Raw genomic sequence first — 60,203 nt, 5'->3', positions numbered from 1 at the left:
AAAAAAATTGAGATCTTCACCAATATCCTGCATTAAGGTTTCTCACAGGAGACGTAAGAAGAGGTGTGCCTTCTCAGATAAGAACCCTGAATCAGCTCAGGGGGAAGGGGAGTCTGGGGAGGCTTCCAGGCAAGAAAGGTGAGGAGGCAGAAGGTGCAGGGAGGTGGGGGCTCCGGGTACATCTTTGTGGCTGGGTTTGGGGTGGAGAGGGTATGAAGTGGAGAGGAGGCAGAAGGCGGCAGATCTCAAGTGCCATGCACAAACCTAGAACTTGCTATTTTTCTTAAAGCAATGGGAGCAACTGAAAGATGTACAAGCAAGGGAGTGACATGTGTAGATGTGAATTTTAAAAGATCCACTGGGCAGGGGCGCCTGAATGGCTCAGTCGGTTAAGCGTCTGATTCATGATCTCACCGTTCGTGGGTTCGAGCAGGGCGTTGGGCTCAGCGCTGACAGTGTGAGTCCTGCTTGGGATTCTCTCTCTCTCTCTCTCTCTCTCTCTCTCTCTCTCTGCCTCTCCCCTGCTTGCTCTCTCTCTTTCTCTCAAAATAAATAAATAAACTTAATTTAAAAATTTCAAAAATAAATAAACAAAAGATCCGCTGGGCAAAGGTGGGGAAGGATCAGAAGGAGAATCCTCGGGGAGGAGATCCCACCTGATGGGGCGGCTGTGGTGGAATCAGGGGGGATCGATGTCTGAATTAAGGCAGTAACAGCAGGGAAGGAAAACCATGAACAGATTCTGGAGATTTAAAGAAGAGAAACCCCAGACTCGGTGGCTGCCTGTGGGAGTGGATGGTGGGGCCACAGCTGAGATGGGGACAGAGGGGAAGAGCAGGTAGGGGCTGTGGAAAGAGTGGGCTCAGTGTGGAACGTGTCGAGCCTGAAATGTTTGAGGTTCACCAGCCAAGGGTGACCAAGAGAAGGCATCCAGCTGGGTCAGAGGTGCAGAGGCACTGAGACTCGAGCTGGCAGAGGGAGGCATCTGCAGCTCTCAGACTGTGACTGAAACTGTGGGAATGAACTTGCCCAGGGACAGTGGGTGGGGGAGGGGAGAGAGGCTGCCATGGATCGTCCTGCTCATTTTAGGGCCTGTATCACTGGGGAGACAGGGAAGCAAGAACAAAGTAGAGGCAGTGTGGTTAGTTGAAAGGCACTCACATCCGAGAACATGGGTTCATACCCCAGCTTTTCCAGATATGTAACCATTTCTTTACGTCTCCAAGCCTCAGTTTCTCCATTCATGAAATGGCCCCAGTAGTACCTACCTTATTGTATTATAGAAAGGAAAAGAAATAATTCCCACAAAGTGCATCACACAGCTCCTTAAAAAGAGGTATTCAATAAATGAGAGCCACTATCATGAAGGGCAAACTCGAAGAAGATACGAGGTTCCAGAATCTTCCAAGTATACTAGAGCTCTGGAGTGGAAGCCCCCTTTTGGGCCTCTATGTGCCAGTTTTTTTTTTAATTTTTTTTAACGTTTTTATTTATTTTTGAGACAGAGAGAGACAGAGCGTGAATAGGGGACGGTCAGAGAGAGGGAGACGCAGAATCTGAAACAGGCTCCAGGCTCTGAGCTGTCAGCACAGAGCCCGACGCGGGGCTTGAACTCACAGACCGTGAGATCATGACCTGAGCCGAAGTCAGACGCTTAACCGACCAAGCCACCCAGGCGCCCCTATAATGTGCCAGTTTTGTCACCAGCTGGATGAGCAAATCCAGGCAAGATATAGATGTCCCTGAAACTCCCACTTATGTCCCTGGGAAATGCAGTTGTCCGGGCCTCTGTCCTTCCCAGGGATGGGGTTCTCTGGATGGACACTCAGCCCACCTGTCTTGATCCCCTGCCTGGCTCTTCAGGACCTTCCCTGGAACAGCAGCTTGCTAGTGAAAGGGCACAGCAGGGGCCTTGTCCTCAGCCTCTGCCCAGTGTCCGTCCCACCACATTGATTCCCACCTCTCCACTGGGCAGCCCAGAGGAGTGAGGTGGAATGGGAGTTGGGGCACCTGGTTAGGCGTCAGACTTTGACTCAGGTCACGATCTCACAGCTTGTGAGTTCAAGCCCCACGTCGGGCTCTGTACTGACAGCTCAGAGCCTGGAGCCTGCTTTGGATCCTGTGTCTCCCTCTCTCTCTGCCCCTCCCCTTCTCTCACTCTGTCTGTCTGTCTCTCAAAAATAGATAAACATTAGATCTTGGGTCCCTTTGCGGGTTAAAAAAAGTGTGTCGGGGGGGGGAGTGTTGAGGCATCAGGGAACCCATTAAGACTAAACTGCCTAGCTCTCCTCTGTGGGGAAAGCTCCCTGATCCAGGGACCACATAGACAAACTTCATCCAGTGAGGTGGCCGTCCTGGCCTCAGTTTGTTCATCTGTAAAACACCAGGCTGGGTCAGGCCATCTCTGAACTACCTGCCCCCAGGACTGTTGTTCAATCTCGTCCTAGGCTTCCCTGTCTGCAATGCACCTTCTGTCCAGCAGAGGGAGCCAGCACTTCCTCCCAGCCTGCCTGGAGGCCTCAGCCCAGGGTCAGGAAACCTTTCTGCAGTGCCAGCCTTGTGACATGCTTAGTGCAGTGCCTGGCCAGGGCAAGTACTCAGTAAGCAGTAGCCATAGTTGTCTCCATTTCACAGATGAGGAAACTGAGGTTCCAAGAGTTTAACTCGGTCCCAGGGGTATAGGCATTAATGATGTTCTAGGTGACTCTCTGAGGGTATGGTACTATGTCTAAATATCTGAAGGGCTTGCCTTAAAAGAGCAAGCACACCAGGTGGGTGTTCCGGGTATGCAAGTCTGCCACTGGCCCAGGGAAGAGTGCAGTAATGGTCAGAGCTGGCTGGCCGGGATAGGACTGCCATGGCTGTCTATGAGCACAACTTTCCAAGGGAGTGTTTCAGGGAGCCAGGAATTAAGGGATGGTGGGTCTCTCTAAAGGCCCCTCCAGCCCAGGAGGCCACATTCTGAGAGGACCAAGGGGCCGGGCACAGTGGGCGCCTGCCCTGAGTCACCGAGGCCACTGCCCCTCTGGAAGCTTGGCTCTGCTGGGGCCTTGTGGCTTTGCACACTCTCCCTGGAGCCTGTCAGCCTCAGGGCTAGATAGGCCCAGTAATTGCTCTTCAGGCCCCTGGATCCCAGTCACAGTCCAAGGGGCAGCCCTCCACCGGCTATCTATCTGACTGAAGGCTTGTTCTAGAATCCCAGGCAGGCTTCTCAGGGGAGGGGTCTTTGGTAGCCTCAATTCTGTGCTCTGTTCACAGGGCTGTGACCCCTCCAGCCTACTGGTATGGGCAGCAGAGCCATAGAGCAAGCTCCTTAGGCTCATTCTGGGAGCCCTGTGAGGATGTCTTCCCAGGCTTTTAGGTGGACCAACATTCTGGATCAGAGTTGGGGTGTCCAGGGCCCCTGACCCCAGCTACTGTCCAGTTTCAGAGCACAGCATGGCAGGACAAAGTTCTCTGGAAGGATGCTGCCTGTCTGTGGCACAAGCACACCCCATGGGGCATACTCGGGGGACTGAGTGGGGAAGGTGAGAGATAGTCAGAGGGACAGTGTCTCAGGTCCAAGCTGGTCAGGCAGCAGCCTAGCACTGGTCACTGCCAGGCAACACACTTAAGGCGGGACAGTGCCAACTGGAGGACAGTGGAGCACTGGCTCCCATCAGAACCACTGGGGAGATTGTAAAAAATTGGATTCTGGGACTCCTTCCTGGATTCTCCATGTTGGAGTCCAGAACTTTCCATTTTCAACCAAGCTTCCTAGGGATTACCATGGAGCCAGCATCTGAGAAACAGCTCTAGAGATATCAAGATGGCAGCCTGCCTGGGTACCCCGCTATGCTAGGGTGGCTGAGGGTGCTGGGGAAAGCCTGCCTGGTGGGGAGACACTTAGGAGGGATCCAGTCTACTCTGAGTGCTTCTGTAGGGGTGCCGGGAGCAGCAGGAAGGACTTACAGGGAGGCCAACTTTCGGGAGCACATTTGTGGAGCCCCACCTCTGCTCCAGACATGTGACCCATGGTGTCTTGTGTAATCCTCACAGCCAACCTCAGCCCCTTTGACAAATGATGAACCTAAAGCTCCGAGAACTCAGATTCCAAGGCCAGCACTAGGGTTCAAACCAATTCTTTTGGACTCTAAGGTGCTTGCTCTGTACCCCATAGAGTCTCACGCAGCCTGCACTGCTGGTGAGGTAACAAGCACCCGGTCACCAAGAGGGTCCCAACAGCGGCTGGATGCTGTAGCGGGAACCTTGCTTTGTGTGGAGGCCAAAGAGTGTGCGGTGGGAATGTGTGGTGGGGGTGTGAGGGCCAAGAAATCAAGGAGAGGCTTTCAGACTCTGCCCTGGCTCTGTGCTCCCACCCACCCTGACCCTTCTCTCTCTCACACACACACACACACACACACACACACACACACACCTCCTCAAGGCCCAAGGAAGCCTGCACAGACTGTCCAGTGCCTCTTTAATACCAAACATGGTAAGGCCTGGCCCTAGACTGAGACCTAGGTGGCCTCAGGGGGTGGCCTGAGATTCTCAGGGGCACAGCCCAGGCCTCTGGGACCCCTGAGGGCCACGTGGGACAAAGGGAAGACCTGAAGCCACCCTCTAGCCTTCCCTGGCTTCAGGCCACTGATTTCACCCTTCAGCAGCCACCCTCAGGCAGAACAGAGTTCCAGGCCTTCAGGAAGAGTATCTTTCTGAGATATGTTTGTCTTGTTTTGCTACCTTTTTTTTTTTTTTTTTTTTTTTTTTTTGAGTTGGGGGAGGAGGGACTGATGGAGAAGGAGGGAGAGAATCTTAAGCAGGCTCTCTGCTCAGGGTGGAGCCCCACATGGGCAGGACTGGGAGGTCATGACCTGAGTTGAAATCAAAAGTCCAACGCTTAACTGAGACACCCAGGCGCCCCTTGTTTTGTTACTTTTAAAATTCCCATTTATTTTGTGAGGGGTAGAGTGGGAACAGAGAGACACTGATTACAAAAGTAACACACTCTTCAGGAAAAGTTGGAAAATACAGATAAGCATAAAGAAGAGAGTAAAACCACGGGGAAGCGTCCACACAGCTAGAGATACCTGCCCTCTGTTCTTGTGGTGTCTTTCTAAGCCCAGCCGCTTAAGCTCAAACCACACACCCACCATTTAGGGCTGTGTGACCTGGGACTAATTACTGAACTCCTCTGCCTCTTGGTGCCTCGGTGTCTTCTTACATAAATTGGGGATGAAAATAATAGAATCTACCTCTAAGGTTATTTTGAGCATCCTCTGAACCCCCTAGATGAGTGCCTGTCTCAGCAAGTGAGGAATAAATGTTTAGATTCACATGGTGACAATTTTTTTCCTTATTTAGATTCATAATTTAAAAAAAAATTTTTTTTTTAGTGTTTATTTAATTTTGAGAGAGAGATGGAGTGTGAGCAGGGGAGGGGCAGAGAGAGAGAGGGAGACATAGAATTCTAGCAAGACCCAGGCTCTGAGCTGTCAGCACAGAGCCCGATGCAGGGCTCAAACTCACAAACCATGAGATCATGACCTGAGCCGAAGTCAGATGCCTAACCAACTGAGCCACCCAGGCGCCCCATAGATTCATAATTTTTTTTTTTAAAAATTGAGTGTTAACATTTTGTAAGTAGTCCTTTTCACCTAATGCTACATCATGAACGTTTTCTTTCCCTTTCTTTCTTTCTTTGATTTTATTTTTGGAGGGAGAATTAAAAAAAAAAATTTTATTTTAAAGCCATCCCTACACCCAACCTGGGGCTCAAACTCACAACCCCAAGATCAAGAGTCCCATCATGCTCTTCTGACTGAGCCAGCCAGGCGCCCCCATCACGAACATTTTTTATATTTATATGTACATGATTTGCAATATTTTCTATTTAGATTTCCATGATTACAAGTTTTGTGGAGATCCTTTCTGTTTCCATGTATACAATTTCAATGTATTTATTTGTTAATTTGTTTATTTCACAAAACTAGGACCTCATGGTCTCCGCCATTTTGGAGCCTGCCTTTTCCAGCTTAGGCCGCATCATGAACTTTCCCCTACATCCCTGAACGATCTTTTACACGCTGTTGTGAATGGCTCCACTGTGGCCCTCTTGGGCAGTGTATTGAAGAGGAGACAGGAGCAGAAGTATACAATGGAGGTGCTGGCTGAGGCCCCTCCCCTGTACACCCAGGGCAGTCGGCCAGGCAGGGCCGACTCAGGACACTGACCCTCTCCCCTTCTCTGGGAGGTGAGAGACCTGAGCTGGGCCCAGGCCAGGCCCCTCCCTGAGATCACAGAGGGCATACACTTCCCAGAGGCTGCCCCTTCTGAAGCAGCCCTCCCAGACCAGCCTTCCTGACAGCCTGCTCTGAATCACAGTCCAAAGTCCAGGCATCTGGTGAAGGGCTTTCCAGACATTACTGAGGGCCTTTTCTTCAGGGCTGTCTAGTCCAGGTGGAGCTGGGTGAATCTAGGACCCTGGGTCCACCTACTCACCTTCCCCCTGGATGAAGGAGAAGCCGCAGAATACAAGGGATGGGGGAGGAGGCATGTGTGGGAGTGACGCAGAGGATCCCAGGCTGGAGAGAGACAGGACCAAGTGAGCAGAAGCAGGGAGAGGGGTGCAGAGAAACACCTAGAGTGACATCTTGCTGCTAGAGGGACATTTGAGAAAAGGTGGGAGAAATGAGGCCTGAGCAGTGGCTTAGGGTTTGGGGGTTGGGGTGACAGAGGGACTGAGGGCAAGCTAGGCAAAGGGGGCTGGGGCTGGGATTCCAGGCCTGATGTCCCAGTCCCTGGATGGGGCAGTTTCCAGGGTGTACCTGGGGCCTGGCGTTCTCTCCGGAAAACTCCAGGCCGGGACACCACACTGCCCCCAGAGAATCAACCGCATGCCCTCAAATCACCCTCCCTCCCAGCCCAGGCCCCCTGGCCTCCTCTGCCTGTATAGGGAGTGGGGAGCACAGCACAGTCTCCCCAGGCTGTGGGCCCTTCTCCCCCAGCGATGCTAGCCCTTCCCCCTGCATCTACAGCCCCTCCCATTCTTCAGCAGCTACCCAAGTCTTCAGTCCGGTGTCTCTGCTCTCTCCCCGGTAGCTTCTCCCAGCAGCAAATATGCCACAACATCTCCCCTCTTAAACACTTTTGAACAAGTATCCATATCTCATCCCCTGACCCCACCATCCCATCCCCAGGAGAGCCTCTTGCACCCACCTACACTAATGCTCTCCAGTCGGCTCTGGCCACCTTGGCTCCGGGGAACTGCCCTCCTCAGGTCCACCTGTGGCTTCCACGGGGACAATTACACAGATTCTTCTCGCTCAGTGCCTTTCCGCACCTCTTGGTAGCACCTCACCCAGGTGTCCACTCCTTCCTACTAGAAACACTCTCCCCTCCTGGCTCCCCTCGGAGCTCACAGGCTGCCCCTCAGTCTCCTTAGAAGGTTCCTGTTCATCTTCCCAATCTTCTCGTGATGAGTGCCAGGGCCCAGCCTGAGGCCACTGCCCTTCTCCCACATACTCTCCCCAGGTGGCCTCCTCCCACCTCAGCCTCTTCAGTATTTGCATACAACTGCCAAGTGCTGACCAACAACTCCACAGCCGGCTCTTTACTTCCGGCACTGCAGCAGGAACTTGCCCCCCACATCGCTCAACAGTCTTGCCGCACGGGCTTGAGTGCGGCCATCCCACTGAGCTGAGCTTCTGATCCCAAGATCCTCCTGCCTTCTCAATGCTTCCACTCAGAGGCCACAGAAGCCTTTCAAACTGAAGCCACCCGGGATGGAACTGAATCTCCTCACTCCTCCCTGGCTCCTCCTTCTCTTCCAGTCTTCCCCACCTCACCAAGGGTCACCATAAGCTGCCTAGTTGCCCAAGCCCACACCCTGAGTCCCCATCGCCACTGCCCTCTGCATCCTCCCCATCACCACAGACCTGTCCCTGGGTCTCCCGGGGCCCGCACCCCCACTGCAGCCTGTTCCCCCAGCCCAGCTCAGGGATGCACCTAAAACACAAATCAGACCACATCACTCCTCCACTCAGTACCCCCGTGTCTTCCGATTGCCCTTGGAATAAAAGCCAGAGTCCTGGCCGTGGTCTGCAGAGCCTGTATGCTGTGACCACTGCCCGTCCCTGCCTGCCTCACCCCCGACCACCCCAGACCGCCTCTCCCCGCACTCATTCCACTCCGCCCCCCGGCTGCCTTCCCAGCCGCAGCACCCTTGTCTTCCCGCTCCCCTTCCACGGGCACTTCACACAACTGGCTCCTTCTGATGCCTTCATCTCAGCTTGAAGCTCCCTCCTCAGACATGTCTTCTCTGATTACATGCATCCAAAGTGTCCTTCCACACCCATGCCCTCAATCTGGTTTCCCACTGGTTTCCTTCCTGCCACTTATCAGGGCTCTGATTGCCTTTATATCTGATCATTTCTTCTGCCTCTGGAATGTAAATAAATGCCAAATACAGGGATGATATCGCCCTTTATTCCTCTGCCTGGCTCACAGAAGCAACTCGCCCCCATGTGCCAGGACTGGAGGCGGCAGTGGCAGAGATGGGATCTGTTTCTGCAACTCCCCGGCAGCCCCAGGGCCAGGCATCAGCCCTTGGCCGTGGCCCCAGCCCCGGAGCTGACATCATCCGTGCAGTGTACCAGCAAGAGCTCTGGCTGGACCCTGCCCTGGCGTCCGGCTCCATGAGCCTGCAGTGCTCTTAGCCGGCACCTTATCCCTTCCAGCCCCAAGCAGGCCTCTCTCCCGAAATAACCAGAGTCCCGCCTTACCTTTCTTACTGCCCTCCATGAAAACAGACCCGTCTTTCCTCTAGAGTTCCCCAGCACTGACCAGGCCCTGCTCTGGAGCTTCTGAGAGGCCCTGGGCCAGGGTGGCCTGGAGGGACTCCTTGGCCCCCTCAGCCTAAAACCTGTGCACCTGGTCTGTTCCGACACCCTACTCCCCGGAGGCCTCTCCCCATGTCCTGAGAACCAGCAGTGGCAGGGCCCTTCTGAGGAGGCAGAAGACCAGCAACATCCTTGTCACACCTTTGTGCACAACCACTCAGTGATTCCACTCACCACCAGGTGATGAAGACACTCAGATCCCACCACCTGCCACCACCTCCCTGTCACACACGCACCTGCAGATCATGCTCCGGCCATAGCCAACTTCTCACCATGCCATTGCAGCAGGACTGCCATTCCCTCCACCTGGCATTCCCTCCCCATGTCGTCTCTTGGCCCGACTCCGATATGATTTTTAAGAGCCTGCCCCAACGTTCCCTCCTCTGGGAAGCCTTCCCTGATGCCCCCAAACAGAGTATGGTCCTTTGTCCCTGGGACGCCGCAGTGCACGTATTTGTTCACTAGTCCTTTCCTCTAGACTGTGGCAAAAACTACCCTGGGTCCTCAGGAATCCTAGCCTGAGGGGGACACACCCCTCAACGTGACAACGTGCGCGGTATTGGAGGGATGTGTGTACAAGATGTCTGGGAACCGAGGGCCAGGGTCGCCTCCAGTCCTGGGCAGTGGGAAGGCTTCCAGAAGAGGCCAAGCGGGGGTGCAGACGTGAAGGCATAGAGTGTTTCCCACGGGCAAGGAAGGGATGGGCGTTTCTGGCAGAGAGAAGGCAGGGAGCTGGGTGTGAGGGCTTGACTCGTCCAGACCCCCAGGTCACCCTAAGCTGAGTGTAAAGCACAAGGAGCAGAGAGTAGCAGGGGGTAAGGCCGGGCTCGGAGACGGGAGCCTCCAGTCCACGAGGCTCCTATTCTGTTTAATAGGAAACGCAGCACCACCTGCGTGCTCAGAAAAGCGTGGCTACACATCTCTCACTTGGCCTTGATTTTGGGTTCTGCTGGGAACTAGTTTATCAAAGACAGTAATTCAGGGGTGAAATGATGCCCAAAGTAGTCCACGTCCCAGTTTAACAAGGAATGTAATATTGAAAGCTTTTATAAGGAGTTCTTTCTAAATCCTTGAGATCTAATTGCTGAGACCCCCTAGGTTTCCTAGAATTAATCCAAATTTACCAATAAATTGTTAAATATCCTCAACATTTTAATTAGTGTATGTATCTTTTCATACAGCACGAGTTTGAGTTTTATCCTGAGAGCATCAGGGAGCCAGTGATGGGGTTTGAACACAGAGGGATGGTGACCTTTCTGGGTAGGGACCGTCCTGCGTGCAGGGAGGAGAGAGGACAAAGAAGAGCTTGTGTGGAGGCAGGGAGGTCACAGACTGCTGTGTTGCTGCAGGCAGACAGTTCGATGTGTCTGAGCTCAGGCCATAGCGGTGAGGTGGGGGCAGATGGATCCATCTGTGGGGACTCAAAGGATGGGGGGCTGGCTGGGTGTGGGCCTGAGGGAGGATGGTCCCAGGCCCCTGCTTGGATGCTTGGCTCGGTGTCGTCCCTCCACTGAACCGGGAACGTGGGAGGAGAGGCTGGGTTGTTTGGAGGGAGATACTGAACTCAGGCTGCGTCCCAAGGTGTCTCCTAGCATCTAGCATGGTGCCCAGGAGACAGGAAGCCCTCAATACGGAGCTGAGGAGTGAATGAGTGATTGAGTGAATGAATGAATGAATGAATGAATAAGGTCCCAAGCCCTCATAGCTCCACAGTTCACGGAGATGCCCTCTGAGTCCCAACTTGTGGTGCCCCAGCCAGGATTAGCTTGCTAAAGAGTTGCTGGCACCTGGAGCTTTCTTTGTGCAAAAGCATCAGTTGTGGCCCCAAATCCCCAGGCGTGGATGGCCTGGCCTCTCCACCCTCCTCATGTCCCTCTACCCTGGAATGGCTCCACTCTGGCAGACGTCCACAATGCCTGGCACTGAAGAAGCCCTGGGTCCAGCCCCACCCAGACCGCAAAGAGTTCCTGTCTTAGACCCACACTGCTCCCAAAGGCACCCCCCTACAGGGCCCTGTGGAGTGCAGAGCGGAGGAGGCCAGCTGGTGCTCCTTGTTTCTCTGTCCTGACATTCACGCGCATCTCTGCAGTGGGCTGTGCCCCTCCCTTGTCCCCAGTCCTCTATGCGAGAGCCTCCTGTGCTTGCACTGATGTCAGGGAAGGCCTATGGGAAGGACGGGCCTGTCCTTAGCTGGGTGGGAGCACAGCCTTAGCTGGGCACACGAGCCTGTGCTGGAGGTAGAAAGCAGCTACAGCCTTGATGAAGCCGGGGCTGGGGCTGGAGGAGGCAACGAGACAGGCTGTCCTATCCTGAAAGAAGCTGGAGGACCAAGAAGCTGAGACCCAGGAAACAGAACAGCCAGGAAGGCCTAGAGGGCTAGTTCCCATGAGGCCACAGCGAGGGGGCTGGCTCAGCAGGCACGTGATCCCTGGGCTCCTAGAGCTGGCTGCCCAGTGGACTCTCACAGGTGGGGAAGGCCCTGGCCAGGATCCAACCCCTGGACTCCAGACCATCCAGGGCAGTGTTGGCTGGGCAGGGGGTGGGGGAGTCAGCCAACACCTCCTGGGACGGCCCCAGGAAGCCAAGGATGGGTGGGCAGATGCAGGCTCCACTCCCAGACCACAGGAGTCTCCACAGATCCCAACACCTACTGGGTCCTGACCTCTGCCCACAAGATCCACCACCTCATTGGATTTTCCTCCTCTCCTCTCCTCTCCTCTCCTCTCCTCTCCTCTCCTCTCCTCTCCTCTTCTCTCCTTTCCTCTCCTCTCCTCCCCTTCCCTCCCATCTCCTCTCCCCCCGCTCCCCTCTCCCCCCCTCCCCTCCCCTGCCTTGTTCCCTTGGTGTCTGTTTACATGCTGTCCCCCCTGTTAGACTGTGAGCTCCCAGAGGGCAGGCAGCCCAGCCCACCCTGGGTGCCAAGGAAGGTTTTTAAGTACAAGGAAGCACAGGGACTAGGAGTATTTGTGAATAGAGACAAAGGCAAGTTTCTCACCTTTGCCAAAGCCAGCCAGCTATGGACCAGAGAGAGGTCTGAGGGTATGAGGCCAGGCAGGGAAGGAAAGTGAATGTAAGAAGAAGAACTCGGGGTGAGAGGACTCCCTGCTGGGTGGGAGGAGACAGAAGAAAGGACAGAATGAGGTGATTTGGCCAGGAAAAGCCTCAGCTCTCTATGTAATAGGCACAGTGGCTCCAGTCCCTGGTCCCCAACTGCTCTTACAAGATCCTTGTCTTGCTCACAGACACCACCTGGGCACACGTGATCATGTATCCACATGGGCAGCACACGCGCACATACGTGCCAGTCCACAGCTTCTCTGGCGCCTGGGGTCCATGTCCAGCCGCCTGTCCCCTGACCACAGAAGCCAGAACCCCCCGGGCCAAGGGTGCCCTCTCCTTCTGGTCCCCGTCTTAGTGCCTGATGCCGACCTGGGGCCTCAGAGGAGGTACCCAAAAGGCGGAGGGAAGAGGAGGCCACCCCCTAACACCAGGGGCAAGCAGAGAAGGAAGCTGGGAAGCAGGGGTCTCTGGCTAAGTTTGGCACAGCCACAGGTCCAGGCTTCCATGCTGAGTGGGTGGTGGCCTAGGAAGCCTCTACATCCACCAGAGTCCAAAGAGCACAGGTGTGGCTGCCTCATGGCCTCATCATCATAAGGCCCGCCTGCTCACCCAGGGCCCGCCTGGTCACAGGGCCTCTGTCTGTGGCCGCAAGCAGAGAAGCCACTGCCCTCCCGGCACCAGCACCGGAACGTCAGCTCAGACACCAGCCCCCCCAGGGGGACAAGCCTCACTGGAACACAGGTAAGGGTCTGGCCTTCAGGAAGACCAGGGGTCTGCCCAGCTGCAGGGGATCCCAGGGAGGTGGGAACAACTCAGGGTCTTCCCAGGGCCAAGGTCTCCAGCCCATTCCCAGATGCAGCCCCGAAGAGCAAGCCCAAAAAAGGGCTGGGACTCAGCTGCCCGCTAGCTGGCTAGGAAGCAGAGCAGGGGGAGCCAGGGCTCCAGAAGCATCTCTGGGCTCCTCCTCTGTGACTTCTGTGATGTAGACACCCCTTCCCCGCCCTCAGCCCCTAAATTCAGGGGATACATAGGGAAAACTAGGCTGCCATAGTCCTACAGGCCAAAGCCAGTTGGCTCCCATCTCCTGTGGTCTGGGATCTTGGAGCTTCAGATGGTTCTCTGGACCTGCCCACAGGGACCCAGAGGGACCATCCTGGCATGGGGGGAGGGGAGCAGGGCAGCCGCTAACCATGGCCAAGCTCATTCTCTCTTCTTTCACTTCTGGATCTAGAAGCAGGAAGTATTCTAGGTGGGGGGAGTAAGGAGGTGGGGTAGACTGAGGAGGAGGAGCGGGCTTCTAGTACCCTTTACCCTTGGAGGGGGATGAGGTGCTCCCAAACAAGGAACACAGAGCCAGCCGCCTTCTCCACAATCCTTCAATTGTTTCTTAGCAACTGATTTCCCCATCACTTGAGTCATCTTATCAAATCCTCTGCTATTTTCATAAGAGTCCTCATAAACGGGTGTGGGCCGCTCTCTTGCACTTTGCCCGGGATATTTCAGGGTTTCTGCGCAGGCACACCATGTAGATACCTGGCATCCACAAACTTAATACCCCGTCCATGATGCGTACATGTGTCATTCAAATAGCACTCACCCTTGACCCACATGCTCAGTTAACTCCCACCCCACCCCACACATGCGCATGCCCTGCTTTTACCTTCATCCCATTTCAACATATTTGTATTCTAGAACCTCTCTGTGCCAGGAAGGCACTGGAGAGAGAGTGGTGGCAAGACCAGTCTGTCCTCAGCAGGTCACAGCCCAATGACAGAGGCATACACAAACAATGAAAGCATGGGGTTTGCAGCCAGACAGGGCTGCGACAGGCTGTTCATTCTCCAGTAAAGACTCTCTGGTGACCTCAGGCCTGTTACCCTCCTTGAGCCTCAGAGTCCTCATCTGGTAAATGGAATAATAACGGTACCCACCCGGTGAGTTTGTTCTGAGGATTAAATGAATTGACGAAAGTGAAGTCGATAGAGCAGGGCTTAACACACAGAGCCAAAGAAGTATAAGCAATGGTAGATGGAAATTAAATACAATGTTTGTGGGGCACCAGGGTGGCTCAGTTGGTTGAGCATCCGACTTCGGCTCAGGTCATGATCTCAAGGTTCATGAGTTTGAGTCCCGCATGGGGTTCTGTACTGACAGCTCAGAGCCTGGAGCCTGCTTCAGATTCTGCGTCTCCCTCTCTCTCTGCCCCTCCCCTGCTCACACTTTCTCTCTCTCTCTCTCTCTCTCTCTCAAAAATAAATAAACATTTAAAAAATAATTTAAAAAATGATGTTTGTAAGGGGCATGGCACCAGGCTCACCACCAGAATGGCTGTCTTTGCCAGAGAGAAACAGACAAGGTCGGTGCGGCATCAGGAGGGTATTCTGGGCAGGGGAGAGTGTGGTGGTTGAGGGGGGCTTCACTGAGGAGGTGATCCTTGAGCTGGATTTAAAGGACTGGGTAGGGAGGGGCCCTGGACCAAGGGTTCAGCTAATAGAAAGGTGAAGAGACAGGAATCTTGATAAGACATTCAGAGAAATGCAAATCATTGACAAATCCTACAAAGCCCCATCATAAACATGCCTACACGTGTGCATGCAGACACACACACACACACACACACACACACACACACACACCCCTCCTAAGTGGGCCCACAGCTTAAGGAGTGACATTTGCAGAACTAGTCCAGGTTTGGACAAGAGGCTTGCTTTGGCAAGGAAGGCTGCCGCACCTGATGCTTTTCCTCCAGAAGCTAGGTGCGCCCCATGGACCTGGCATCTTTCACATCCAGGCCCAAGGCAGGATATGTTCCCAGGTGCCTGTCCACCCAGTTTTCCTGAGCCCACAGGAATGAGCCTTACTGACCAAATGATGGGGAGCCAGGAGCCTGCCTTGGGGCCCCCGGGCCCAGCCAAGATGGGGCTCCTCAGAGAGTGGCATATCTGAAGATGATTCCAGAAAGGCCCCCGGAGCCAGAAGTTTCTGGCCTGGTCCTGGAGGCCCCGGGTCAGAGCCTGGCCCGAGCCTCAGGCCTGGGTGAGGGTTGAACTGCAAGAGCAGCCCTCCTACCCCATTCTGCCCTGGTAGCTCTCCTCCCCGGCCCTGATGGCTCTCTCTTTGGTTCAGTGTAGACTCTAGGAGACATCGAACATGTCCCGGCCGAGCAGCAGAGCCATTTACCGTAAGCTCCCCCACCGGTCCCCTCTCCCCTTCCCCCCGCCCCAACCCACTGCCCTCGGGGGTCTCCCTCCCCTCGCTGACTCCCCCCTGTAGTTGCATGTCTCCCCTGCCCTGTTCTTGTGTCTCCATCCCCTTGCTTTGCACCCCTGCAGTGCACCGGAAGGAGTACTCACAGAACCTCTCCACAGACCCCACCTGCCTGCAGCACAGGGTGGAGGTGAGTAACCCTGAGGAGCTGCTGTCTGCCCAGGATCTGGCCTGGCTGGAGGCAGAAATATGTGAGGACAGCGGTCCCTGCAAGGACTTGAACAGCCCACTGTCTCAGAGGAGAAATGTCTGGACTTGAGTTCCCAGGGCAGACACAAGCTACTTGGAGGCTGGCACGGGGGTTCTGGCCCCGCCTGGCCGGACAACACTGGCGCTGTGAGATCTGGTTGCCCGAAGGCCTGTCAACACCGCAGGGAGAGCATGGGCTGGAAGGACGTGGTGGGGAGGAGCATATACCTGACCAGGCTGAAGTATCTGGGGTAGAAACAGCCCCCAGGCAGTGGCAAATTTAGGCTCTCCGGGAGAAGAAGCAAAGAAGGGCACAGGGGCAGTGGTCTGGAGGCTCACAGGGCAGCAGAGGTGGGGCTCCCTCAGCCAGCTGGGCTGGGGCCAGGAGTCCTGGGCTTCATGACAGAGGTGGGGGCTGGGAACGGGCTCCATTTAGGCCTGGCAGGTGAGAGCAAGAGGAGACATGTCCAGGATGCCAGGCGTTTGCTCATGAGGTCAGGGACCCCTGAACATGCAGGCAGCGTGAACTCATGGAGAGGCACTGGGGACTGGGCAGAGAGCAGGGCAGGGGGATCAGGCAGACAGCTGCCCCCCAACAAGGGCCTGGGGGCAAGGACAAGGGGTGGCATTTGGATGGGAGAAGGCAGAGGTCTCCTCGAGGAAGGAGAATAACCACAAAAACGTGATCAGAGCAGCCGTGGGCAAAGCTCTGAGTGGAGACAGATGACTATGGACCTCGTCGGGCAAGAATCAGGGAGGGGGCTCTTAATCTTCCTGCACGACTGGGAAGGGATGGACTAGCAGAGGTGGGAAAAGCATTCTGGGTACAGGGAACAGCATGAGAAATGTCAGAGAGGCAGGAATGCTAGGTCAGTGAAGAGAAGGACCAGGCTACGACGGTGGATTCCCAACTGGGGCCAAGGAAGGCAGGGACGGAATCTGAAGGTCCTATATTCCACTCAGAGGAGTGCAGACTTTATTTGTTGGCTCTTTGGAACCCATATCTACCACCATCCGGCCCCTTCAACTGGCCTGGACTGTTAACGGTCATGATTGTCCTTCCTCCAGACTCTGAAACCCTTTCATGCAGCTCATCAGACCCTGACTTGGGGGCCCTATCCTAGCCCAACCTAGCCCTCCCACTGACCCTTGAAGGCTTCTATATGGGGATGGCCTGGGACATCCCTTACAAGGAGGGATGTCTTCCTCCTCTGCTGCCTTTCCACCACCCCACCCCTGCCTACTACAAACTGTGAGCCCCCTCTCCAAACCTCTTTTCCCCCTCAGCACCTGATGACATGTAAGCTGGGGACTCAGAAAGTCCAAGAGCCCAAGGATGCCCTGAAGAAACTGCAGGAGGTGGATGCTCAGGGCCGGGTGTGGAGTCAGGACTTGTTCCTGCAGGTCAGAGATGGCTGGCTCCAGCTGCTGGACATTGAGACAAAGGTCAGCCCTCCCACTGTCCTCTGCAATGGATCATAGCTACCAAAGATTGTAGAAAAGCAGGCACCAGGCACGGACTTCACCCTTCCATGCCCCAAAAGGCAGCCAACCGTCCCCATATACAATACACACCCAGGCCTAGGAGGAGATGGGGGACAGAGGCACAGGGGTCAGGGAAGACGACACACCTGCCCCAGGCCACTAGGAGAGCTGAGGCAACCCAGGTTAGGAGTTTCCAGGAGCCACCATGGCTCTCAGGGACCTCACAGCCCAACTCTCTGTCCGGCCCAGGAGGAGCTGGACTCTTACCGCCTGGACAGCATCCAGGCCATGGATGTGGCACTCAACACTTGCTCCTTCAACTCCGTCCTGTCCATCACAGTACGGGAGTCGGGCTTGCCAGGCACCAGCACTCTGCTCTTCCAGTGCCAGGAAGTGGGGGTGAGTGACCAGGGGTAGGATTGGGGACAGAGTGGGTATAGGGTCCATTAACCGTCACTCTCCCCCTGACACTCCCCACACACATACATAGCCTGACTGACTGCTGCTTCCTCCAGGCAGAGCAACTGAAGACCAGCCTGCAGAAGGCCCTGGAGGACGACCAACAGCAAAAGTAGGCAGTCTCTGCCCTGTCCCCCATCAGGACCTCAGGACTTGGGCCTGGGAGGGCCAGGCCCCGGCCCCACATCTGGGGGAGCCCAGAGGCCTGTGGCCCAACCAACCTGGGCCTGGAACTGGGAAGGGACCAGGCTGGGACTTGCCAATGGGCATAGGGCAGAGGCTAAGGCCAGGATCAGGGAACACTGAAGACTGTCCCTGGAGACTGACAGGGGACCGAGAGGACCTGGAGGGCAGGCAGATGAGGCAGGGTGGAGTCCCGATGGAGACCAGGGAGCAGGGCAGGTGGGGCTCCTGGAGAGAGGTGGTAAAATCCCTCAGTCCTGGGGCAGAAATATAAACAGAGCCTCTGTCCCAAGGACCCCATCAAAACTGTGTCCCCATTATGTGCTCACCAGACCCCAGTCTGGAGCCCCAGGCCAAAACAGATGGAGGGGGCCTCCTCCGGAAAGACCGTTCCCTAAGGAGCAGTTACCCCCTCCGGAGAAGGGGCTCTCTCCAGAACAGCCCTACTGGATGACCCCAGAGCACAGTAAGTCTGTGGCATGAGGGCAGATGGAAAGGAAGATTTGGAACAAAGATCAAAGAGCCTCTGGGCCATGGTCCCCTTACATTGCAGACATGCCACCATCCCCAAGGTCCCTGCCACGCCACTCCAGTGCCCGAGAACCAAGCACCTTCACTCTTCCTCCTCCAAGCCAGTCCCCATCCCCCGAGAACCCAGAGAGGGATGAGGTAATTATAGATTGTCTTGGGTTTGCTGAGGCTCTCTGGGCCTGGCCCAAGGGAAGACATCAACCCTTCCCCTGCGCCCAGGAGGCCAGGTGCCAGGATGGCCAAGGAAGGCCTAGGGCTGAGGAGGGACAGGGAGGTTTGGCCGGACCCTGGACTGGGCCTCAGGCTCCTGTTGGAGGTGGGGAGGGGTTGGGAGCAGGGTTGGGCATTCCAGGATGGGCCCAACTGCCCATTCAAGGGCATGGGTTGTTTGGGATCCAGGAGATACTAAGCCACATCCTTAGAGACATCGAGCTGTTTGTGAGAATGCTGAAGGAGGCCCAGGCAAAGAACAGTCATAAGAAGAAGAGACTGGGGAAGAAAAAGGGCAAGGATCAGTGGGGTGAGTGCTGAGGGCTGGGGGAGAAGGGTGGGGGGTGTGGTCCTGGGATCATCTACAACCCACCACCCTTTCCCCCCATCCCCTTTAGGGATGACACAGGCACAGTACATTGACTGCTTCCAGAAAGTCAAGTACAGCTTCAACCTCCTGGTATGTGGCTCCTCACAAGTTCCACAGCCCTCCCCTTGCCCCACGCCAGCAGCGCCCTCCTCTCTGGTCTTGTAGATGCCCCAAATCCTTTCCTTCTCTAACTTCACCCCTTAGAACCTCCCCCTCCTCCTCGTGGGACTCCTTTGGAGCGTGCCAGGCTCCCAACCGAAGCTCTGAACAACTATGGGGCCCTGTGGTCCTGGTAAAGGTAGGGAAGGATGACGGGTAGTAGCACATAACGCCCTGTGTCCCCAGGGGAAGCTGGCCATCTGGCTGCCGGAGAAGAATGCCCCTGAGTTCGTGCACATCCTCTTCCAACTTCTACACTTCGTGAGTTTGGGGATGATAGGGTGATAAAGAGAGACAGGCTCCATTAAGATGGAGCAGAGGCCACGGTGGAAGGCAGGGGGGCAGAGGGAGGCTGTGGGGTCTGCACCTTGCTCACCACAATACAACCTCCTCATTGGCTCCAAGATACCATCCCGCCTGTGTGCAGAACCCCTCAACAAGCTAGATGGGCTGGGGTCGGAGCCGGGGGCACCAGGGATCCAAGAGACACAGGAAAGAGCAGGAGGCCTGAGGCTACGCAGCACTGCAAGGGTGGGAAGCCAGGGATTCCAGGCCCTTCCACTCCTCCTTAGCCGTGGGGGAGCCTGGGCTTCCTGACACCTTCCATTTCTCCCCTAGATCCTGGCCCAGTGCTCGGAGCCCGGCCTGGCCACCCAAGTGGTTTCACCCCTCCTCACCCCCAAAGCCATCGACCTGCTGCAGTCCTGCCTAAGCCCACAAGAGAGTGACTTCTGGAAGGGTCTGGGTGTGGCCTGGACTACCAGCCGGTGAGTGAGGACCAGGCCTGAACTGAATCGGGGTGAGGAGCATGGGGGCATCAGGCACGACACTGGAGATGGCAGGCTCTACATTGTCACAAACCAGAAATACCCCAAAACAGATTCAGGGGGGACCCAACATGGAGTTCCCAACTTTTTATTAGACTGATTATAAACAATTAAAAAAACCCAAAACCTACCACTCACCGTCACCCACCACTGAAGGAGAAAAGAACAATGCTTCCCAAGAAAGCAGAGCTGGCAAACTTCTATTAAAATATTTCCTTAGGGTGCCTGGGCTCAGTCGGTTAAGTGTCCCACTTTGGCTCAGGTCATGATCCCGAGTTTCGTGGGTTCAAGCTTCATGTCGGGGTCCGCACTGGAGCCTGCTTTGGATCCTCTGTCTCCTTCTCTCTCTGCCCCTCCCCCTGCCCCACTCACGCTCACTCTCTCAAAAATAAACATTAGAAAAAAACTTCAGGGGCACCTGGGTGGCTCAGTTGGTTAAGCGTCTGACTTCAGCTCAGGTCATGATCTCACAGTCTGTGAGTTTGAGCCCCGAGTCAGGCTCTGTGCTGACAGCTCAGAGCCTGGCGCCTACTTTGGATTCTGTGTCTCCCTCTCTCTCCGCTCTCCCCAACTCACGCTCTCTCTCTCTCTCTTTCGCTCTCTCAAAAACAAACATTAAAAAAAAAAAAACTTGTAAAAAAAAAAACCACCTCAAAAATTAACAACGTAATAAAGTAAAATATTTTCTCATTTTTGCCAAGGACAAAGTGGAAACTGTCTCAATCCAGCCAGAACTTAAGAATTACTGACATAAGAGATGCAAATGTAACATCAATAAGGCCTGGCAACCAACAGGCCAAGGGGGTGAGAGAGAAAGAGAGATCCCACACTGGTATTACTGTGAGATGGGCAGTGAGCTAATCAGGCCACGGCAATGAGAGAGCCATGGGGAGTGAGCGGGAGGTGCAACCAGCTGGGATACGCTGAGCAGAGGCGTCAGTGAAACATTCACCAGACACAGGGTGGCCCGGTCCTCAGGAGAGAGGTCCCAGCTGGCTTGTGGGTTTAAGTCAGCACAGAAGTGACAGACAGCTGGAGCCCTCTAGAGACGAGCACTCCAGAGGGAGCCCAGGGAGCTCCCTTAAATCAGTGAGGCCTGCCAGAGCCCATGAGAGCAGAAGAGACACTCCCATGTGTTGGTGGCCAAAGAGGTCAAGGAGGCAAAGAGAAATGCCAGGGAGTTAAAAGGAGAAACAAAAGAGCAGAGGCATGAAAACCAAGAGAGAAGAGGTTTGAGAAGGAGAGAGAGGCGTCAACCAGGAAACGAGCCAGCTGTGCTAGTGAGTCTCTTGCCAAATGTGGAGGGTTCTTTTCATTTCAGCCTCATTAGAAGAATTTTTTGTCCAGTCCATCTAAAGACATGAATTATGGCCCAATGTAACTTATTTACCTTATTGTGGTAGAATATGCATTAGATAAAATTTACCATTTTAAAGTGGACGATTTGGTAGCTTTAGGTACCTTCTCAGTGTTGTGCAACCATCACCACTATCCATTTCCAGAACTCTCCCATCACGCCAAACAGAACTCTGTACCTGTTCCTCCCTCTTCCCAGCACCTGGTAACTTTTATTCTCCTTTCTGTCTCTGTTTCATTTTTAAATATAAAGTGAAGTCAAATGTGCCCTAAAATGTTCTCCAATTTCTTAAAATGACCACAAATCAGCGAATGAGTGAATTGAAAGACAAGTACAAAAAAGAGACTAACCAAAAGGATGTAAAAACCCTCAAAAGAGTTGAGTTTGGGCAAATTATATTTAGGTGACTTGATTTTAGGCAAACTGACCAGAAGTTATAAATAACACTAAATGGGGTGGTAATCTGGAAGGAGGGAGACCACACAAGGCCAGTATTGGGCAGGGCATAAAGAAAATGTGGGCAGGGCATAAAGACACATTCTTAGAAAAGAGAAGGTCATAGAATGACTGCCAAAAAGGAGTATTAGCAGGGTCAAGGGAAGACTTGAGCATGTTTTTAGGGTAAAGAAAAGGACCCAACTAAAAAGATTCATAAGAGGAAATGGGGGCGTCTGGGTGGCTCGGTCTGTTAAGCGTCCGACTTCGGCTCAGGTCTTGATCTCACAGCTCATGGGTTCGAGCCCCACATCAGACTCTGAACTGATAGTGCGGAGCCTGCTTGAAATTCTCTCTCTCCCTCGCTCTGTGCTCCTCCCCCCCCCCCTCTCTCTGTCAAAATAGATAAACATCAAAAAAAGATTCAGAAAAGGGAATGATTTATTTGTTCCCACTGAGTAGATATTTATGAGCTCTTTCCAATATGCTGCCCACTGTACTCAGGATAGAGCTCTCAAGGAGCTCCCTGGAGTAAGAAACACAGGCACGTGGGACGTGTGTGTAACACAGTGGGAGAGGAGCAGTAACCCAGGCTATTCCAAGAGGAAATGATCACTTCTGCCCCTATGAGGAAGGGAGGGAACTTCCGCAAGCTGAGTGGGGATTCCCCGGGACAGGCAGGTGGAGAAGACTCTTAGCAGTGCGAGCCTGCCCTTCCTGCAGTGGGTGCGGGGGTGGGGGTGGGGGGTGGGGGGGGTGGCAGGGGGCTGGGAGTCAAGTAGCAGCCCCCACCCTACATTAACCACAGCAGCTCCTATGACTGCAAGGTGAAGTCCCACACACTATTAGCTAAACAGAAAGAGATCTGATGCCAAGAAATGAAAAACAGGTTAGAAAAACACTGCCTGAGGCCCTGAGGGGGTCTTCCCAGACCTAACAGTCTTTGGTTCCACCCCTTTGATCCACATCCCAAGTCAGTGCCATAAAGTGCCTAGTGTGTTCTTCTGGAGTTGATGTATCTGCACTTCACAGGCAGAGGTGAGGCTAGCCTACAGATACTCACACGGTGGGATGCGTTCAGCTTAACTGTGTGCCCTGTGTGGGTGTCTGGGGCCTTTCATCTGTGCACACGGACCATGACCTCCCTTACCTAGAAGATCCGGCCATCCCCTCCCTCTCCACATCCAACAGCCTCGCACGGAGTGGACTCAGCATTGTTCTCTCCCCAGGGCCAACTGGACAGGCAGTGAACCCCTGCCCTATCAACCCACATTCTATGATGGTTGGCAGCTTCCAGAACACTCCAACCAGGTAAGGGGAGCTTAGCAAAGAGTCCTGCTCAAAGCCCTGATCTCTGGCTACTTTCTGCCCATTCGGTCCAAACCACGGTCACATGACAACTAAGTGGTAGGCGGGGCCACGTGGGTACCCAGATCTGTGTGGTGGACAGGCAGGGGAGCGGATATGGGACAGGTTTGTGTGTGAGTGGGTCTGTGGTCTGATACCCCAGGTCCCCACCGCCATGTTGGCTGACTGCCTGCTCCCGCTCTCTCTGTTCTTTCCCTACAGGCCCCCTCAGGATACCAGGACTCTACTTCCCTCCGGTATGCCCTGGACTTAGTCAGGACTGTATGATTCTGGGGAGGGAGGGATGGGACTGACCCTGTGGATCTGTGGATTCTACATCTCAGAGACCGTCTGGGCTCTCTTTTAGCCAGACATGCGTGTGTACAGCACATCCCTCCCCTACCTCGGGTGAAAAAGCAGTTTTTTTACCTTCCCAGACTCCAATCCTTCTCGTGATACTGTCCACACATGCCTCTGATTTCCCAGAGCTCAGAGATAAAGCGCTCAGAGGAGAGCTCAGACATAGAAAAGTCCACTCCTAGAAGAGTCTTCAGAAATCAGAGACATTTCAGACCCCTCCTGCCTGCAGAAGCCCCCACCCTAAGCCCCACCTTACACTGACCGGCCACTACACCTCTGTGGCAGCCGAAAAGTCACCACCAGACTCCAGGCAGGAGACATCTGGGTCTCTGGGGCTGGGACAGGGACTCAGTCCCTGAGGCTCCATTCTCCAGCCATCCTGACTCTGCGTGTGGTTGGGGGGGAAGCCCCGCGTTAGGGAGCACCTACTTGGCTCAAGAGGAGATACACCACCATGGCCCTCAGCCCGGGGACCCCAACCACGTGCCCTCCAGCCCCAGACTTGCCAAGCCAGCCCTGAAAATGCAAGTTCTCTATGAGTTTGAAGCTAGGAACCCACAGGAACTGACTGTGGCCCAGGGAGAGGTGCTGGAGGTGAGACACGGGCTTGAGCCTAGAAAAGAAGATGGTGGTTGGTGGGAGCCATAGGGGTTGGTGGTCCAGGTGTGGGGCTGCTGGAGCGGGTGGCCTAGATAGGGAGAAGGAGGGTGAGGAAGGGCAGGAAGGAAGAAACCTTTGTGGGGGTGTGGGGGTGGACAGAATCTTGGGTGACTGAGGAGTTAGGGGTGATTCTTGGCAGGTTCTGGACCAGAGCAAGCGGTGGTGGCTGGTGAAGAATGAGAAGGGACAGAGTGGCTACATTCCCAGCAACATCCTAGAGCCTCAACAGTTGGGGTCCCAGAGCCAGCCGCCTTCTCGGGTACTACCCAACCTAGACTATCCAGATGCTCTAAGTCGGAGGTGGGGGGCAGGAAGGATTCAATGACAAGCGGAGGAGATAGCCCTGGTGTGATTTAATCAGTAGTGTCGCAGGTTTCCTGTGTGCCAAGTTTATCATGGGGCCAGAGCAGAGATCAAGCCTTGTCCCCACCAGACAAGCAAACCATGAAACGGGATGAGTGATCCAATAGGAGTCAAGAGAAGGGGCCCAGATGATGGGGTTTGTGGGTAGAAATGAGACGAGATGGCCTCTCATCTCATCTCCCCTGATTCTAGGCTCCAATGCTTCGACTTAGCTCAACGCCTGAGGAAGTCACAGCCTGGCTGCAGGCAGAGAACTTCTCCACCATGTAAGTGCCTAGCCCCACAGGGTGTGTTGGGAGAACCTTCGTAAAGGACTCAGATAATAACCAAGGAAGCCTGGAGACCCAGAATATACACGGCGCAGTGCTACCTCTGCTGAGTTAAAGAGAGCAGAAGAACGGGTGTGCCCATGCCCTTCTAGAGCACTGAGTGAGGAGCCTCCGCCTCTGGGAAGGCGGCAGGACCAGAGGGAACTCAGGAAGAAACTCAGCCGCCAGCCACCCCTTCCCACCACAAAATTCTCTTCCAGGGCATTTCTCTGTTCAAACCCAGGAGTTCTGACACTGGTTTAAGCCGACATGGGTATCTTACTCCTTCACCTCCAGGCACCCTGCTCCATGAGTCCTCCTGTAACCCCAGCCTCCAAGCCCACACAGCTCCTCATACGATACTCCAAAATATACCAAGCCCCAAGTACTCGGGCCCGAGTCCTTCTGCTCTACCACTGGCAGCTTCTGCTGTTCTTGTTCCCAGCACGGTGAGGAGCCTCAGGTTCCTGAGAGGGAACCAGCTGCTTCACATGAGACCTGGGGAGCTTCAGATGCTGTGTCCACAGGAGGCCCCACGAGTCCTGGCGCGGTTGGAAGCTGTTAAAAGGATGCTGGGGGTGAGGACAGCCGGGGGCCCTGACCCCCGCGGGAAATGCGGGATGCTCCCTGGGTGGGAACGAGAGTGCCAGGTGGACAAGCCTGCGGGCCCGGCCCCGGGCTAGAACTGAGTGTGGCAGGTACCGGGCGCAGGGGATATTCACCCAGAGGCTCGACTCCACCCGCTCAGGCATGCCTCGAGGCTCCAAGCCGGTTGATGGCATGAGCTCTGGGGGTCCCTCACCTGGCAGTGGCCTCACCTCGGTTGTTTTCTTTCCTCAGATGAGCCATTAGGCACCAACCCAAACACCTCTAAGACCAAGACCCTCTCACAAGCAAGATGGCAGATCTGATTCTTTGTGGAGCCCTGAGAAATCCACTCTGAGGTCCCCAGTTTGCGGTGAACCCCACACCCCAACTCACACAGCAAAGAGGATGAGCAAGCCCGGAGGTTGAGACAAACGGTTCCCCTTCTCGCTGTGTTGAGGGACCCCCCTCTCCCCCAGTTACCACCTATTTATTGTATCTCTTTCCTAAGCCTGGAGCACTAATGCCAGATTGGTCAGGTCTCCGTTCAGCAACCCCCCCCCCCCCCGACCTCCCAATAAAAGCATGTCTGAGCTTCGTATGTTCCTCCCTGAAGCTTCTTCTGTGCCTGATGGGGGCCCAAGGCAGGGAGGCGGGGAGAGGTGGGACACCGGGCATGAAACAGCAGCAGCCCCACACCATCCCTGGGCCGGACTGTCTGAATTGAGTGGGAATCGCACTGCAAACCTGGAGCCGAGAGAATTTGAGAATTATGGCCCAAGCTCTCCTTACCCTTTCTAAAACAAACTCCAAAATCAGGAAGGCTATGCTCACCATCTTTACCCTTCTGTGTACACTGCTCCCAGTAGATCCCCAGGCACCCAGGAGAGCTGAGGCACCGCACTGCACAGAAGCAAAGGGTACTCGGGCTGACAGCGGTAGGCTCGGGTCACAGTCGCGGGTGATCCAGAGAAGCACTAACAAGCACGGCAGTGGCTCCAGGCTCTACTTGGCAACTGCCTCTTTTAATGCGACTGCTGCCCCCTCCTGTTGGGTGAGCCAACCTTGAGCTCCCTGCCCCGCTTGCCTCTTTGGTGGTAGAGCACAGGGAACATTGGCCTGGAAGGTGAAAGTCCACCAAATGGCTGTTTGAACTATAGCAACTCACTGCCTGGGTCCCTGTTTTCTCAAAGGTTCAGTAAAGAGTGTGGACTGTTTGTTGGTGGCTTCCAATATTTAGTACACATGGCCTTTTTAAATCTCATAGCTGGACTCTTCTCCCTACCTAACAGAGGTTATACTTTTATTGATTTAGTTAACAGTAAGTCTACAAAGATGTGCCTATGGGTCAACAGCCTTGGAGGGTTAAGATGTGCCCTTAAGTCTCTCTTTTGTCTGAGCCCCACATTTTACCCTATTTTTAAAATTTCTATACAGATTCCTGGGGCTCCCCATTAGAGATTCTGTTTCAGTGGGCCTGAGGTGGGCCCAGGAATCTGCACTTTTTAAATGTTTGTTTATTTTGAGAGAGAGAGAGAGAGAGAGTGGGGGAAGGGCAGAGAGAAAGGAGGACAGATGATCTGAAGCAGACTCTGCTGACAGCAGAGAGCCTATTGTGGGTCATGAACCCACAAACCAGGGGATCATGACCTGAGCTGAAGTTGGGCACTTAACCAACTGAGCCGCCCAGGTGCTCCAGATTACCCTATTTCTCAAAGGCCTATGTCAGTCCCTCAAGTCCCTAGCCTCCGAAAATCACCTCTTAGCTGGTAACACTGAATAGGAAAGCAAAAGCTTTCCTTCACAAAAGAGAATACAGGAAGTCTGACTGCCAAGGGCCAAAGTTAACCAGAAAATTAATTTCTTGGAATGGGCAGAGGGAGATATTAAACCATGGCCCTCTGGGGCTTCATAGAGCTGAAGGAATCCTAGATCGAGGGAATGATTTCAGGACCGGGGGGAAAAAAAGGTGTTTTAGCACAGGGCTCCCCAGATGTCCCAGCAAAGACTGAGGTGAGTGAGGGGCTGTTTGGACACCCAAGCACAGGGGGACCGGCACAAGTCTCGCTAGTAGGCAGACCTAGGTGTGAATCCCAGGCCCCCCATGAGAACTTAGGCTTAGAAAGGCAACTTAACTTCTCCAAGCATTATCTTCTATAAAATGGGCATAAAACCTATTTCACAAAATTGTTGTGAAGCTTTCATTGGAATAAATTAGCCAACCTGTATGAAATATCTAGACTCTTGCCTGGCATATCATAGGTGTTCAAACCATGTTCGTTAGGTCAGGTTAATTTGTGACTGGCCTTTTGTGACCTTGGAAGAGGAATCCAGGCATGTTAACTCATGTGCCCCTATGTGTTTGCACTTCTTTCCCTCTTCCTTTTAGTGACGTGTCCTTACAAAAGTCCCAACCTTGGGGCACCTGTGTGGCTCAATCGATTGAGAGTCTGACTCTTGATTTTGGCTCAGGTCCTGATCTCATGGTTTGTGAGTTCGAGCACCACATCAGGCTCTGTGCTGACAGTGTGGAGCCTGCTTGGGATTCTCTCTCTCTGCCCCTTCCCCACTCGTGTGTGTGTGTGTGTGTGTGCGCGCACACACACACACACACACACTCTCTTTCTCTCAAAAAAAAAAAAAAAAAAGTCCCAACGTTGGTTCAGCAAACTAAGGGAGACATGTGATTTCCCACACCCACATTAGGGGGCTGGGGCTCGGTGTCCTAAGAGGCCATGGTCAGAAACCTTCCAAGTAGCTGCCTCCCCACCACCCTCCACAATAGAAATTCCCTGGTGGCCAGAGTCTCAGTCGCTCTGTGGGTGAAAAATGAACAAGCCTTTTATAATTGGAAAAAAAAAAAAAAAAAGGAAGACGGTTTTATTGCAGCCTAAGTGAGGAGCACAGCTGCCTGGGACACACAATCTTCCCAAAGAAGAGAGTGCCCCATGAGAAGGAATGTTTAATACAGGGTTATATATAGTTTTTCTGTTACATCAAGAGTTACAAATCATCATGATGAAGCACATTGCAGAAAATCACAAACTTTATCTTAATGCTTTTAGTATGTGCAAGGTTGCAGGCTTCTGAAGTATGGGAACAGAACTTAGGGAGATTTTTACCCTTTAGTTTGACATATTTCAGGCTATTTGCTAACAAAGCAGACATACAATGTGTGCTCAGGGCAGATAGAGCCCATGCTTTGAAGTTTGGTGAAGTCATTCTGACCTTGGTAAAAGTAGAACTTCCCTGGGAGCCTAGGAGCAGGGCCCCAAACATTGTAAGTTGAAAATTTCCTTTACTATTTCCCCTTTTGATCAATATTCTTTCCTCAGAAAGCATTGATGATCAACCTAATTTCCAGGGTGCCTGGCTGGTCTGCCCTGGGTCCATCAAGTCTCTCGTCGCTAGGTGTGAATATATATGTAGTTTTTACGTACAATTCTTCATTGGGAGGAATCTATTGTAACATAAATAATGGGAAACTTAAACGTGATATATGTTCTCTATTAGGTCTAAATAATAAGCAAACATACTACATGTGCTTGGCTTAGATTGTCTAGTTTTACAGTTGATATAACAGTTATAACAAAGATATGTGGACAGTAAAAGAATTCCAGTAAGTAGAATCTGAAGAAACCAATGTCATGTTGGAACAGACTCAGAAGAAAAAATCCAAAGAATCCTTTACATACATTTTGATAAAAGGGTAGGGAAATTTATGAGTATTTATGAGGAAAGATAAAGCATGTGCAAGAAGCGAACATAACATATATTCCCATGTTTCTTTGGAGTGAGGTTAAGTCACTTAACCTCAGAAGAAGGCAAAATTCAGTCCCTGACATCAGGTTTTCATAGGGTAAAGAAAAGGGGCTATGGGCATGCTCCTAGAGTTTGTATAACTTGGATGGGGTCTTAGGCTCATTGTCTCCGTAAGGAATGCAAGGCCTTGCTGGTTCATAGGCTGAAACCATATCAATTGACCTTGAGTCCAGGCTTCTGCAGAGAAAGCTAGTGAGTTTGTTAGTGGGGTCTGAAAGACATAATAGGTGATTAAGGGGAAACAGTTGTCTGAAAAACAAGTTTTAAACTTTTTGTTAGTTTTAACTTCATTAACCCTATGGGGCACAGTTTCAATTCTTGAGTTATGATCATTCCTTAATCTTGAAGAATTACAACAATAACCATTTTGTCCATGTCTTTATTTCTTTAGGTGAGGTAGGTTTGGGGTAAAGAGCAGTTTTTACAAATCTTAGCTCTAACATGCCTATGTGCTAGGCTAAGCAGAAGTTTTTAATTTAAAGGTCAGAGCAGCAGGGGAAATAGAAGCAACATGAGTCAGACATGCTAAGTTTTTTTTTTTCCTGTTATAATTTCCCATTGTCAATCCTTCGTTCCATTTCTATGGAACCTGGGTGGAGGTCCATCCTCCATAACTGCTTCAAGCCAAATTAGGACGCAGTAGGGTCTTTGCAGTGGAAGGAACTGATGTGTGCAGGACTCAATTTCTGGTCCCTTGTACTATCTGAGAATTTGGATATATTCCCACATAGTTTAGTACTATATGACATCGTTAATTTTATCCCCAAGTATATTTTAAAGAAAAGTAGCAGTATAGTTAAACCCATCATTCCCTCTAAAATTGATCATATCAATGGGTATCCAAGGGAATAAATCAGTAAACCAGCCCCAGGCACCTTGGAAAGGGAAGTGTGGTGGTCAAGGGCTTCTTATAGCCAAGTGGCTTGCTGCCCGATTTTACCTATATGGATTTTTATTTCCCAAGAGGGGCTCATACAGGCGCAGCAAGTGATGTTAGCCATCATATAGACTCTGCCTTAGCAAGCAATCGAGCAATCAATAAGAGGCATTTTTATGGAAACAAAAGAAAAACACAGGTTAACGGTTGGAGCAAATTATAAACCTAGTGTCTGAGTCTCAAGTGCTACCAGTGAGATTTTCAGATGTCAGGCTGGAAGCATCCTCAGACGGAGCAGAAATCAGGCAGCAAAAACTAGATGGGTTTTTCTGAATCATAATTCAAATGTCTCTGGTGATCCCAGGCACAAAGATAGTCTACACACGAGTTTTGTGGCAATTTCTCTGAAGCTGACCTCAAGTTGTCTAGCATGTGTTTTTAGGGCTTTAGGGCAAAAGGGCAGTTTTAGTTAAGACAATGGAAGATTGGAGAACTTAGTTTGGACAGCCATAGCAAGATATTTGAGGAAACCAGAAGAATTTAGGATCTAGTCTAATTTATAATAAACAGTATTAAAATCTATTATCTATAAATATGTGTTCTTGAAACATATATTCTTCCTATACTCACCCTCATTCTTTTTTAAAAACATTTTTTTAATGTTTATTTATTTTTGAGAGAGAGAGAGAGAGAGAGAGAGAGAGAGAGAGAGAGAGAATCCAAAGCGGACTCTAGGCTCTGAGCAGTCAGCACAGAGCCCAATGTGGGGCTTGAACTCTTGAACTGTGAGATCATGACCTGAGCCAAAGTTGGACGCTTAACCTACTGGGCCACCCAGGTGCCTCTAATCACCCTCATTCTTAAAGATAGCCAAACCAAGACTAATTGGTTTGTAAAACAAGTCCAGTCTTAACAAACTTGGCCTAATTATTTGCATATGCTCAACAAGAACAGTAACTGACCATACAGATTCTTTAAAACTTGCTTTACTGGAACTTTTTATAAGGAGTCTCTAGTTTAAACCTTAAATACCCTCTTGAGACCAGAAGCCAATCTAAATACTTGCCATCAAACTTGCCTGTAACCTCTAGATTTGGGTGAATTCCTCTTCTCAAGGTCCCCAAAATATCCTGAGGTTCTTGGACCTGCCAGGAAGTGACATTCTTTCCTTACAAGTAAGGCTGCTGGGAACTCCACAAGGAAGGGTATCAGGCCAACATTTCCAAGGGGACTCTATTAGCTTCACAAAGTCAACCTTAATTCCTTAAAACTCTCTGGTCATATCTGACTCTATGCATGTCTTTTTCAAATATGACATTCCAGTCAAAGCCTTGATAATATAACCAATGTTTCTAATGGTGTCCTGTTACAAGGAGAACATATTTTTATTGAATTAATGCAAGTAATTATAATTGCCATGAAAGAAAGTATACTGATTGAGAGTTTCTGAATTTCCGAGGGTTCAGGTAGGGAGAAGAGTTAAATGCCTCAATTTGTTCACAAAGGAATATTTTATCATACTTCTGTAGATCATAGATATCTTAAAAGAAAGCTTCCTCAACCTGAAAGAGCAAACATTAGAGACCCAACAATATCTTAAGTAAGAGTCATTAAAAGCTATAACCATCTTTCTCAATCCATTTATCTCCATGTTATCAACTTTTTTTGAATGCTTTTTCTATTCTAGAAATTTTTATTCAGCCTAGTTTTATGATCTTAAAGGTATATCAAATACTTGTATTTCTCAAAAAGTTCCTTTTATGAGTCTCCTTGAAGATGAAACACATTTGGCAAGAGCATCAGAACAATAACTATAAATGACAAAAGACTAAACATGGACATGGTTAAGAACCTGATATGAGAGTTCATTATAATATAGCCAGCAAGGAAATCTGGTTATTTCTGTGACACACAGCATTTCAAGAATCATAATATCAAGCAATGACCTTACAACAGGACATATTAAAACTTTAGGAATTTCATATATTTTCTTTTTTTTTTCAAGTTTATTTATTTATTTGTGGCGGGGTGGGGGGGAGGGGAGCACAGGGGAGGGGCAGAGAGAGAGAGAGAATCCCAAGCAGGCTCAGCGCTGTCAGCACAGAGCCCGACACGGGGCTTCCTCTCACAAACCATGAGATCATGACCTGAACCAAAACCAAGAGTCGGACGTTCAACTGACTGAGCCATCCAGGTGCTCCTCATGTATTTTCTAGAACAGTTATAGCATTTATCCATACAATACAGCCTAAGGCTTATTATTTGTTTCACAATACTTTCTGAGTAACTTAACATACCAAATGAACAAGCTTAATTAGTCAAAAAGACTATTTAGGATTGGAATTTCTGGGAACTTTGTTTAAAAAAAAACTCAGAATGTCTTAAAGCTTGTGTCTACAGGGGGTCATAGACTGTTACAAAACTTAATATTTAATTACTGTTTAACCAAAGTGGCCATAAGAGATTTTATGGAAGGTTGTATAGCTATCAGCAAAACCTGGCTCCTTTAATATTGAGAAGATTTAGCTTTTTAAAATAACCAAACACCTGATAGAAACAAATATGGAAACCTTGTTTTTCTGGGCAAATAACAAAGAGGAAAAACCTTGTTTATAATTTCTTATCAAGAGCACACCCATAATCCAAGAAATTCTTGTCTTTTTTTTTAACAGAAAGAAAAGCAAATTTTAATTTTATATCAGTGTACTTTAAAAATTCCTTTATTCCTGACCACACATAAAATTTTTTTCAAGGATTCCCCTTCCCAAACTTTCTACAACTTTCTTTCTTATTTAGGTTTTGTCCTAAAATTTCCCTCTCTAAATAACCAGTCTCCTTTCAGGACAATTTTATTTTCTCAGATGCTGCTTCTAGGCTTTCAGTCATCTGAAGAAAGCATCATGTGGCCCAAAGGAGAAAGTACGCCTTCTCTTCGGAGCTGAATGGTTCAGTCTCTCATATTTCTAGCCAGAAAATTTATTCAAGCCTTACGTTAATAATATCAGCATAATGCCAAATTAAAACAACCAACCCATCAACTCGCCCCTCTGGGTTATTCCCACCTAGAGAACATTACCAGTAACCTTTGACAGCTTGAATAAAAGTCAGAATCTTCAACTCAAATTGAGGAGGTCTGGATATCAGAACTCACCACATAGATCTGTCACATGCTGAGAAGTCAGAGGGGCACAAAGGGCCCATGCTGGTACCGAGCACCAAGTTCTCTATGACACCCCGGATGTTGTCAGGTAAGTTGCTCTGATATCCTGCCGACTATGCCAAGAACTGTCCATGAAAAATGAACAACCTTTTAGAATTACTAAATAAAAAAATAATAAAAAATTTAAAAAAGGAAGAAAGTTTTATTCAAGCCCAAGGGAAGACAGCTGCCCAGAACACACAATCCTCACAAAGAGAGTGTCCCATGAGAAGGAATGTTTAATACAGGGTTATATATGGTTTTTTGTTACATCAAGAGTTACAAATCATCATGATGAAGCACATTGCCAAAAATCACAAACTTTGTCTTATGCTTTTAGTATGTCAAGGTTGCAGGCTTCGGAGGTATGAGAACAGAATTTAGGGAGGTTTTTATTCTTATCTTTGAAATATTTCTTTTGGGTTATTTACTAATGAAGTAGATGTGCAATGTGTGCTCAGGGTAGAAATAGAGCCCACACTTTGAAGTTTGGTGAAGTCATTCTGACCTTGGTAAAAGTAGAGCTGCCCTGGGAGCCCAGGAGCAGAGCCCACACACATTAAAAGTTGAATATTTCCTTGATCACCTCTTGGGGTTTGTTCACCTCCTTTACCTCCCCACCCACCGACTGCTGCTGGAGAAATAGGACATGAAACTCACTCTCCAGGACTAACCAGGGCCCTCACCGCTTGCGTTGTTGCTCCTCCAGCCCTGACCGGCACTACTAGCCAAGTGAGAGCAACTCCACCGCGGGGGAGCGCAGAGCCCCATACCCAACAGCCACCTCCGCTGCCCAGCCTCCAAACCCAGAAAGTGTAGAGGGTGCACGGCGCGCGCGCGCGGCTTGCGGACACTCGCTGGAGGGAAGGGCGACGGGTGGGGGCGGAGCCAGAGCGCTCGCGTTGGCACCGCCTACTTACGTGGGCTATAAAGCCCCGTGCGTTCGCAGTTTACCGCCAGCCCGCGAAGGCACGGGGAAAGCATCGGCATGTCGTTGTCCGAGTCGACCATGGTTCTGGGTTACTGGGATATTCGCGGGGTGAGTGCGGTCTCGACCGCAGAGCCACTAGGTCAGGGAGATGGTCGTGGAGGCGGCCGGGGGCTCAGGGTCAGAGGCCTCTTAGAAAAGGGGTCTACTCAGGGCCCCCGCGTCTCTCTCCACGGAGCAGCCTGCCCCAGCCGAGCTCCAGGACCACGGGGGCCGACCCCATCCCGCCTCTGGGATCGCGGGCCGCGGAGAGGGCTGAAGATACCAAGCTGCCTTGGCCCATCTCGGGGAGGGCGGGTGGGGGAGAAGGTGGTGGACGTGCCGCTTAACTACCGCCTGGGCAGGTTGCACGGCCTCCACAGCCTTGGAAGGGGCAGTTGGCGTGCGGGGGTTGTGGTCAACTGGGCGCCGCGCAGGCGCTGACCGAGGAGGGGCTTTCTCCCTCAGCTGGCGCACGCCATCCGCATGCTCCTGGAGTTCACGGATACATCCTATGAGGAGAAACGGTACACGTGCGGGGAAGGTAATGCAGCTCCTGGTGTCCGTGCGCCCCAGCGCTAAGCCACTGGCCCTCCAGCTGTCCCTGTCTTCCTGTGTCCAGAGGGTGGCATCACAGCTGAGTCGGCTGGGACGTCTGCCGGGAGCGCCCCGGGAGCGCCCCCGGGAGCGCCCCGCTGTGTCCCTGGTGGGGAGAGATGGAAACATCCTTTATCTGGAGCTGGGGGTCCTCCTTCTGCCATGGTCCCGCTGCGTCTGAACAGAGACGTAAATAGTTAACCTTGAGGGCCTGGGAATGTGAGGTATTAGGATCAAGTTATTTCCTGAGACCTTCCCACACTCCTCAGGCAGGATGTTAAGGAGGTTGGGTTCCACTTCATTCTCTTACAGCTCCCGACTATGATAAAAGCCAGTGGCTGGACGTGAAATTCAAGCTCGACTTGGACTTTCCTAATGTAGGTGGCTTTAGGAGAAAGGGTGGCAGAAGGGAAGGCTGTCAAGTATATCCTTGCTTCTTTCCTCTCTGGTCTAGGGGGACCTAGAAAAGGGGCCCTTAACCGGCATACAATAAAAAGAATTCAAGGGTGCCTGAACTTGGATGAAGAAAAAAATTACATTTTCATTTCCACTGACCACTGACTAAAGGTTAACAATTCCTTCTTTTGTGAATATAGACAATAAGTGACATTGGTTATTAGCCATGGCCGTGACCTTGTCACTAGCAGAAATTGGGTATTTCCATATTCTATTACACATGTGGCAGATACTGTACCTAAATATTATTTGTATGCATCATACTTTGAAATTATGATAGTTACACCTGCTTGTTATTTAATGCATTAATTACTATAATTTTGTTTCTTTAATGCCTTATAAATTGTGAAAATAAATATAATTTGCTTTATGCATTTAAAAATCTTATTCTGGGGCGCCTGGGTGGTGCAGTCGGTTAAGCATCCGACTTCAGCCAGGTCACGATCTCGCGGTCCGTGAGTTCGAGCCCCGCGTCGGGCTCTGGGCTGATGGCTCGGAGCCTGGAGCCTGTTTCCGATTCTGTGTCTCCCTCTCTCTCTGCCCCTCCCCCGTTCATGCTCTGTCTCTCTCTGTCCCAAAAATAAATAAACATTGAAAAAAAAATTTTTTTTAAATAAAAAATAAAAATCTTATTCTGAGAAAGGGTCCATGGAATGCGTATATACATACACACACAGAGAGAGATTAAGAATCCCGGCCTAGACTCAAGTGGGGACCCAAGTGCTATTTTCTACTTCTTGGCTTCTTCCTCCTGACACAGCATCTTGTCTCTACTGTTCATGCCCTACAAGTCTCATCTTCCCCAGGAGAGAGAGGCAGGGAGGCAAGAGAGAGTTGGTTGTTCACCTGACGTGTCCTTTTCCTTGCAGCTGCCCTACCTCGTGGACGGTAAGAACAAGATCACCCAGAGCAATGCCATCTTGCGCTACATAGCTCGCAAGCACAATATGTGTGAGTGGGGTAGGGCTGGTGAGGGAGACCAGGCTGGTGGTTCTCCTGAAGGTGGATAATTCCAAGGGTGGTTTCTGGTCCTTTGGCCTACAGGTGGCGATACAGAAGAAGAAAAGATTCGAGTGGACATCATGGAGAACCAAATAATGGATTTCCGCATGCAGCTGGTTCGACTGTGCTACAGCTCCGACCTTGTGAGTTTCCTTACCAGGCAGGCATCAAGGAAAAGGCCCATTTAGAAACCCAAGCATAAATTCTGTTCCATTCTGGTACTTCTGCTTTCCCACCAACTCAGTCTGTCAGAATGGGAAACAGAGCTCATTTATTGTGGGGGCGGGGGGGGGGGGGGTGTTCATTTGTCATATAACTCTGGTGTTGGCCCCTCTTCCTTTCTGTCCTGCCATCCCTACTGAAGGCAGTAAAAGGAAGGCACCTGGAGAAGGGGGCCACTAAATGTCCATCACTGGCCTGTGCCCTGACTATTGACAACTATTCTCTCTCTCTTTCCCTCCCTTCTAGGAAACACTGAAGCCTCAGTACTTGGAACAGCTACCTGGACAACTGAAACAATTCTCCTTGTTCCTGGGGAAATTCTCATGGTTTGCAGGGGAAAAGGTAGGAAGAAAGGAAAGGGAGAAGATGCCTTTCTATCTCCCCAGTGTTAATGAACTCTCCAGAACTGACCATCTTATTGTTTCTCTAGCTCACTTTTGTGGATTTCCTCACCTATGATGTCTTGGATCAGAACCGTATGTTTGAGCCCAAGTGCCTGGATGAATTTCCAAACTTGAAGGCTTTCATGTGCCGTTTTGAGGTGATGCTCCCTGTACCTTTCCCTTACAAAAACACTCACAAGCTCCCCTGGTCCCCACGGGACCCCACTGTCATAGATTCTTAACACCAGCGTTTGCATAAAGGGATCAATGGTTGGACACTTCTAAACCTTCCAAGTCTTGGGAAGGACCTGGCTTCTACACCCTAAAGGCACTGTCTACATGAAATGGCAGCCAGGGAAGGGAAGGATGGTGTGGGGCAGGCAGTGTGTGAATGTCACTGTTCTGGAATGGGTCTGTTGGACTGGATTAGAGTCTTTATCAGGTTTGGCATGCTTTTCCTTCAGGCTTTGGAGAAGATCGCTAACTACATACAGTCTGACTGCGTCATGAAGATGCCCATCAACAACAAGATGGCCCAATGGGGCAACAAGAGAATATGCTGAGCAGGAGGCGAACTTGCACTGCTTGTTTTGTTCCATCCTGCCCCTCGGAGGCCTGTACTGTCTCTTCTCTGCTCTTTTCAATAAATAGCATTTAAGCTGATGGTGTCTAGCTGCATTTCTGTTGGGAGTAAAGGCCAGAGGGGAGTAAGGATACGTGGAGCATTTCCAAGATGTGAATCCAATCACTGCCATACTGACAACACCCTGCACCCCGACCGTGTTCAAAGCTACGGGTTCTTGCCCAAGCTTTGAGAGCAAGCACCAGAAACAAAGCTCAGATTGCACAGTTGTAGAGAACAGGTATGTTAAATGGGACTGGAGTCCCTGTGAAGATGTGGTGTAGATACCAAGCGAAGCTCTATGATGGTACCGTGGACTTCATGGAACTGGAGTTCAGAAGCAGACCCTTATATGTGGGAATGTAGTGTGATAAAGACAGAACTTCAAACTGGTGGGTTAACCAATAAATAGGATTGGGGCAATTACTTGCCAATTAGAAATAATAGAGGGGTGCCTGGGTTGCTCAGTCAGTTAAGCGTTTGACTCTTGATTCCAGCTCAGGTCATGATCTCGTGGGTCATGAGTTCAAGCACAACTCGGCTCTGTGCTGACACTGGGAAACCTGGTTGGGATTCTCTCCCTCTCTCTCTCTCTCTCTCTCTCTCTCTTTCTCTCTCTGCCCCCCCCTGCACTCACTCACTCACTCTCTCTCTCATAAATAAACATTAAAAAAAAATAGAACCCTACCTCCCACCATTCCCTAAGACAAACTCCTATGACTACAACCTAAGGCTCAACACTAAACACCAAGCTGTAGAAGTATTGACGAAAATGTAAGAATATTTATGATCTTAGGATAGGTTTCTCTAAGACATTAAAAAAGCCATATTCAAATTGAATAATATCAAATTCAAAAATTTTCTAAGAAAAAGCACAAATAGGCAAAAGTAAATGACAAGATGACAAGTGAGACAAAAAGTACCCAGTATAAAGACTATCTAAAGAACTGAAAATCATCAAGACTCTTTTTAAAAATGGACAAAAATCAGGGCACCTGGGTGGCTCAGCTGGTTAAGCATCTGCCTCTTGGTTTCGGCTGAGGTAATGATTTCATGGTTCTTGAGATCAAGTCCCGTGTCAGACTCTGCACTCAAAGCATGGAGCCTGCTTGGGATTCTCTCTTTCTCTCCTGTCCCTCCCCTGCTCGCTCGCTCTCTCTCTCTCAAAATAAATAAACTGAGCAAAAATCTATGAACAAAGGATTTACAGAATAGAAATACTCATGGCCAAAAACAACCCCCAAAACCTGTTAAAAAGATGTTTATAATCCAAGAATTGCAAACGACAACAGTGAGAGACCATTTTTCCATCTACCAGATGAACAAAAATTAAGAAGTTTGTGAAGCGTTGGCAAGGCATTTCCTACTGGCGAAGTTGTAAAATAATATAGCTCCTTTGGAGGATGGTTCGTTCGTCAGTATCTTCTAAAATTCAAATCATGTCCTGTAACCCAACAATTTCCATCCTGATACAAACTCACCCCTCACCTAAGGTATGTACTAAGATTGTGGTATTGTTTGTGATGACGAGCAAAGACCCTGTCAGTGCCCATCAGGAGTGTGGAATACCATAAGGGAAGTAAAGAATGAGATTGAACTGTGTGAACAAACATGGAAAGAGCCCCCAAGACACATTGTTGAATTTTTAAACTCAGGTTGCAGATGAGCATGTATGGGACGATAGCTTTTATGTTTTGAAGAAGGAAACCATAAGGCAAGCACTTCCTACAGATACATTTATGTATGTGAATGCATAGGAAGGGTCTGGAACGACACACCCAGCGGCACTTACTTCAGGCAAATGGGAGAAAGGCCCAGGATGAAAGTTAAAGGGGATATTAGAGAGAGGCTAAGCATTTCTTTTTTCTTTTTCTTTATTTTTTTGGTAAAGCCATAGTACATTGGGGACTGCCTGTACTGAAATGTACATTTTAAAAGGGTGAATTTCATGGCTCCTGAATTCTTATTTTGTTTTACTGTGCTATATGGTTTTTTTTTATTGTTTTTCACTTTTATTTATTATTGAGAGAGAGAGACAGAGCATGAGCAGGGGAGGGACAAAAAGAGGGGGGAGATACAGAATCCAAAGCAGGCTCCAGGCTCTGAGCCGTCAGCACAGAGCCCGACACGGGCCTCGAACTCACAAACCGGGAGATCATGACCTGAGCCAAAGTCGGATGCTTAACCAACTGAGCCACACAGGTGCCCCATACTGTGCTATATGTTTTTTTTTTAATTGATGTACAATTAATATACAATGTTATATTAGTTTCAGGTGGACAACATAGTGATTCAACAATTCCATACATTACTCAGTGCTCATCATAAGTACAGTCATCCTCTGTCACCATACAACGTTATTAAAATATTGACTGTATTCCCTGTGCAGTACTTTTAATCTCCATGACTTATTTATTTTATAACTGGAAGTACCTACCTCCTAATTTCATTTGCCATTCCCCCACCCACCTTCCTTCTGGCAACCACCAGTTTGTTCTCTGTATTTAAGTTTGTTTTAGGGGTTATTTCTTTCTTCATTTGTTTTGGTTTTTAGACTGCACATATACGTAAAATCTTTCTGTCTGGCTTATTTCACTTACATAATACCCTCTGGGTCCATCCATGTTGTCACAAGTGGCAAAAATCTCATTCTTTTTTATGACCGAGTAATATTCCGTGTGTGTGTGTGTGTGTGTGTGTGTGTGCCACATCTTCTTTACCCATTCATCAACCTATGGACACTTAGGCTGCTTCCACATTTGGCTATTGTAAATAATGCTGCTATAAACATAAGGATGCATATATCTTTTCAAATTAGTGTTTTTGTTTTCTTCTAGTGAATACTCAGTACTACAATTACTGGATCATTTGGCATTTCTATTTTTAATTCCTTGAGGAGCCTCTATACTGGTTTCCACAGTGGCTGTACCAGTTTGCATTCCCACCAACAGTCCACAAGGATTCCCTTTTCTCCACGTCCTCATCAACGCTTGTTATTTCTTATGTTTTTGTTTCTAGCCATTCTGACTGATACGAGGCATTTCCCTGATGATGAGTGATGTCGAGCGCCTTCTCATGTGCTGGCCATCTGTATGTCTATTTTCTCCTTTATTTTTCTTTAATTTTTGTAATGTTTATTTATTTTTGACAGCAAGAGAGAGCATGAGCAGGGGAGGCGCAGATTGGCAGACACAGAATCCGAAGCAGACTCCAGGCTTTGAACTATCAGCACAGAGCCCGATGTGGGGCTCAAACTCACGAACCATGAGATTATGACCTGAGCTGAAGTCGGTTGCTTAACCAATGGAGCCACCCAGGCGCCCTGTCTATTTTCTCTTTTAACTAGGAGAATGCATTCATGTATTGCGTAATAGAAGCTAGTTTTGAGAAAAGAAAACAAACCGAAGGGAAACGAACTCCTGTGGAAATTAGTTTGGCACTCTCCATTTGCAGAGCAAAGTCTTTGAGTCATTTCCAGCCTTCGATGGTGACCTGAGGGCCAGATTACTGTCCCCTGTGGACTAGGATCTCTCTAGGGAGGGAAGGACAGAGGGCATGAACGGCCTGGTGATGCCAGGAGGGCTGCCTCAGGAGGGATAAGAACAGACACATGGTATTAAGCAGATGATTCAACTGCCAACTTTTGCCACCCTGGGTAGCAGTACTTAGATATCTGGGGCAATATCTTAGGTGTGGGGAGCCATTGGCCAGAAGAGGTACAAACCTGGAGTTTCCCTGCAGCCTGGTAACTATTGCCGTGAACTTCCATAGTGTGAGTGAGTGAGTGAAATGTGTCCAAAGAGAAGGGAAGGCTTAGTGGATTTAGGGAAGGCCAGAGGAGTTGAGAGTGCTGTAACTAGACAGACAATATGACCCGAAATCAGAAAGGGAATGTATTATTTATTGTTATGTAACAATGTTACCACCAATTTAGCAGCTGAAACAACACACGCTATTGGACAGTTTCTGTGGGGTAGGAGCCTGGGATTATCTCGACAGGGTCCTCTGCTTCAGGGGCTCATCTGAAAGCTGCAGTCAGCGTGTCAGCCAGGCTATGACCTCATCTCAAGGCTCAACTGGAGAAGGATCTGCTTCTGAGACACATGATTGCTGATAGAATTTAGTTCTTATGACTTGTTGGACACAGAGAGGGATTTACATCCTTGCTGGCTGTCAGCTGGAGACTACTCTTGGCTCCTTGGAAAGGGGGCTCCTTGCTTCATCAAAACAAGGGGGACGGTCTCCTAGAATGATGGATACGCCAGCCCTATATAAGGCAATCATGGAAACAACGTCCCATCACCTTTGGTGTCTTCTATTAGAGGCAAATCACTGGTTGCACCCACACTCGAGGGGAAAGGATTTCACAAGGGCATGAGTACCAGAAGGTGGGATTATGGGAGACCATCTGTTCACCACAGAGAAAGCAAAACAAACAAACAAACAAAAAACAAGATAATGGCTTCGTAGTCCTCTGAGAGAAGACTCCTGGGAAAGACAGGTGACAAAAGAGAGTGACAAAGCAATTAGAAGGGGGAGGTTTTGGGGCACCTGGGTGGCTCAGTTGGTTAAGTGTCTGACTTCTGCTCAGGTCATGATCTCATGGTTCGTGGGTTTGAGCCCAGTGTTGGGCTCTGCATTGACAGCGTAGAACCTGCATGGGATTCTCTCTCTCCCTCTCTCTGCCCTTCCCCCACTCACACTTTCTCTCTCCTTCTCTCTCTCTCTAAATAAATAAATAAAATAAAAAAGCATAGGTCTGTAAGGGAAACATATTTCATATGAAGTCCAGATAGATAATGGACAAATCACGTGTTCCAACTTTTTCTAGTTATCATGTTTGTTAGTGAAAATCCGCTGAACGGTTCTGCAAAACGAATAATCTTACTGGCCCAGAGAGCAAGGAAGGCCACTGAGAGGAACAGATCCATTCTACTGGAGCTGTAGTTCCCTCAGGCTCCAACCCACCTCTAACACTGATTCTAACACAGGCCAAGAAGAGACTGCTGTCACAATGGGGGCTTCCAAGCCAGGAAGGGGAGTGATGCCCTATCATCCCAGAGGCAGAGTCAGTCCACACAAATGTTGAGAAATTAGTATACCGGTGATGGGGTTGTGCAAGTAACATCAATACGAGCTTTCCCACGAAAACAAAAACTTGTGAGAGGTGCTTTAAATTTGGTGGAGCAGTTCTCCAAAAAGTATTCAGGAAACTCATTCATATTCATTGTTGAAAGCTGAGCATCTAGATGAAGGCATTTCCAGTTCAGAAAGAAATAGCTTATGTGATTAAAGAAAAACGAATCATAGAGTTATTTCATCGATGGGGTGAGTGCGCTGGGGGACACTGATGTGTGCAAATATGGATCCGCCTTGAAAGCCAGCTTGAGGGCTGTGAGAATGTCTGGACTTTACACAGAAACTGCACATTCCTGGGGCACCTGGGTGGCTCAGCCGGATAGGCGTCTGACTCTTGATATCCGCTCAGGTCATGATCTCACAGTTCATGAGCTCCAGCCCCACGCCGGGCTCTGTGCTGACAGCATGGAGCCTGCTGGGATTCTCTCTCTCTCTCTCTCTCTCTCTCTCTCTCTCTCTCTGCCCCTCCCTTCCTCGTGCTCTTTCTCTCAAAATAACTAATAAGTATCTTTTCTTACTTGCACATTCCTCATCCTTCTTCTGCAGGACTAGGTGAAGCAATGAGCCACACCACCAAAAGGGACTTAGGGAGTTCAGATGGATGGTAGGGAAGACAGAAGGAATTGGCATTTAGCCCGTGATTTCTCTAATATGCAGATGTGCTCCTGTCTCTCCCCTGCTTTCATTATCCTTCATAATCTGACCTCCACCTCCTTTCCAGCTACATCTCTGGGCCTGGGCCTGCCCCTCCCCCCTGCCCTGGAACACACTGGGTTCCAGCCTTTCTGAATTCCCTAAGGAGAAGCACAGCCTCTGGAGTCCTGGCTCTGCAAGGTAAACTCTGGCCTCCTGTGCCTCGGTGCCTTCTCCCATAAATGAACCCTCCCTCCCTGGGTTGTTACGAGAATGAAGCCAATATTTCTAGAGTGCTCAGAACAGACCAATGTTATGTAGACAAATATGAATGATCCAAAAGTCCCACGTTCTCTTTTATCTTCACGCTTTTGTACTGGCTGTTCCCTCTGCCTGGAATGCTTGTGCTCCAGCCCCGTCGGTCGGCCCGATGCCCATTCATCTTCTAAGGTAAACCTAGAAGTCACCACCTCTGGAAGGCCACAACTGATAGATAAATCCCATGGAAATGGTTAGTGGTGGTCACCTAAGATTTCTGACTGCTTTCTTTTTGGGAAAGCTTGTGACTTGCTTTGGCCAATTAAATGCAAGAAGTTACACACATTCTCCAGGCAGGAGCTTTAAGAGTCAGTGTATGAGGTGCACATCCACCTCCTACCTCTGTGCTGCCTCCGTGAGCAGGTGCCGAGCTGAAGTCTCCATCAGTCTGACAGACGACGACGAAAAGCAGGGCCCCTGCAGACCACGTCGGGCATGAAGCATGAGTAAGAAATAAACGTATGTTAAGCCACCGAGATTTGGTTTAGGACTGACACTCCTCCACCTCCCCCAGGCAAATTTAAATGCCCTCCTTAAAATCTGTTCCCTTAGAATTCAATGTTTTCCTCGATGAACTTACCACACTGAACTCTAATTGCTTGCATAAGTGTCTGTTTCTGCCACTAAATTATAAATTGCCTGAGAGCCGGGACTGTGTCTTAAGCAAATTTTTATAGTCAGTGCTTGTATAGAGCCCAACACAAAGCAGGCATTCACAATGCATTGATCCAACTTTGTTCTAATTAAAATTGGAAGGAGAAGAGGGGTTTGCTTCAAATAAGTGCTTAATACTCTCAAAAACTTTTCTCCAATCTCCTCTGTTCTGGAAAAATGGAACGTCCTATTCTTAAAACAGGTAGAGATGGTTCAGGTAAAAGTGCTTGAAGTCAGGCAGAAGTTCAGGTTCAGGGAGCTCTCAAGGACCAGCAAAGAACTCCAAGGATAGAGAGTGGGTTATATGATTTCAGAGTCCAGCTTGTTCCTTGTTGAGGCCAAAGCAGAAGGGAACATTTCCGAAAGCCAACAGGGATAGGCTCTCAGTGTCCTTTTGACATTTTCTTCTTCTTCTTTTTTAATGTTTTATTATTTTTTTTTAATAATTTTTTTTCAACGTTTATTTATTTTGGGACAGAGAGACACAGAGCATGAACGGGGGAGGGGCAGAGAGAGAGGGAGACACAGAATTGGAAACAGGCTCCAGGCTCCGAGCCATCAGCCCAGAGCCTGACACGGGGCTCGAACTCCCAGACTGCGAGATCGTGACCTGGCTGAAGTCGGACACTTAACCGACTGCGCCACCCAGGCGCCCGTTTTATTTATTTTTTGAGAGAGAGAGAGAGAGAGAGAGACAGCACAAGCAGGGGAGAGGCAGAGAGAGAGAGGGGGACAGAGGGCTCTGCACTGACAGTAGCAAGCCCAAGTTCGAACTCACCAACCTCGAGATCATGACCTGAGCTGAGGTCGGATGCTCAACTGACTGAGCCACCCAGGCGCTCCTCTTTTGGCATTTTGAATGGAAATAATTACAGGTGACTCACATGGCATTTAATTCAGAAGAAAAGATTAAATAGGCATGTGTATATTTGAATTTCAAGTGAATAGGTGCTGCCCTGTTGCCCCACATGGAGACAGAGGGCCAGCGTAAGGTTATTAGCAAGGAGTGTTTTTGGTGGTGCTGAGGGATTGAATTAAAACAAACAGCATAATGTTCATGTTGTGTTAGAAGTCTGAAGGAAAAGTAGAATAGGTCTGTATTTTATCTTCCATGGTATAAAACATGTTTCTAAACTGCATTGATAGATTTTTTTTTTTACCTGTGACTAAAGCTCCATGTGCTTCCTTCCAAAATTACGTTTCAAATGCAAAGAGAACGAGAAGAAAGTAGAGAACGCAGGTGGCAATGGGCCTTTTGGACAGAACTGTGCTTTATCAGGAGACTGTTGGAGCTACCTCACAAAGTAGAGTCTGTCGGGAAAAGCCAGATCTGATTAACTAGGAGTATGACAATTAGCATTACAGGAAGAGTGGTTCTGGAATCCATAAGGATTGGCCCCTCTTATTCTCTGCTTCCAGGTCTTGAGTCACAATGTAGCAGTCAGCCGTCTCTGTATATCCATTTTCAATAAAGGTTTCACTCATCATGTCACATGAGTTAGGAAAATGCAGGCTAATGAAGTGGGATGACAGTGAACCTGAAAGTGTGGTCAGCAGAGGGATGGAAACAAGAGCCAATCCAGGGAGTGCCCTTGAGGTTGCTGAGATCCAAGTAAAAAAGCCTTATTATGCAACATCTCTTTGAAATCCTCGAACAAAGAAGGGCATCCTATGAGTATTAAATAATGCGAGATGTAAATAAATGCAAACAAATGCAAATGTAAATACGTGCAAAAGAGCTTATCTGCACTTATTCTGAGTGCAGACTGTTTTCTACGACCTTATAGAGCTCACCTAATTTTCTCTTTTTCCTACCTCCCATTCCCTTACTATTTTATATAGGGTGGATTGGGGGTCATTGACATTACACTTTAAGAAGTTATTTTCAAAATACCAATCTGCAGGCACCCAGGTGGCTCAGTCAGTTAAGCATCCGACTCTTGATTTGGGATCAGGTCATGATCTCAGGTCATGAGATCAAGCCCCATGTCAGGCTCTGCGCTGACAGCACGGAGCCTGCTTAGGATTCTCTCTCTCCTCTCTCTCTGTTCTTCCCCCGCTCATGCTCAAGCTCTCTCTCTCTCTCTCTCTCAAAATAAATAAATTAGCTTTGAAAAAAAATATACCAATCGCACATTTTTCAGAGATCTCCACCTTGGAACTGGATGCAGTCGTTGATGATACTTTGAGTTGTTCCCGTCTGGAGTAATAGAGGGTGAATGTGTTTTTGTTTGTATAAGGGATGCTTGCATTATGTTAGGCAGGAGCATTTTATGGTGGTGGCTATTGTTTGGAAATGCACATATGGAAAAGAATATGTTTACATTAGGCATCTATCTTCTGCATCTTTGAAACATCCTTCCCATAGGTGGGGGGTTTCTCACAGTTTAAGTCCCATCTCCCCAAGATAGAGGACTGCTAGTTGAGTCTTGAGACCCATCTCCCCAACTTCTGTTAGAGCAGTCCCACATTACTTCCCGGGCAAAAGACATCATATCCAATCTGATGAGATTCTAGCCAACGAAGTAGAAGTTGACGTGTTATACTTTACTTCCAGGAAGTTTCCTTATGAGGGAAAGAGCAACCCCCATTCTTCTTTCTTCCCCTGCTCTTTGGAATGCAGATGTGGTGGGGCTCTAGCAGCCATTTGGGGCCATGAGGTGACACACAGAATGATAGAGCATAAAGTTCAGCTAGGTCATTTAGGCTCCTGTGAAGCCAACACGACTGGTGTTTGACTGTCTATCTCCAGATCTTTCTTTCCATGAAAATAAAAACCTGCCCTATTTAAGCCACTGTTATTATTTAGTTATATACAGCAGAACTTAATCCACATTAGTCCAATTGCTTTTCCAGCCCTGCTTGTGGCTGAGGCACAGGCCTGTGACCCAGGCTCTGTTAAATATGCACAGCGGTACAGGACTTCAGTTCTGGAGAAGCAGGCCCTGAGAACTGATTTTCCAGTATGGGTAGGAGTGGAGGGATCAGGGTTTCAGAGGCAGCAGTGGGGAGACCCTGGCGTCTGCTCCCACATGTCAGGGGTAGGAGCTCCAGTGTCTGAGCCCAGCAATGGCTGTGGGGCTTTCTCTAGAACGATCCCACATGTGGTTAGGCACACTTCCTGGCTACCCAGCTTCCAAGGCCAACTCACTGGCCCTCTCAGGGATCCAGTGAGCAATCTGATACCTCTAATAAATCATTTTCCTGTTCCAGCAACAAGGAACCCAAGGGATATGGCGTTCTCCTTAGTTTTGTCAAAAATGGGGCACCTGGTTGGCTCAGTTGGTTGCGCGTCCAATTTCGGCTCAGGTCACGATCTCCCGGGTCGTGAGTTCAAGCCCCACGTCAGGCTCTGTCCTGACAGCTCAGAGCCTGGAGCCTGCTTCTGATTCTGTGTCTCCCTCTCTCTCTCTGCCCTTCCCCTGCTCATACTTTCTCTCTCTCTGTTTCTCAAAAATAAATAAACATTAAAAAATTTAAATTCTTGATATCAAAAATAAAGATCTTGTGTTTCATACCTTAGTCTCTATCCTACCTGCTTTAAACCACTGGCTTAAACCCAAGGTTTTTCTTGGACTTGAATTTAACTTTTATCCTCACTTTTCTGGGTGTGGGAGTGACTATAGTTGGCCAAAATCCATTGTTCTGTCAAAATAGGGGTCTACCCTCATGACTAGGTATAGCCACACAACTGAATCTCGTGAACGGAATGTAAATGATTGTAATGCATGCAATTTCTCCCTCACTTGCACAATGGGAAGTTGCTTCCTTGGGTTTTCTCTATTTCCCTTCCCATATTCATGATACAGCTTCAGCTGAGGAGTGGATGCACCCTCGGGGATGGCCGAGCCACAAAATGGCTAGGTCCCTGAATAACTTCATGGAGCAGGGCTGCCTCAACAGCCTGGCCCACTGCCCCATGAAACATGAAATGAGAATAAACTTCCATGCTCTATAAGCTGCTGTCTTGGGGTCTCTATCAGCTATATCTTCCTCTGCTAATACAATGATAACCAAGGAATACTAACCAGATGACTGTAATTAACAGCAACTGATTATAGATACTTGTGACGCCAAGACACCCATGTAGGCAGCCATGTGCTCAGAGTGTCTTATTTTCCCATTCTAGAAGGGGAGGATACACACTGAATGGTGTATGAGCACCATCCCAGGTGCCAAAGAATCCCAAGTCTTGGGACCTCTGCTAGATCCTAGCCACAATAGAATCATCTTTTTTGGTTGCCTCAGTCTGAAGTACCTACATTCAACTGCTTCTACCCCAGACTTTAAAATGTATTATTTGGGGGCAACTGGGTGGTTCGGTTAAGTGTCCGGCTTCAGACCAGGTCATGATCTCGTGGTTTGTGAGTTCGAGCCCTGCATCGGGCCCTGTGCTATCAGCGCGGAGCCTGCTTCGGATCCTCTGTCCCCACGTCTTTCTGCCCCTCCCCTGTTCATGCTCTCTCTCTCTCTCTCAAAAATAAAATAAAAATAAAAATAAAATAAAATAAAGTCAACCTTACTTCCTTAAAGCCCTTTCGTCATGAGTCTATGTATGGCATTCCAGTCAAAGCCTTGGTAAAATAACCAATGTTTGCAATGGTGCCCTGTTACAAGAAGAATAGATTCTCATTGAACTCATATAAGTGATTATGATTGCCATGGAAGAAAGAATACTCACTGAGACTTTTTGCATTTCAAAGGGTTCAGGTAGAGAGAAAAGTTAAATGTTTCAGTTTATTCACAAAGGAATACTTTATCACATTTCGGTAGGTCATAGATCTCTTAAGAGAAAGTTTCCTCAATCTGGAAGAACGTTAGAGAACCAGCGATATTTCAAACAAGAATCACAAAAGCTAGACTCATTTCTTCTGAATTCATTTAGTCTCGTTACTAATTCTTGTTCAGTTTAAATGCAGCTTTTAGTTAGTTCTGGAAATTCTTTCCCATTTCAGTTTTATGATATTAAAGATATCAAATACCTGTATTTGTCAAAAGCCCTTTTTAACAATCTCCTTGAAGATGAAATGCATTTTGTAAGAGAATAAGAACAACTATAAATACAAAAACCCAAAATGAACACTGTTAACGACGTGATGAGAGTTCATTATGATGCAGTTGACCAGGAAATTCAGTTACTTCTGTGACACAAAACACTTCAATAATCAGAATATCGAGTGACAACCTTATACCAGAACATAAGATACCAAATAAACAAGCCGAATTAGTCAAAGAGACGTCAGTTTAATTTTAAATCTCAGGGAAGTTTGTTAAAACCTTAGAAAGATTTAAAGCGCACGCCTAAATAGGATTATAGATAATCAAAGACCTGATAAAGGCAAAGACTAGAAACTGGTTTTTCCAGGCAGACAAAGAAAAAACAACTTTGTTTACATTTTCTTGCCAAGTACAAACCAAGAGTTCAAGAAACTTTGTCTTTTGAACAGAGAGAAAAGGAGAATTTCAATCTTATACCAGTGTACTTTTTTTTTTTTTAACATTTATTTATTTTTGAGACAGAGCATGAACGGGGGAGGGGCAGAGAGAGAGGGAGACACAGAATCGGAAGCAGACTCCAGGCTCCGAGCCATCAGCCCAGAGCCCGATGCGGGGCTCGAACTCACCGACCTCGAGATCGTGACCTGAGCCGAAGTAGGACGCTCAACCGACTGAGCCATTCAGGCGCCCCGTACCAGTGTACTTTTAAAATCCATTCATTTCAACCTTAGTCTGTCTTGGCCACACATAAAATCCCTTTCCAAAGATTTCCCTTCACAAACCTTCTACAACTTTCCTTTTCATTCATTTTTGTCCCAAGCCATTTCCCTCCAAACAACCAGTCTCATTTTAGGACAAAATTACTTTCCTTTACCTTCAACAAAAAAATGTATTTCCATTCCTTATGTCCTTTGTAAGAGTTGCTTCCCTTATTTCCATCAGTCTTAATTACATTTAGCAGAATTTTGCATTCTTAGAAACCTTAGTCTCCAGTGAAAACTAAGTAGTAACCGGCTGTGAACTGTTATACCAGAATTCCTTAGATGGCAAATTCATGAATCAACCAAGCACCAACAGACCCAAATATCCTTAATTTCTCTGCAATAAGAAGTCAAATGCAGATAAACCTTATGTTTGTAATCAGTGCTTTGGCACTTTATCCTATTTGGAAAAGACCTAGAAGTCCAACGATTTCAATCCAATTTGTCATCCACACAAAACTTTAAAGTTTCGGGTTACCAAAGACTTTGAAAGCTATCTTCACAATTACCCATGAAAACTTTGAGACAAAATTAACCATCATTTTAAGTTGTCTTTTTGCCCACAGATTGCAAGAGAAATAACACCAGCTTATTCGACCTTTAGTTAACCTTGGTAGAATAAAAATTTCATATTTAAGGCTGAAAACTCTAAAGGCATGTTCATCTTAATTGCATCCACAAACTTAAATCAGGTTCAAAACCAAATTATGTTCCACCTGGGTCCACTCAAAAGTCAGTCAGCTTGTTCCCCATTGGTAATTTTTACCCGGGGCTCCAGTGAGGCAATCTAAAGTGGGCAGTCCAAGGGGGGTGATTTTCACTCCTTGACAGGAATGGTAGGAGGAGAAGCCAATGGTGCCAGAGGCACCCAGGACAGTACAGGAACCAGTTATACAGGCCATACCCAAGGTGGTATGGAAACAGGAGGAGGAGGGGGGCAGGCAGAAGAGGCAAGGGTCTGCCAGAAGGCAGAGAAAGAAGGTTCCTGGTTCTAAACCTCATCACCTCAGACAGATGGGCAGACGACATGTTTTTATTTTTGTTTTTTTTCCACTAAAGTGGCAATACGTAGTCCACGTCAGGCCAGAGAAGACAGGAAACTTCCCCCAAAACAAAGTGTCCCCTTCGTTAGGGATGGCCTGTTTTCCCTCCAGCCACCTGGGTTCCATCAGGAGGAGGCCTATTTAGGTAATTATCATCCAATATATCAGGAGGGAGTTGACTGGCCTGGTTAGTGACCAAACATTTTCTGCAAGAGGCCCTTAGATCCAGGTCCTGATTTAGAGCCCCCGAGGCCTGGACCTAGGGCATCTCCATTCATTTGCCCTGCTTCCTACAGAAGAGATCTAACTGATAGATCCTACTGAGGTCATGCAGTGTTATAGCAGATTGGTCCTTTTCTAAATTTTGCAATCTGAATTGATTTCAGTGGGTTAAAAGGCATCCCAAGGGAGAGTCCTTGGGGACTGAAGAAGAAAGAAGGTCCATTACCAAAATCCCCCCAACTCCCAGGTGGCATCCCACACAGGGTATGTCAGAGGTTCCCTGTGTCAAAAGCGTCGAACGAAAATCACTGTTGCTCACCATCCTGCTGTAAAGGCCCCATAGGAGGGATGCTAGTGTCCCCTCGCTTCCCCATTGCATACTAGGCTACAGATGGCTGCCTGGTGAACGGACTGAAATACCATGCCACGTTGTGTCTAAGTCTTGCAGTGAAACCGTGCTATTGCCTTGCCTTGAAGGTTATGCTATTTTTTAAGCCATGGAAAAGACTACAAATGTTTTACAAGGGATAATTATCCAATTCTGTAGCTTAAGTAGTTAGTAGGGAACACTGACAGAAAACAGTACAGACAGAAATCCATCACGGTCTAAGCAACATTCCAACCCATGTAGTCTCTACAGCCAACTTCTCTAGGAAACGGTCCCTGGTTGGGCTTTAATTCAGTTGGGCACTAGTTTCCGCCAGCTCCAAGTGGAAGTCCCGCTGCCAGAAGTGGCCAGACCAGAGATGTGGAGGGGATCACATTATACCGATGAGGAGGAAACCTCATATGGGAATCTTGAGATCGGCAGCAGTGTTAGCCACCTGGGTGGCTGTCTTGTGCCCAAGACAGACAACTTTGTATAAGGACAGGAATAAAGAGAGGGCATCGGGTTTCTTACTACCTTTCTGGTCATGGTACTAACCTCCAGCCAAAAGGCAGGCTTTCTCTTCCCCATAGCGTAGCCACAGGCTAGAGGATTATAGCCCGTGCAACGCACATGAAAGTGTTCCAATAAGACCATCCTCCTTGAAAAGCCCCTGGAACGAAAGTAAAGGGAGAAGAGAGGAAGTACTCACCAAGTTCGCACTGAGGCTCAGAGTCTAGATGGGAAGACTGAGTCCCTTCATGGTCACCAAATGATGTGGAAATGTGGGGGTTCAGAGCCGACAGCCAAGAAAGAATTCTTGAGACGTCTTTGGTACAAAAAGGGGGTTTTATTGAAGCACGGGGACAGGACCCGTGGGCAGAAAAAGCTGCATTGGGGTTGTGACGGATGACAGATTATATACCTTCAGGTTGGAAGGGGGTCAGGGATAGCATAAGTCTCTAAGGAATTTGGAAGCAAGGTTTCCAGGGCCTTGAGGGGCTAGCTGTTGTTAAGGTAAGGTTATTTACCATTGTCAATGACATAGCCTTGAGATAGTGATTTGATGTTGAGACCATCTGGACGGTACACAGGACTGAACCCAGTCAAGGTCTCTATATAAATTTTTAAGATTTGGCAGGTGGGTGTGGAGATCTACTCGCCTTGCGGCCACCCAAGACAAACCTCATATGTAAGATCCCATGCTCATGAAACCTGCCACCTACCAACCTGGAGTGACCCGCCTGTTTCTTCTGTCTCTCCCTGCCCTCCTAGTACAGGGGCCAGTCTCAGATTATATCTGGGAAGATCCCGAGGAGCTTGCAAACTAACATGCTACGATGACAAGGTAACTGTGACAGAGACCATATGGCACCCAAAGCCCAAAATATGTACCATCTAGCCCTTTACAGAAAACATTTGCCAACTCTTGTTCTAGAGCTACATCTATTTTACTCAGATTTAGTATTTTTATTCTCTCCACTGATCTTTTAACTTAGTGTCACTCCTAATTTCTGTTACTTCTTTCCTTTTTATTCATAATCCTTTCTTGTTCTATTGAGAGATGTCATGTGGACCAAGAGGCAAAGATGAAATAAAACAAAAGCATGTATTCAGGGTCTCAGAACTGTAATTCAGGGAGCACAGACTTGGGCAGCAACCCAAGTTCCCTTACGGAACAAAAGTCAAAGGTTTTAAAAGACATTTATATGTGTTTACAAAGAATTGTGATTGGTGTTGGTGGCAGAAAACTAACGTTGGCTGAATATAGTTGGTTGCTAAGTCTATTACTGAGCAAAATCTCTAACTGAAGAAAGTTGCAGGCATTTGGGCAGAGTCTGGAATCTTTGCAATTTGGCCCAGTTCAAAGTTTACGGTTTCATTAATGAGGATGTGCATAAGGTCTATCTCCTTAATAGCCTCCTCACTGCATTTTAAACACCCCCCCTTTAAAAAAAATTTTTTTAATGTGTATTTATTATTGAGAGAGAGAGAGAGAGAGAGAGAGAGAGAGAGAGAGAGAGAGCAGGAGCAGGAGCATGGGAGGGGCAGAGAGAGGGGGAGACACAGAATCTGAAGCAGACTCCAGGCTCTGAGCTGTCAGCACAGAGCCCGACGCGGGACTCGAACTCACAAACTGCAAGATCATGACCTGAGCTGAAGTCGGACACTTAACCTACTGAGCCACCCAGCTGCCCCAAACCCCTTAACATAAGTGATTACATTTCACTTCACCTTTCACAGTTGTTAAAAACACAGAGGAAGGGTATCTAAAGCATGGAAAACACCCAGGAAAGGGTGACAGAATGTAGTCAGCCAGGATCCCAGACTATCAGTGGACTGTCCAACCCCCAAGAGCCCCTGAACCACAACACAGAGTACTTACTACAAGCTCCCAAGAGGCATTCCATGAATGCTGAATGAAATAGGAACCCAGACACAGAAGAGCCTCTCTCTTTTTATAGAGACCCCACGCAGAGGCACAGAAGTATATGAAGTAGAGATACAAATGAACAAGAATCCTTAGGACCCTACATGCCCCTTTCTGGGCACCACACACACATCCCCATTAACCAAGCCGGCCCAATGCACAACAGAAAATGGGACTCGCATATCACAAAACACAGTGGGGCCTGAATCAAACGGCCAGGAGTGAAGAAGACAAGATGTGTCAGGGGTGAGTAAGGCTTTACTGGGGATCAGGCTGGGCTGGGCAGGGACACCCTGGGGGAACCAGGAGTACACATCAGGCCATATTGGGCTTCAGGGCAGTGCCTGGGAGCTCGGGGCTGAGCACTACAGACCAGGAGCCAGTCAGGCTCCTGAAAGTAGAGCAACCACCGAGGGAAGAAAGGTCTGGCTGGCTCTAACACAGGTGCTGACATTGGTGGGGAAGGGAATGTGCCAAAGTGGAGAGCCGGTGTCAAAGGGCCGGGATGAAAACGGAACAGGGAGCGGGAAAAGGGGGGCGCCAATAAGGTATTTCATGGGGACAGAGGAATGTAACAAAGGACAAGGAAGCAAGAAAGCTGTTCAGGGAGACAGGGCAGCCACAGCTCTGGCTCTTCGCTCCCATCGCCTCCCGTGTAGGCCTACTTGTTGCCCCAAAAGGCGATCTTTAGAAACAGAGGGCCTGGGAGGAAGCGGCTGGACTTCATGTAGGAAGAGATCTTCTTCAGGCCCTGCGGGTGGAAAAAGAAGGTCCACCATCAGGATCTGCTGCCCCGCTGGGGTACCGAGGCACATCAAGTATGGCACCAGTCCTCATGAGGTCCAGTGTCAAGACATAAAACAGTCTTCCTGTCATCCACAACTGGCCTAACTTACATCTTCCAGCTATCTGTGACCACTGTGACAAATAAGAGCACATCTGGAGACTCTACCCTGTGCTGGGGGCTGTACTTCCACCGGAGACGACGACACAGGTGTAGAACCTCCCCCAACCACCCACACGAGAGGTCCTACTCTCTCCGTTCATCAGAAGGCAAGCTGACGGACACACAAAGGGCTCCAGGGCCTCCTCAGGCTCCCAGGGCGAGTAGGGGGGAAGGGCTCGAGTGCAGCTGCTCTCTTTCCGGGTCTGTGCTCTTTCTGCCGCCCCCCTCCTCCCCACCCAACCCTCTCAGGAGGCCCTGTCCCTCTCTGTCTTACAAACACCCTCCTTTTGCCAAGGGAGGCTCCCGGCTTCCCAGGGTTTGCCACACAGGGAACCCCAGTACAAAGGGGGGATCAGAATGAGCTCGGGCAGCTGGCACCAGAGGCCAGACCTCACCCAGTGACTCAGCAAAACCTGCACGAAAGGGAGAGGCTAGGGAGCATGACAGTCAGGCCAGGCCAGACCCTGATTACCCTCTCTGAAAGGAAAAAGTCCAACTGCTTGGCCTGGTACCTGAGCCCAATGTCATGGGAACCAACTACCTCCTCTCAGTTCCTGCTGCAGCCATTGGGCAGATGGCACTCAGGGATGTCTGAGCACCATCTTCCCAAGACACGGAGGGCCCAGTGAGTTCTAAAGGACTCAAACATCCTGGGACTGCCTGTACCGAGCAGGCCACACACGGCAGCCCACAGCTGTCTTTGTCCTTCCTGCCAGCCGGTCCCAGGAGCTCTGGCATAATCCCCAAGCCCAGTCACCCGGGCCCAGAACCAGGGCTGATACAAACCAGCTGAGAAAGCAGATCTCTCGATGGGAACTGGGAAGGGGAAACAGACTGCGGGCTGAAAATCCTGCTGGACGAGTGCCCCAAATCCCCACATCTCTCATAAAGCAGACTCTGTGCCCTCCAGCGAGTGACGAAGGGTGACCGGTGACGTCAGATGAGGCCCAGGCTGTGCACCCCCAGCCTCCACTTGGTAGCACCCACACCACACGGCTGGGTGCTCCTGTGGTCCTCTGCCTGCACTGAGTCCCAGGACACTGGCTGCGAGACCCTTGCTTCCCCACTGTGCCTGACACAGTGCCTCGCACACAGCACAAGATCAGGTCAGCAAAGAGGACTTACAATGAATGGACCCTCCCATCTCTGACACAGAATCTTCGGTAATTGGAATGAGGAAGGAAAGGGACACACGGAGGTAAGGGAAGAAGAGTGCCCCACCACAGAAGACTCAAGATGAGCTCCTTCCGCAGGGGCCCCCACTTATGTCCTCACCTCCCAGTACCAGCTACACACCTGGGGTCTCAGCGCAGCCCCATGCGGGGATCAGGTTGCTGCGAAGCTGCCCGGAGGCGCAGAGTAAATGTTGTCTGTGTCCTTCTCATGCAGTATCAGCCCTCCCCCGTCTCCACTCCACTAACGCCAGCGACACGCACACTCCTAAACATCGGCTGCATTCACGTGGTCCCGAGCGTGTGACCCGGACAAGTAAAGGTCCAGAAGCATACCTTCTGGTGCAGGAAAGGGAGAGACACTCACTGCAGCCCATAGCAACCAGCCACTGCCTGGGAGCCCAGGACAGCCTGCACTGCCTCTGTGACCTTCAGCAAAATGACTTCTCCTTTCTGCCTCGTTGCTCTAATCTGTAACGTGGAGGTGACAGCACTGCCACCATGCAGGAGTGTCGTAAAGATTAAATTTCCCACGATATAGGTAAGATGTGAGCACAGTCCGGCATAAAGCAAATCCTGCACACATCTAGCCATTGTTTCTTTTAGTTTAAGACTAGGAAAGGATCAGAGGAAAGACAGAAGACAAACGACAAATAACTAGTAGGGAGGATAGGAGAATCACCTCAATGCGGGCTATGAACTCTTTCAGGTTGGGGAATGCATCCAGAGACTTGGGCTCAAATATGCAGTGCAGGTCAAGGATGTCATAAGCCAGGCAATCCAAACAGGGGATCTAAGACGGGCAAAGAACAAATGAGCACCTAACTCTGAAGCTGGGAGAAATGACAACCCCCATCCCCCAAAGCATTCCCCTTACCTTCTCCCCTGCAAACCAAGGCCTCTTCCCCAGAAACTGTGAGTACAGCTTCATCTCACCTGGGATGGACTCCAGATACACAGGCTTCAGTCTCTCCTGAGGCACAGAGGAGCCATCACCACCCTCAGGCACAGACTCTCTGGGCAGAGATGCAGGGCTCCCCTGGGTTGTGCATGACCCCCAGTGCCCCCACTGGAGCTGGGCCATTGTCCAGCCTATGAATTCTCCAATCTGTGTTCAGCAGACTCCTACTGGGCACCACCTCCCATCTGGGAGAGGCAGAGGGAAGGTAGAGAACAACACCTCACTGTCCCTGAATTTGTCACCACTCATCTTCAAACGCCACCGTACCCCCCACCCCAGCCCCGCCCCCCGGTCCGACCCAGGAGTGCTGTGAGAGCCTGGCAGAGCTCTGGACTCAGGCATCAGGCAGAAGCAAAGAAGACACAACTGAAATGGCCTAGTGGAAAGATATTCTATAGTCTACCTTGTGGGTGATAGATAGGAGCAGCACTTGAGCAGTTTCTGGAAAGATGTAGAATTTGTGAGATTGAGAGAAAGAAGAGAGAGGTACAAAGCCCTGTGGGTGCCCCTGAGCTGCCTGCTGCACTAAGATGCTCAGACTTGGGGGTGTCAGGAGACAGTGTGAGCTAACAAGGCAAACACACTGTCTAGGTACTAAATTTCCAACTTGGGGACTGGACTCTATCTTAAGGTTAGCAAGAACTGGGTCAGAGTTTTCATCTAATGTACTAAGAAGGCCACTTTGACGACAGTATAGGGACTGGCTTGGGGATCAGAAGCTCCACGGGGCTCAAATGTCAAGTAGAGGGATCGCAAAGGTCCTGTCAAAATCCGGCCCAGCCCAGCCTGGTCCAGGGAAGGGACTCACAAAGTCAGGGCTGTAGCAGACCCTGGTGAGCTGATTAGAGGCGTCCGTAGCTTGGTTCTCCAAAATATCCACATGTATCATCATCTCCTCTTCTGTCTCCCCACCTTCAATCCACACTAAAGGAGACTCACTGTCACCATTTCACCCCAGGCAAGCCCAGGGGCATGGCCACCTCTTCCCCGCATCCCGTCCCCAGCCCCACTCACACAGGTTGTGTTTGTGGGCAATGTAGCAAAGGATGATATTGTGAGCCCCATCAATTAAGTAGGGCAGCTGCAAGGGCAATAGGGGCAGGTGGGTAGGCCACGGGCCCCCTGCACCCCCTCCCTTGAACAAGGGCACTCTCAGTGCCTGGCTCATGGTAGGCACTAAATCAGCATATTGCAAATGATTGACCGGGCTGGTACCTAGAGCATGGCGGAGAACCAGGAAGCTGAGAGCCTGAGAAGAAGGCAGCAAATCCTGAAACCTCTGAGCTGGGAAAGCAGATGGCAGAGACCCCCACCTCCTCACTTGTCCCCACATCACTCTCACCCCTGTACCTACATTGGGAAAGTCCAGGCCCAGCTTGAATTTTTCATCCAGCCACTGGCTTCTGTCATAGTCCAGAGCTGTGGTGGAGAACAGGGAGTGAAACAGACTCCCCAGGCCCCACCTCCTTTGGTGACTGGGGGGTGGGGGTGGGGATGAGGAGTCAGTGGCAAAGCCCCCCAAACAGGTGGATCTGGAATCTGGACCACTAAGTCGCACATTCCATGTTTGGGGACAAAGAACGCTTATAAGACTCTGGAACCCGCAGCACCATCTTATAAAACACTTAGGTAAGTCCTAAGGGGAATCCACCCGATTACTGATTCAGGGGCTCCAGCACCCTCCTCTTCTGTCCTGCCTTGGAAGGCCAAGCTGCTGCACGGCTCAGAGGAATTAGGGAAGGGCAGGCCCTGCTCCAGCTGGGGCGAGTGGCAGGGGTGAGCAGCACATGGCCAGGGCATGGGGGGCTTGGTCACTAGTCAGGAGGAGCCGGGCACAAGTCAGAACTCGACGGGATGCCATTACCATCCCCCATCGTGTACTTCTTTCCCTCATAGTGTGAGTCTGTGTAGGCCAGGAGCAGGCGGATGGCGTGAGCCCGCTGGGAGGGAAACCCGAGGAAGACATCAGAGAAGTCCTGACATCCTGCTTTTCTCTGCTGCAGATAATCTCATTCAGCTCCCAGAGCCGCCACCCGCGCGCGACACACACACACACACACACACACACACACACGGACTCAGACACATGCCCACTTGAGAAGGACGGGTAATGGCTGAACTGCAGCCGGCCAGGAGTTGGAACCTTCTGGGAGTATTGGCAGCTGGCCCCATTTGCTGCCCTCGCGCCCCTCCTCTCCCCACCCCCACCCCCAGCCCGGTGCCCCCTCGCTCACCCCACGGATGTCCCAGTAACCTAAGATCATGGTGGCTGTCAGCGTTTCGTGGTCTTAGGATAAGGCCCAAGCCGAACTGAGCTAGAAGTTGACCGGCGTGCATGCGGGGCCGGGGCGGGGCCTGACTGCGCCCCTAGGCCCGGCCTGTGCTCCGCCCCTCCCGCCTTCTACCTCCTTCCGCTCCCAAAGGAGGCTACAGCGACCGGAGGCCAGGCCGGCTGCAGGAGGACCTAGTGCGTCGTCCTCCGGTCGCCGGGGTGCAGTAGCCTTGTCCGAGGCTGAAGGCCACCGGCCTAGGGCGCCCTGGTTCCCCACAGCCCCGCGGCTCCCGGCCCCATCCAGAGCTCTGTCTCTAGTTCTGGGAGCTGGCAGGGCACCCGGAGACTAGTCCGGATCGCAGAGCTCACTCCTCTCCCTCTTTCCCGGTAGGCATCGCTTGGCTTCGGCCCTCGGCTGCTCTGGGATCCTCTGTCTAGTTAAGGCCAAAGAGCGGTATCCCTCATCCGGAGTTTGCTACAGCAGCACCTGTCCCGGGAGGCCCAGGAGGCCCAGGATTCGGGCCTGTCTGAAAACTTCTCCCTGGACATGTCTTGGAGGACAGACTATCAGTGATGGAACTACCACCCAGGACAAGGGGCAAAGAATAGGAAATGTGGTCTCAGTGTTTCCCAAGGGCCCATCCCTTCAGTCACGTGGCTGGGACTCAGGCTCAAGTGGAAATGAATCAATTACCCTTATGTCTGAAGTTGTGAATCTGAATCCAGAACCAGTCCCGGCAAAGGGCAGGGTTATGAGGTGCAGCCCCAGAGATGTCCTGCCAGCCAGCTAGATGTCCCTCACGTGGACAGCACAGTGACAGGGATTGTGCTGATCACAGAATGTGAGTGAAGGGGGAAGGGAAGGCACCTGTCCTGCCTCAGAGGGCAGCCAGAGGGGGTGGTCAGCAGGAGGGTGGAGGATGCCCCACAGGACCACACTCAGGCTGGCCCTGCACACCCGGGGCTGCCTAGGTCCATGCATTCCAGCCCTGGCCCTAGCTGTGACCCATGTGTGCTTTTCGTATGTCACGGCAGCCCAGGTGGCCTTGAAGTCCTTCTGTGATCTGTGACATGTGGCACAACCTCCACAGCAACAATATCC

The 60,203-nt window shown here is 50.0% G+C and overlaps 3 protein-coding genes and 1 long non-coding RNA gene across 6 annotated transcripts; 2 read left to right on the top strand and 2 right to left on the bottom strand.

Annotated features, from left to right (window-relative positions):
- Positions 1-12,557: 12,557 nt before the first annotated feature.
- On the top strand, positions 12,558-25,634 carry EPS8L3 (EPS8 like 3). 2 transcript variants are annotated; one of them, XM_019837582.2, is made up of 19 exons: positions 12,558-12,683; positions 15,069-15,123; positions 15,275-15,339; positions 16,686-16,844; positions 17,133-17,282; positions 17,399-17,454; positions 17,858-17,991; positions 18,079-18,194; positions 18,456-18,576; positions 18,665-18,726; positions 18,982-19,056; positions 19,414-19,562; positions 22,644-22,725; positions 22,984-23,018; positions 23,529-23,715; positions 23,921-24,040; positions 24,337-24,410; positions 24,898-25,030; positions 25,293-25,634. In XM_019837582.2, exons 2-19 carry the CDS (start codon positions 15,093-15,095, stop codon positions 25,302-25,304), a joined length of 1,761 nt encoding a protein of 586 aa, XP_019693141.2. In that variant the 5' UTR covers positions 12,558-12,683; positions 15,069-15,092; the 3' UTR covers positions 25,305-25,634. The 2 variants fall into 2 exon arrangements, with proteins under 2 accessions (XP_019693141.2, XP_019693142.2); XM_019837583.3 differs by having other exon boundaries at positions 12,581-12,683; positions 15,074-15,123.
- A 7,444-nt stretch (positions 25,635-33,078) lies between these two features.
- Positions 33,079-53,336, bottom strand: LOC123378998. 2 transcript variants are annotated; one of them, XR_006582842.1, is made up of 3 exons: positions 52,032-53,336; positions 43,615-43,691; positions 33,079-34,676 (listed from the first exon to the last, which is right to left on the bottom strand). It is a non-coding gene; the product is annotated as an uncharacterized LOC123378998 (long non-coding RNA). The 2 variants fall into 2 exon arrangements; XR_006582843.1 differs by lacking the exon at positions 43,615-43,691.
- GSTM3 (glutathione S-transferase mu 3) lies at positions 33,841-37,225 on the top strand. Its single transcript, XM_003990413.6, has 8 exons — positions 33,841-33,974; positions 34,371-34,446; positions 34,812-34,876; positions 35,825-35,906; positions 36,000-36,100; positions 36,426-36,521; positions 36,610-36,720; positions 37,027-37,225. The coding sequence occupies exons 1-8, from the start codon at positions 33,924-33,926 to the stop codon at positions 37,123-37,125; spliced, it is 681 nt and encodes a 226-aa protein (XP_003990462.1). The 5' UTR covers positions 33,841-33,923; the 3' UTR covers positions 37,126-37,225.
- Positions 53,337-53,990: 654 nt separating the features above from the next.
- On the bottom strand, positions 53,991-59,093 carry LOC101100824 (glutathione S-transferase Mu 4). The gene is made up of 9 exons (XM_045033608.1): positions 59,064-59,093; positions 58,924-58,975; positions 58,694-58,837; positions 58,184-58,248; positions 57,844-57,910; positions 57,638-57,741; positions 56,746-56,841; positions 56,551-56,661; positions 53,991-54,501 (listed from the first exon to the last, which is right to left on the bottom strand). Exons 1-9 carry the CDS (start codon positions 59,091-59,093, stop codon positions 54,412-54,414), a joined length of 759 nt encoding a protein of 252 aa, XP_044889543.1. The 3' UTR covers positions 53,991-54,411.
- Positions 59,094-60,203: the final 1,110 nt, after the last annotated feature.

This window comes from Felis catus, chromosome C1 (assembly GCF_018350175.1).
Source record: "Felis catus isolate Fca126 chromosome C1, F.catus_Fca126_mat1.0, whole genome shotgun sequence".
Lineage (NCBI taxonomy): Eukaryota > Metazoa > Chordata > Mammalia > Carnivora > Felidae > Felis > Felis catus.
The sequence above is the reverse complement of the archived record's forward strand: the minus strand, read 5'-3'. Positions and strand labels throughout refer to the sequence as shown.

Bases quoted from the DNA above. Each gene is read 5' to 3' on its own strand.
- EPS8L3 (XM_019837582.2), top strand. From the start codon at position 15,093: ATGTCCCGGCCGAGCAGCAGAGCCATTTACC. The intron at 17,283-17,398 runs GTGAGTGACCAG...TGCTTCCTCCAG, and splicing joins TCCAGTGCCAGGAAGTGGGG to GCAGAGCAACTGAAGACCAG. The intron at 18,727-18,981 runs GTATGTGGCTCC...CTGTGTCCCCAG, and splicing joins AGTACAGCTTCAACCTCCTG to GGGAAGCTGGCCATCTGGCT.
- GSTM3 (XM_003990413.6), top strand. From the start codon at position 33,924: ATGTCGTTGTCCGAGTCGACCATGGTTCTGGGTTACTGGGATATTCGC. The intron at 34,447-34,811 runs GTAATGCAGCTC...ATTCTCTTACAG, and splicing joins ACGGTACACGTGCGGGGAAG to CTCCCGACTATGATAAAAGC. The intron at 36,721-37,026 runs GTGATGCTCCCT...CTTTTCCTTCAG, and splicing joins CTTTCATGTGCCGTTTTGAG to GCTTTGGAGAAGATCGCTAA.
- LOC101100824 (XM_045033608.1), bottom strand. From the start codon at position 59,093: ATGATCTTAGGTTACTGGGACATCCGTGGG. The intron at 58,249-58,693 runs GTAATGGCATCC...TCTCCACCACAG, and splicing joins GAAGTACACGATGGGGGATG to CTCTGGACTATGACAGAAGC. The intron at 56,842-57,637 runs GTGAGTCCCTTC...TCTGTGCCTCAG, and splicing joins TCTGCTACAGCCCTGACTTT to GAGAGACTGAAGCCTGTGTA.